We start from the raw sequence: 72,089 nt of genomic DNA on the forward strand, positions 1-72,089 counted from the left end.
TACTTGTGAAAATATTTTTTGCGAAAGCAATACTACTTCCAAGAACGGCCTTTCGCGTAGCGGCGGCCACTTGGCACGTTTGACCTTTAGAATGACCCCTGACGTCATACCATGCCTAGTGACGTCACAGCGTGACGTCAAACCAGGAGCGAGAGACGGGCTACCAGCTCGGCTCGTCGGGCAACGGCGGCCGCTTGGCACGGCGCGCCGCGCTGTTCCCCCTAGAGGGGACGCATATGCAGTATAAAACACCCGCTTTCGCAACCTACCACGGTTAGCCAAAGCTAAGCCCCCGTCAATTTCTTAAAAATGGGAGGAATGCTGTGGGCAGATGGAGCGCATAGAACAAAACGAATTGGCCGTGCAGGACGCCTCCAGCGCTGTCGCCCGACGCAGACGTGGACGTCTCCCGTGGCCTCCTGCAGCTGGGCATCGACCTTCTGCGCGAGCTGCGGCGCTCTGCGAAGGCGTCCGACTCCAACGTGGTGCTCTCTCCGTACGCCGTGGCCAGCACCCTGGAGGAGCTCCTTGTGGGCGCACGGGGGGACACGGCCGCCCAGATCGCCGCCGCCCTGCGCCTGCCCCCTGGCCAAAGGGTACGGGGCCCGGATGGGGCAGAGTTTCGCGTCTGTTTTCCACGCGAGCTGTCGCTTCTATTCCCCAAACGCGGTCGTGTGGCACCGAAGCATATGGCGGCTTCTCTTAAATGCACATATCGCGCAGAACCCAATAGTTCGCGCTGCGCACTCGGCTGCTGCCGAGCGTGTGTGTGAGCGCGCGCGCGCGCGTGTGTGCGTGTGTGCAAGTGTGCGTGTGCGTGTGCGCGTGCACGTGTGCGTGTGCATGTGTGTGTGTGTGCGTGTGTGTCGGTGCGTGTGCGTGTGTGCGTATGCGTATCCGTGTGTGTGTGCGTGCGTGTGTGCGTGTGTGCGGGCGTGTGCGTGAGCGTAAGATATTCATCACCATCATCATCAGCCTGACTACACTCACTGCAGGGCAAAGACCTCTTCCATGTCTCTCCAAATAACCATGTTTTTTGCCAGTTGCGGCCACTGTATCCCCACAAACTTCTTCATCTCATCCGCCCACCTAACTTTCTGCCGTCCCCTGCTATATTTGCCTTCTCTTGGAATCCACTCCCTTACCCAGCGGTTATCTTGCCTTCACATTACATGCCCTGCCCAAGCGCATTTCTTCCTCTTGATTTCAACTAGGATATCATTAACCCGCGTTTGTTCCCTCACCCACTCCGCCCTCTTCCGATCTCTTAGCGTTACACCCATCATTTTTCTTTCCATAGCTCGCTGCGTTGTCCTTAACTTAAGCTGAACCCTCTTAGTTAGCCTCCACGTTTCTGCCCCATACGTGAGTACTGGTAAGATGCAGCTGTTGTATACTTTCCTCTTCAGGGATATTGGCAAACTGTCATTCATGATCTGAGAGAACCTGCAATATGCGCTCCACCCCATTCTTAGTCTTCTAGTTGTTTCCCTCTCATTATCCGGATCTGCGGTCACTACCTGGCCTAAGTAGACGTATTCTCTTACTACTTCCAGCACCTCGCTACCAACTACGAACTGTTGTTTCCTTGCTAGGTTGTTGAACAATGATTTGGTTTTCTGCATGTTAATTTTTAGCCCCACTGTTCTGCTCTGCCTAACTCATTGATCATGCTTTGTAGTTCTTGTCCTGAGTGGCTTAGCAAGGCAATGTCATCAGCGAATCGCAAATTACTCAGGTATTCTTCATTACCTCTTATCCAAAATTCTTCCCATTTCAGGCCCCGGAATACCTCCTGTAAGTAGGCGGTGAATTGCATTGACGAGATTGTGTCTCCCTGCCTGACACATTTCCGTATTGGAATTTTATTGCTGACTTTATGGAGAACTATAGTACCTGTGCAATCGTTATAAATAACTTCCAATATATTCGCATAACACTCTTCCACACCTTGATCCTGCAATGCCTCCATGACAGCTGAAGTTTCCACCGAGTCAAATGCTTTCTCGTAATCAATGAAGGCTATATATAGGGGTTGGTTACATTCTGCGCATTTCTCTATCACCTGATTGATCGTATGAATGTGGTCTGTTGTCGAGTATCCTTTACGAAAGCCTGCCTGATCATTTGGTTGACTGAACTCTAAGGTTGTCCTGACTCTATTAGCGATTACCTTAGTAAATACCTTGTAGGCGACGGACAGTAAGCTGATCGGTGCGTAATTTTTCAAGTCCTTGACGTGTCCTTTTTTATGAATTATGATAATGTTAGCGTTCTTCCAAGCTTCTGGTACTCTCGAGGTCACAAGGCATTGCGTATACAGGATGACTAGTTAACACTCTTTCCCCGCAGGGAGGCGTCTGCAGCATGCAGACGTTGGTGAGTGGCGACACCACGGGGTTAACCCGAGCATCCGCAGGGACATCCCCGCAGGGGGATGATGGTGAACAATGCATCACCACGGACCCGAGCATCCGCGCTTAGCCGTGCGTGGCATCGCCGTGTCCGGGGAAAAGGGGATCCTGGTGGTTGAGCCGATGCCGAGCGTTTGGACCCTTAAGGCCCCTCGGCGGAGGCAACACACCACTTTGGCCCCAGCTTCCTGCAGACGGCACCTCCGGCCTGACCCAACCGGAGGAAATCGGCAGTCGCCTTTTCCTGTCCTCCCCTCTATCTTTCACTTTCCTATTCCCTTTCTTACAACTTTCCTGTATCCTCCTCTCTTCTTCGTTTTTTCCTCTTTTTCCTGGCGGCGAGGGTTAACCGTGTGTGACCAACTACCCTGAGTTGAGTCATATTAGGTTATAGTTAAGGTGTACAGCTGGCGTAGGCAGGACTTGCTTTCAAGTTCCTGTCGCGTCCCCTTGTTGGACTCCATGGTGGGTGGCTGGCACCGTGACCGAAAAACATCAATTTTTTATGGCTCCCCCCCTTTCAAAACCTGATCGCTCTCTGAAAAGAGGGCGGACCGATGCAAGCGACTTTTTCCAAAAAAGAAAGATAACTTTCCCGAAATTCCATGTTGTACATAGCAATGCAGAAGAAAAACAAGCAAGACTGATATCCCCGTTCCTGGTAGCAAAGTGCTTGACAGATACCTTGGGCCTTGGGTACAAGGTATCAAAAATGGCCAGTGGTGACTTACTACTCGAATTGCATGACACCGTCCAGTACTCTAAACTCTCAAACCTCGTGTCCATAGGGGAGATTCCGATCTCCGTTACTTCACATCGATCTCTAAACACTGTCCGAGGCGTCATATCTGAAATCGACTTTGTCCACCTATCTGAAAAAGAAATGCTTGAGGGCCTTACTGATCAAGATGTCATAAATGTTCAGCGAATAAAGATCAGGAAGGACAACAAAGAAATTGACACGAAACACCTCATCCTCACTTTCAACACCAGCATACTGCCTGAAAGCATAGAAGTCGGATATCTGAAAATAAATGTAAGACCGTATATTCCCAACCAACGCAGATGTTTCAACTGCCAGAGATTTGGCCACGGCTCACAGAGTTGTCGCGGCCGCAAAACTTGCGCAAAATGCTCTTCGAAGGAACACCAATCCGAAGAATGTGTTGCTAACCCACGGTGTGCAAACTGTGAGGGAGACCATGCTGCCTACTCCAGAGCTTGTCCTTCATGGAAAAAAGAAAAAGAAATTATTACTCTCAAGACTACACAAAACATTTCTTTGAAAGAAGCACGAAGGCAATACGCTCAGACAAACAAATTCACCTTCACTGCAAAAACAAACTTCGCCGATGTGGTGCGTGGGCGCGGCACACCACACCAGGCTACGGCACCTGTCCAGGCCACACGCAGTGAGCCTGTGGCGGGGCCACCCGTGCCCCCGTGTGGAGTAGCTGGCGCTACTCCGCAAACCCCAAAGGAGGCAACGCAGACCCCCGGGTCGGCGGGCCTCAAGACCTCTTCCCACAGGTCGAGGTCAAACTCGAACGCGAACGTGCCTTCTGCACGGTCGTCCAGCGCCTCCGCAGAGGCGATGGACACGACCCCGGGCAGCCCCGCGCCGTCCACGTCGGACGGTCGGCGGAGCTCTCTGGATCGATCAAAAAAAGACAGGCCCCGAGTCACAGGGCCATCAAAAACTTGATCTAGTTTTTCACCCGATACAAACACAAAAATAAGATGGCTTTCATAATACAATGGAATTGTAGAGGACTTTTAAACAATTACAGTGACATAAAAGACATACTAGGAGCACACACTCCTGTCGCCTTATGTCTACAAGAAACAAATTTAGGTCCCCAAAAAAATAACTTTCTTAAGAATTACACTGTTTTCCGCCGCGATCGGGAACAGGCGAGCCGACTATCAGGAGGCGTAGCCATCATAGTGAAAAGCGGCGTCCCTGCTAAAGAGATCAGACTCAAAACAAAACTTGAGGCAGTTGCAGTCAGCATTGTCAGCTACAAAACAATTACAATCTGCTCTGTATATATTCCTCCACATCTCACACTAACAGTCCACGATCTACAAGGCCTCATTGATGAACTTCCAGAACCATATCTAGTAGTCGGGGATTTTAACGCTCACTCCCCTTTTTGGGGAAGCGAGCACTGTGACTCTAGGGGTCAAATAATTGAAGATTTTATCCTCACAAGTAATGTATGTCTTTTAAATACAGAAAAAGCCACATACTGCTCCCCTACCTCAGGGAAAATGACCTTTTTAGATTTGTCGTTTAGTTCACCTTCTGTTTTTAACGATTTTAACTGGGACGTCATTGACAATCCATATGGCAGCGATCACCTCCCTGTACTAATCACTTTAACATCCCCACCGGAAATAATCCCCACAAGGCCACGGCGTTGGAAGCTTCACCTCGCCGACTGGTCAATTTTTAGAGCAAAGGCAACTTTAGAAGATATAGTTTTAGGAAATCTTACCGTTGAATAGATAAACGAAAAGTTCACTAATTGTATCATAACTGCCGCACTCACAGCTATTCCTCAGTCATCAGGGGTGGCGCGACAAAACCATAAAGTATGGTGGACAAAAGACTGTAAAGAAGCGAAAAAACAACAAAACAGAGCTTGGGGTAAATTCCGTAGGTATCCGACGCATGAAAATTTCCTAAATTTTAAAAAAACAAAAGCTAAAGCTCGGTATGTTCGTCGCAGTGCCGAAAAAGCTTCATGGCAGAATTATGTTTCAACTATCAACAGTCAGATCCCATCAAAAAAAATGTGGGAGCAGGTTCGAAAAATAAACGGTAACCTTTCACCATTTACAATTCCTTTTTTAACAACACCCGGAACACAAACAAGCATAGACGAACAGGCAGACATCTTAGGAGAACATTTCACTGCAGTTTCAAGTTCATCACACCACACGCAGTCCTTTTTAAAATACAAAAATACAGCTGAAAAACAGAGGCTCCCAACAACTGGAGGTGCAAATGAAAAATACAATAGTCTAATTACCCGCCAAGAAATCAACAGAGTACTGTCTGCCGGGAAAAAAACTGCTCCAGGACCCGACCATATACATTATGAAATGCTTGCACATCTTTCTGAGCCTGCCATAGAAGCACTTTTGAGATTCTTCAACACAGTTTGGATGTCAGGGAAAATACCTGAAGCCTGGAAGAAAGCTATTATTGTACCGTTCCTTAAACCTGGTAAACCCCCAACCTCTCCTAGCAATTATAGACCCATAGCCTTAACCAGTTGCCTCGCCAAATCCTTCGAAAGTGTCCTAAATATCAGACTAACCTTTGTTCTTCAATCCTGTGAACTGCTTGATATCCATCAGTGTGGATTTAAGAAAGGATGCTCCACTACAGATCACCTAGTCCGTCTCGAAAATACAGTCAGAGAAGCTTTTATACACAAACAGCACTGTCTTAGCGTCTTTTTTGATTTAGAAAAAGCATATGATACAACCTGGCGGTTCGGGCTTCTCCAGGACTTAGCTGAGCTCGGCATCCGTGGCAGAATGCTCAACTGCATTAAAGACTTTTTGTCTAACCGCTCATTTAATGTCCGCCTAGGCTCGACCCTTTCGAGGGACTTCATTCAGGAAAATGGAGTTCCTCAAGGGTGCATTTTAAGCACAACTCTCTTCGTTGTAAAAATAAATTCTATTAGAAAAATAATCCCAAGGTCCATTATGTATTCAATGTATGTTGATGATCTTCAGATAGCATGTACATCTTCCAATATATCCACATGCGAACGACAAGTACAGCTTACAATCAACAAAATGGCAACATGGGCAGACAAGAATGGTTTCCAGTTCTCAACACAAAAAACAGTGGCCTTACTTTTTTCACTCAAACGAGGCTTGTACACAAATCCAACATTACACCTCAACCAAACCGAGCTGCCTTTCAAAAAGGAACACAAATTTCTAGGCATCACCTTCGATAAAAAACTTACTTTCCTGCCTTACATAAACGCACTGAAAAAGAAGGCGTCGCTAGCAATGAACATACTGAAAGTCCTTTCACGCAAACACTGAGGTTCTGATCGGGTATGTCTTCTACACATTTATCGCTCTGTAGTACGTTCCATTCTAGATTATGGTTGCATAGTGTATGGATCAGCAAGGCCATCGTACTTGAAGCGACTGGATCCTGTGCACAATTTGGGATTGCGCCTTTCAACTGGTGCATACAGGACGTCACCAATAAAAAGCCTGTACGTAGAGACAAATGAACAACCACTCGCAGACAGACGAACTATGCTCACATGCTCATACATTTTAAAGATCCGTTCCCAGCCTAAACACATCTGTTACCCACTCGTTACAAAGTGCCCATCCCGAACACTATTTACCAACAAACCTCTAGCAATCAGACCACTTCTCCGCTTTGAAGAGAAATGCCAAGAACTAGACATAATGAACATATTACCTAATATTGCCCGCAAACCTGATCCACTCCCGCCTTGGTACTGCCTACCATCTGTGTGCGACTTCACATTAACACAATTTCGGAAAAAACATACACCACATGAACAGATATTACAAGAATATTTAGCACTCAACGAAAAGCACGGAGAATACGAAGCATTTTATACCGATGGATCAAAATCGGTGCACTACGTGGGAAGTGCTGTAGTTCAGAATAATTGGGAAAAAATAGTACGGCTACCTCAGTGTGCATCCATTTTCACCGCCGAGTGTTACGCAGTCTTGCTAGCTGTAGAAAAAATAATAAATGAGAACATTCAGAACAGTATCATTTACACTGATTCTCTGAGCATACTAACCTCACTTCACCATAGCAATGCAGTGACACCACTAATCGGGGATATCATACATAACATAACAAGCGCCACAATACAGGGACAAGACATAAAATTTTGCTGGGTTCCCAGCCACATTGGAATCGCTGGCAATGAGAAAGCAGATGAATGTGCTGGAAAAGCTCGAAACAAAGAAATAAAGAAAGTGTACATTCCCTACAAAGATGGTATGAAGTTGGTGCAGTGGAAATTAAGAAATAAATGGCAGTCGCAATGGAATATCGAAAGAAAAAATAAGCTACATTTAGTAAAACCCATCCTAGGCGAATGGAAATCATGCTCACACCAAAAACGATTCATCGAAGTTATTTTATGCCGTCTCCGTATAGGGCACACACATCTCACACACAACTTCCTGCTAACAAAGAAAGACAAACCTATTTGCGAGCAATGCGGACATGAACTTACCATAAACCACATACTACTATCATGCACAAAACTTGAATCATTAAGAAAAAATATTTTGCAACATTTTACAAAGAACATATCCCATTTCATCCAGCGTTGATTTTAGCTGAAGATGCACCCGTTAGTATGCTTGATGTTTTTAGCTTTTTAAGGGAAGCCGGTGTTCTTCAAAACCTGTAATGTTCCGACCCTGTGCTTCTTTACTTAGAACGATACACCTCAGCCACTTTCTCAGTCCTGAGAAGGAGGCTGAGGTTTTTATGAGTAGTTGGGGGGCCTCGAGATCCTTGGCAAGCCAAGGATGTCCACGGAGGTGCACCAACTTTTAAAAGCTTCTGCAAACAGCCATTTCTAAAAAGGTTGTATTTAATCAGCCAGGTAATAAAAATAACTTTTAGGCCCTTTACACCACCGTTTTTATCAACTTTGTTTTCACACTCTGCTCAAGCCAACCTTTCCATACCTTGTTCTTGGCGCATGATAGCCTTAGCTGCTTATGCGCCAATAAACCCAACACAACAACAACAAGTTAACACTCTTTCGCTTCACTAGTTTCCCTCGTTAGGGTTGCGAGGTCCTAAAGGAGCCACAAGAACCACATAAGTAGGCTAAGAATAGACGACGTGCTGCCGAACTGCGAGAATTAGCGCCAAGGCTCCAGAAAAGCGTCAACAGAAGTTGCAGCCAATTATAATTCTTGTGCGACGCAGAGTACCAGTGGATTCGAAAAACTGTGAGTGTAAGAGCATCGCTAATCAAAAGAAAAGAACTACGTGAACATCGTGGAACGGAAGCAAGGAAATGCGCGAGGAATTCTGAAAGGAGAGAAGGTGTTGGAAAACTAACGAGAACAGCTTTTGTTATCTAAAGAAGGGCAATAATTTGTGGCCCATAATAACTTTAACTCCCATGTATATTTGGCATGTATACCATTGTTTTTTGCGCGAAATATCTTCGGTGCTCCTTACACAAGGATATGATTTGACACGCAAAGGACGCAGAGCTGTGGTCAAATTTTTCAGCTCACGTGGGTCGCTTTTCAGCCGTATGCTAGGGCACTTGTGGCTCCCCCGATATCGCTGTAGGATACGAAGAGCGGGAGCCTTCGTCATGGCATTTCAAAACTTTTAGAGCGCAGCTCTTAGGCGCCCGTTTCTGCGTTTCGTGGCGCCGTCGCCGTTGTCCCTTGTAACCAGTAGCGGACACCCTTTAAGCTGCGAAAGCAATGGAGCAGGAACTTGGAAAGGAGAAAGTAAAAGCGCAGCCTCCTCCCTTCCTTAGCAACCGGCACGCCAGTGGGGGGCGCAGCTGTGCATAGCAACCGTGACGTAACCCAGTAGCGGTAGAACGAGCGCGCACGCGTCGGCGGCGACGGCAGCTTCGCCAGACGTCTCGTTGCAGTCGAGTGAGTGAGATTCACGGCTCCGAAGCGGCCCAGTGATTCCGCGCCAAGCGGTTCGGGGTGCGGCAGTGGGTTGACCACAAGGCTTTCGCTGAGCATACTTTAGGTTTCCAAAGTGTCTTTGGTATTTTTTTGAGGAAAGGAAAGGCGCAATATCTGTCTCCTACAGCTGCGAAACCAATAGAGCGGGGGCTTGGAAAGCAGGGTAAACCTTGTAAATTGGCTTTTCTGGGAAGGAAATGCGCAGTATCTGTCTCACACATCTCGGTGGACACCTGAACCAGAGGGAAGGCGCATAACTGCTCTTTTCGAACAGGGGACACCGCAATCGTGCTTTAAGCGACGCGGCTGTAGTGACAAATGTGCGCTGCATGATTGGCATTGAAAACGTTGCGGCAGAATGGCTTCCACCTGCAGGGTGGCAGGGTGGGTGGGGAATTTAATATAGACATAAAGACAAGCGGGAATATCTTACCACTTTTGCGGGAGAACATCCCGTCGCTCTCACTCGTAACGCCTGCCACGGCTGTGACAACCTTGCGAAATACTTGCTTAGACCTCTTTTTTAAAACCAGTTATTGGTGCTGCAAGTAGAGCATGTATCCATCTATTTCTCCGACCATAAGAACTGTTAGCGGAGTGCTTCTTGAGGAAAGAATATGTGTGAAAAAGAACAAGTTTTCTCTAATTGTACACACATGTCGTGCTCGAATTATTTGCCTCAATCTATCGAAAAGACGAAACCGCTGATGTGCTGGGCTCAAATTTCGCATTAGGAAGTAAGTCATCGTCGCAAATTCTTTTTTGTCTAACTTGTCTTCATTCTCTCCGTGTTTCGGAGCCGCTAGTAATGCAAGAGGGCGCTACTGACTTCGCAGAGCCGTATGAGAACTCCCAGGGACTCTGAAGGTGAAGTGTAAAATGAGCAACTGCGCATTTATATGCACCAGCTCTCTACCGCTATCCGAACAACTTCCATCCGTGATCTATCGATCTGAGCACGAGAACCGAAGTGAAAACTCGACTGCTAGTGCACTTAAATCGCATTTGGCCTAACTGTGCAAATATTCCGCCATTTTTTTTACATTTTTCGGCAAAGAGGAAGCGACAAGTTATTGGCAACCGCCGCACTTCTTCCATAGCAAGGAAAGTATAAGTTTTTTCTTACCAGAAGTACCAGCAGTCAGCTCTGCCCAATAGATATGACGACCTTGCCCAGAAAGTTGCCGCGAGATTGAACTCACGTGCGGAAGTATGTCCCATCTAGCAGCTAATGGAAACTACCAATAGAATCGAGAAAGAAAAAAAAAACAGAAGGGGAGCGGGAGTTTCGTACCAACTTCGTCTCGAAACAGAGCGCAGTGATATCCTGTTTCCAGAAACGTACATTTCATGGCACGTGTGCATCCAGTAATAGCGTAATGTGCGGCACAGCATGCGTTTGTGCTCACCCTCTGGAGAATGAAAGTGTCACTGAACGGTAACGATAGGAGCGCTAGGAGGTAACCTGCATGGCCCCCCGAACCAATGCAGGTGAGCGCGTACTTCAGCAACCGCGACCGCGGGATCCCGAACCGCCGGCGGAGCGACTCACGGCGGCGCTTCGACATGGGCTACCTGACCAACGTGCACCACGAGCAGAGTCTCCTTACCATGGACACGCAGGCGCAGCAGGGGGAGGTGCTGCGCCTGGAGCGCTTCAGCTGGGACTTCGCCCACGCCGCCGAGGAGAGCCGCCAGGACATCGACCACTACGCGCGCCTCTACGCGGGCGCCTTCGAGCCAAACGAGATCCTGCCCAAGGGTGAGTATACTGAGGACGAGCAGAACACGACGAGTACACAAAACTAGGGGACGTGCCACAAAAACGCACAAGTCGGGCTCTCCCCTGAGGGCCATTGTAACCGAGTACAGTGCATGGCAAAAAACTATCGGCATGTTCTTGAAAGAGTCACGGACCTCTTGACACCTCACGACCCCTTTGCAGTCCAGTCTTCATTGAGCGTAGTAGAGTTTATATCAAGTATCCCAATGGGTGCCACTTCTTTCATATCTATCGACCTCGAGGGCTTGTTCTGTTCTGTACCAAACAAGAAGTTACTTGAGACTGCGTGACCTAAATGAAAGTAGAGGTGAGATCCCTTTTCAGAACAGTACGTGCCTATCTGTTGACTCGTTTCTAGAACTGTTAACATGTTGCCTGCCATCTACTATTGTAGAGCATGAGGATCAGAAGTACATTCAGAAGCAGGGCATTCCTATTGGCTCGAGTGTAGCTCCTGTGTTGTGACAGATATTTTATCTAGTTTTCACAATACATGGTCTGTTCTGAAAGTAGTAGGACTAATTTTTTAAAATAAAATTTATTCGTGATAGTTGTAAAAACGATTAGAATTTTTCAAAGTAGCACCCTTCCGCACCTACACGCTGCTGCTAATGAGTTTTCCAGTTTGCGTACGCCTCCAGGAACGCCTGGACTGGAATGCTGTTTAGCTCCCTCGTCACGGCCTGTTGAACCGCCTCTACCAATCCGTGAAGTTTCCCTTGAGCGTCGATTTTATTTTCGGGAATAGAAAAAAGTCTGCGGGGCCAAGTCGGGGCTGTAGGGGGGCTGAGGCAACGTTGCCGCCTTGTCCTGGGCAAAACATCTGGGTCCTCATTCACATTATGAAGAAGATCCTGACAGATCGCTTTCCGGTTGGCCTTTTGCTTCTCTGACAACACCCCCGGCACCAACTTCGCGCACACATTCCTCATGGCTAAGTTTGCTGTCACAATCTCAAAAACTTGAGTTTGAGGAATGATCAAGTCATCAGCAGTCATTCTGATACTCATCCTACAATCACTGTTCAGTAAATGTTTCACTTGCTACACATTTTCGTTGCTCTTGCTGGTCCAAGGGCGTCCGGAGTGGTCGTCGTCTTCCACTCTTTTCTTACCTTCGAGGAGCAGCTTGCACCACTCAAAAAATACCTGGTCTACCCATGGCAGCGTCCCCGTAGGCCTCCTTAAACATGTCGTGAGTCTCTTTGCCCGTTTTATCAAGAATTACACAAAAATTCATCGCGTATCGCTAATCCGGTAAACGCTCCATGATTTTCCGTGACGAGACGTTTCGACAGAGGTTCACAGTACAAGCGACCTGCTCTCTTCAACGGCCTAGAGCCGACTGGCAATTTTCCCCAGCATTCCCAATATCCCCCTTCAACGATCCTGCACGCGCAGACCGCCTCTCGTCCGCCCGTTTGCCCAGGAAAAACCCAGTGCTTCTACTTTCAGAACAGACCCTGTATGTTACTTAACAAGCATAATCCTGACGTTGATTGTGAAGGTTTTCAGATATGTCGATGATTTTTTAATACTTTTAAAACTAACTCCTCTTTTCTGCCTCGATTTGGCTGCCAATGACATTTTACCTATCTTTCATCACATTTCCACTGACCTGAGCTTCACTCATGAGGCGCCACTTCATGACAACACCCGGTTTTAGACTTGCTTTTCACCTTTTCTGACGACGGCCATATTTGCTGGAATTACGCTCCATGTACTAAGAAAGGTCTTTCGCAATACACATCGTCACACTCAAAACCAGTGAAAGGGGCATAGCCAATCTCTGTATAGGAAGTGCCCTGCGATAAAGCTACTCTCACGTTATGCAGAACAGTTTCTTGGAGCAAGCTGGTCGTCTCCGGTCGGCAGGTTACACCGAACCGGTCCTAGTCTCAGTTGCTCCATCACTGTCACGTACGTTTAGGTTACAGCACTCACCTCACAACGATTCCCTATAGGCACAGTTTCGCATGGTATCAAAAAGGTGGCATTGAAATATGGTATGGACGTTGTGTTTTCAGCACCCACAAAACTTCCGTCATTATGTGCGTGTATCTCTGCGAAGAGCACAAAAAAAAAGATTGTAAAGTCAAACACCAAACAATATTCACCAAATCTATAACAAACGTTGTTTACTCTATCCCCCAGTCATGTCATTCTAGATCAAGTAAAAATTTTCATTTGTGTCTCCAGCGTCGTCCGTGTGATTCCCTTCTTTTGGGTGCGCGCCCTGTTCTGCTGCTTTCTCTTCACATTACCATGTGTTACGTGCTTAGCACGCACGGGGTTTATTCACAGAGGGGATCGGTCGGAGCAGGATGGAAGCAGGAAGCCTACCAGCGTCCTTCAGCTCTTTCTCTTCCTTTTCTCTCTGCTGGTCAGTCCATCTTCTGCTTCTTCCGTCGAGGTTCTGTGGAAGCACGTGACATTTCCCTCCTCGCAGACGAAGCCCGTCGGGCGAGTTAAATAGACCGTCTGGAATGGAATCGCTTGAGGCGGGCTACATGCACTACCTGAGACTGGCGTGACCGTCGACCACTAGCAGTTAGTCGGGATATAACGTAATAACGTCACTTATGCACTCCAACACAACAAACGGTCCAGTGTAGTGGGATAGCAGTTTCTGACACAGACCACGCTTGCGTAGAGGGGTCCACAACCACACAATGTCACCAGGAACATAAGAAACTTCCTGGTGTTGGACGTCGTAGCGGTTCTTGGAACGCTCTTGCGAAGATAAAATTCGAACGCGGGCAAGCTGGCGAGCTTCTTCAGCTCTGCAGAGTGTGGTCGCAAGAGAAGGTTCATCGTGGATGAAAAATGGTAGAATGGTGTCAAGGCCGCAGCGAGGTGAGCGAGCATAGAGCAGGTAAAAGGGGCTGTAGCCAGTTGTCTCATGTTGCGCTGTGTTGTATGCATGAGTAATGAACGGGAGGACGCCATCCCAGTCCTTATGATCTGCAGCGACGTACATAGCAAGCATGGTGGTGAGCGTCCGATTAGTGCGTTCTACCACACCGTTCGTTTGGGGATGATATGGCGTGGAGTGGCGAAAACTGCAGCTGCTGAGGCGGAGAAGTTCTTCAACAACGTCCGCTGTAAATTGGCGTCCACGGTCACTAATGAGAACTGCAGGAGGGCCGTGCCGAAGAATGACGAATCGAAGTAAGAAGTTAGATACTTCACACGCAGTAGCAGCTGGTATCGCGGCTGTCTCACAATAACGGGTTAAGTGGTCTACGCACACAAGAATCCATCGATTTCCTTTAGAGGACCGTGGGAAAGGTCCAAGGAGGTCAATGCCAACTTGCTCAAACGGGGCTGTTGGAGGTGTGATTGGCCGCAGTATGCCCGGGGGACTCGAAGTCGGCAGCTTAAAGCGCTGGCATTGCACACAGCTGGCTACATAGTGCTGGATGGTTGAACGCATGTTAGGCCAGTAAAACCGTTGTTGTGTGCGGTGGAGTGTGCGTGTCACTCCCAAGTGCCCAGACGTGGCGTCGTCGTGCATCATTTCAAGAACTGTGATGCGCAGGTTTTCGGGTACGACAAGAAGCATGCGTGCTCCTCCAGAAGCGAAATTCTTCTTATAAAGTAAACCGTCGCGAATGCAAAAAGTATTCTTTACAGAATCTTGAGCGGCACCAAACAAAGAGGTTAATGTTTGGTCTCTGCGTTGCTCAGTTCGGAAAACTTGAGGATCGGGGAAGGCTTGTGAAAGTGGCGCCAAGTATTCATCAAAGTTGTCTGCGGCGTCATCAGTCGTTTGAAGCGGCAAACGGGAAAGACAATCGGCATCTGAGTGTTTACGGCCGCTTTTATGCACCACAGTGAAATTAAATTCTTGTAGGCGCAAAGCCCATCGAGCAAGCCGGCCACAGGGGTCACGAAGACTCACTAGCCAGCAAAGCGAGTGGTGGTCGGTCACGACGGTGAAAGCATTCCCGTACAGATAGGAGCGGAAGCGCTGTACAGCGAAAACAACGGCGAGACATTCTTGCTCAGTAACCGTGTAATTTCTTTCGCTCTTACTCAATGAAAGGCTGGCATATGCTACCACGTGCTGATCGTGACCATGGCGTTGTATAAGTACAGCGCCGATACAGATACCACTTGCATCAGTGTGCACTTCAATTGGTGCAGATGGGCAGAAGTGGCGTAGGATGGGGCCCGAGGTCAAAAGAAATTTCAGATGTCGGAAAGCTGCGTCACATTTGCTGGTCCAATTGAACGGTGCATCTTTATGCAGCAAACACGTGAGTGGGTAAGCGATGTCCGCAAACCTAGCTATAAAGCATCGAAAGTACGAGCAGAGCCCTAAAAAACTCTGCAGCTCTTTCACTGATTGAGGCACCGTAAAACTTTTGACAGCTTCAATTTTCTTTCGATCTGGTCGAACACCTTCTTTATCAACTAAATGGCCAAGAACAATTGTTTCACGGTTCCCAAAATGACATTTCTTGGAATTGAGGATAAGGCCAGCTCGTTCCATGCAATCAAGCACAATATCCAGGCGGCTGTTGTGCTCACTAAACGTTTTGCCAAAAATTACAACGTCGTCCAAATAACATAAACAAATTTGCCACTTGAGGCCACGCAGGATTGTATCCATGAACCGCTCGAATGTTGCAGGTGCATTACATAATCCGAAAGGCATAACGTTAAACTCGTAAAGTCCGTCTGGTGTTATGAATGCCGTTTATTCCCTATCTGCAGCGTGCATGGGGATTTGCCAGTAGCCGGATCTCAAATCAATAGAAGAAAAGTATGAAGCGGAGTGCAGACAATCAATTGCGTCATCTATACGTGGAAGCGGGTAGACGTCCTTCTTCGTGGCCGTATTTAAGCGACGGTAGTCAACACAGAACATCCATGTGCCATCTTTTTTCTTAACAAGGATAACTGGAGCTGCCCAAGGACTGGAAGACTCTCGAATTATGCCTCGCTTTAGCATCTCTTGAACTTGGTCATCTATTAACTTACGTTCAGTGGCTGAGACTCGATAGGGCTTCTGGCGTATAGGAGGTGCGGAGCCGGTGTTGATCGTGTGATGAATACGACTGGTAGGCGGTGGTGTTGAATCGTCTTTGGCAAAGTCGAACACGAACACGTGCTTCAGAAGGAGTTCCACTAGAGTGCGACGCTCGGTTGTGGGAAGAGCCTGATTAATCATAGCCTTAACTTGGGTCTCCATATCTCTTTTCACGTGCTGCTCACTGACAGAGTTGGTTAACGTCGCGACGGAACCTGACACACCTTCCTCGAAACGGGCGAGTTTGAGGCCCCGGGGCAACACAGCTGGCTCTTCAGAGTGGTTCACTGTCCACAGCTCTGTACGGCCTCTCACCACGGGAACGACGCAACGAGGCACGACGATACTCTTCTTAGAGCAGGCGAGTGTCGTAGGCTCTACCACAGCTTCAAAAGATTCGCACTGATTGTGAATAGAGGAAACCCGCACGAATGCTGCGGAGAAAGCTGGTACAATAGTGTCTTCTTCCACCGCAAATGCTCCAAAATCCGGTGTCGAGTTATCCACAAGAGCTGAAAGCAGTGAAGAATTCAAAGCAATTTCTCCCGTACGACAGTCTAAAGTTGCACCACACTCTTGCAGAAAATCAATACCAAGAATCACATCATGCGTTGACCGTGGTAGCACTGCGAATTCTGTTCTAAACGTTAGACCACCAATAACAACATCCGAAGCACACACGCCAAGTGGAACCAAAGGTTCACCACCGACACCACGAAATAACGCTGCACGGTCAGCACTAAACATCACTTTCCTACCTAAACGGTTCTTAAACCTCAAACTCATAACGGATACGGTAGCACCAGTGTCCACAAGAGCCATTGTTTTCACACCATCAATAAACACTTCCAGTTTGTTCTTCAACATAAACACGGGCAGAGGTATATTGGACGTCATCGACTCGCCGGCGGCCTCACCTCCATCGGCCGCGCCTCCTAGTTTCCCGGAGGCGGAGGGGATGCACGACGTCGGGGAGAAGGTGACCGCCGTTGGCGCTGAGGTGGCGGCATCACACTGCGGTCACATGCACCAAATGGCCCAACAAGCTACGCTTCTACAATTAGAGGCCACAGAGGTCTCTCTACTCTCCTTGACCGCTGCGCCTCGCATGACTAGATAGAGAACGCCGACTGCGTGAGCAATTTGTATGGTTTGTGTTCGGTCTAGTTCTTTTAACACTGCAGTAAATTGCAGGCGCTGGGTAGTTTTACAAGAAATGAAGGCAGGAAACACATTTCAACACGGTCATATGCACAGATCGGGACTCCTCTCACCTTCTACTTCCCTCCTTCAGCAAGTAGATGTGCTCATAAATTCTGTATAGCACAAGCTAGGACGAGGACTCGTGCGTTGACTTACCGCCTGCACAGATGACTCACTTCTCCGATATTGACTATGAAGGCTGCACTGGCGCTGCTACCTGCATGTGTGAATTGCAGCGAAACATGCATAATCTTGGCTCACCGTTTTTTTCCCTTGCACAGCGCCGCTTCATCCTTACTGAATCGGCCTACGCGGGCTTAAGTGAGCCAACCAACACTCGCTCCCTAACCAGCACGTCGGAAATAATTCGTTTCAACCGCTTTTCGACCATCACGACAAGAAACGGCGCCAAGTGATTGTAGGTTTTGCAATGCAATCCCGAAGCCACGAGGCATTCGTAAGGGCGCCATCAGTATGCCTAACTGAATAAGAAACCGGCTTCATGTTGAAAGGAGCAGCATCCCTACAACATGCTTCACAAAGAAAGAGAAAATGGAAAATTATCGCAACCGACTGGATTTTCCAAATTTAGATTTTCAGTGCCGATGATCTCGTTCGCGATCCCCTAGCGCTGACCATTAGAAGACACGCTTAAGGAAATCGCTTCTACCACCATGTGAACTTGTATCCTTCTCTTTCCCTGTGATACGCAATTCATAGAACTTCGAGAACCGTTTTATAAGCTGCGTCACGTCTGCCTTCAGTGCAAGTTCCAAAGGAGGCTTTCGCAAAGCAGCCTGTGGGCACGCTGCTTCTCCTAATCTCATATTTCTTGCAAGTACCCTGTTATTCTTTCAGTAGGTGAGTGGAACGGTAAGTATGCAATAAAAGAACACAAGAACGGGCAGCACACAGCGCATAACTTAGTTCAGGAGCTCCGCTGCTTGCATTTACAACGCCCCAATTTGCGAAGACGGACGAGATCGCACGCGCTTAACCGTTTAGGTCTGTTTTTGTGAACAATCTTCTCGTAATGGAAAGTACTTCTATAAAATATTACAGATGCCTGACTTGGCCGTAGATTCGTAGTCTAGTTGCACTTACGAATCCATTTAGTAGCTGGAATGTTTTTTTTTTCTCAAAAAGGTCTACATATATAGGCGGAATAGCGTTTCACATGCTCTTGAAATATGTGGTATAGTATTTTGAAGCTGCTACCTGGAATGTTCAACCACATATTACTACCTGTAAAAGCCTTCCAGATACTTTTTAGGTGGAATTGATTTTCAAGTTGAATGCCGTTGCTTTGAGATTTCTTGGCTATGGTGTTTTCTAGCTACTGTCGCTCTTGCGTTACCTGAAACCTTATTCTATGTGACTTGTGAACAATACGCGGATGAGGTAACTATGGCAGAAGCACCGATGATTGGGCCAGTTGGTGTTGATGCGTGATAGCAGAATTTCGCAGCACGAACCAGACGGTGACTAAGATAGTAAACAAGCCCGACAGGACGAGCGCTGCGCTCCCAACTGATACTTTATTGAATAAACCAAAGCTTAAGTACAGTTCTGCAACGTTTCCAGGAAATCAATCTCAGTTTTCCAAAAATGCAATTTCATTGCACTAATGATGGTGGGCGTACATATTGACTGCCTGCTAATTTGATACACCACGCGTTTATCATTTCTCATTCTACCTGATCTTTTCTGCGCTCAAGAAATTTCGTTTTTCGAAACGGGGGTTTGCAACTGCAATCGCGACTACGAAAGGCAAGGCGCCCACTCTTCCTGTTCTTGACGAACATTGTAATGCTCTCAACTCATTCTTTAAAACAATGGCCTGTTTGCCCTATGCATGCTGGACTGCAAGTGGGTGGAATACTGTACACTACATCAGTTGCGCACTGTGTTAAACATAGTTGGCATTTGTTGGTGCATGTCGGCTTTATCTCTTTTTACCATAATCTAAGCATTTTTAAGAGCCTGCTGAGAGCGAAGAGGAGAACATTTGCGTTGTATCTTCTTGATATCTCCTTTATCTTGCGGAACAGATTGTGAATATACGGCATCGCTTGAGTCAATTTCCTCTGGTAATGCTGTTCGTGTTTTTTAGTGCTCATTCTCTTCTGCAGCACGTTCTCTCCAACCGTTTATATAGTATCTTTAGCCAAGCCTGGCACGCGTAGACCTTCTACTTGCAGTTGAACGCTATTTTCCTGGTGGTCGAAATTTCCGGAGCCCTTCACTACGGCCTCCCTCATAGCCTGAGTTGCTTTGGGACGTTAAACCTCAATAAACCAAACCTTTCATTTGGTAGGGCATTTTTGAAAACTTGGATTTATTTCCACGAGACGATGTAGGACTGCACTTAAGCTTCGCTCTTTTTTTTAGTGAAGTGTCAGTTGGAAGTGCAGCTGTCGTCCTGTCATGATTATTTGCTGTCTTTGTCACCGTCTTGTTAGTGCTGGGACAGTTTTCTATTATGAGGTAGCTATGCAGTGTTATTGAGTAAACACAATATGAACAGGAAAGTATAGGTGGAAACATTACGATATTTCTTTCCGAAATCTTGTATTTTGTCGCATTCGCACTCCCTCACGCTATGTGAGGCCCTAGAACCCAATTAAAAGATGAATAGAATGGAAGTGTACCGAGACCCGGATTGCAAAGAACTGGTGGTCAGAGTTAATGCAGAATACCTTAGCAATATGCGATTCTCTGAAGACATTGCCTTCCTTTGTGACTGAGGGTATTAAATGAAAAGCAGAATCAGTGAGTTAAGCAGAGCATAAAGGTAGGACTAAAAATTAATATGCAGAAAACAAATGGTAACGTTCAACAGTTCAACGAAGTGCAGCTTACATTTGGTTGTTAGGTGCTGGAAATGGTAAGAGATTACGTCCGCTTAGGGCAAATATTGACCGCGGATCCAGGTCAAGAGAGTGAAATAACTAGAAGAGTAAAGCTGGGGTGGATTGCATTTGGTAGTTTCTCGGAGATCATCAATGGCAGTTTACCAATACCCCTCAAGAGAAAAGTACACAACAGCTGCATCTACCGGTACTCACCTATCGGGTAGAAACGTGGAGACTAACGAAAGGCCTTGTAGAAGAAGAACGAATTGCGGGAGTTGGTATTGGTCCGTTATGAAACAGCGCGAATAAGGATGGGACGAAAATAAAGACCATACAACGATCGCTGATTCTCAGCTAAATTTATTTGAGTTGAAATGTAGTTTATATACGCATGAGTGTCTGAAAAATTTGTACAGTGTACAGTGATAAATAACATACAATCCACTGTATCCTCAGCTTGTGTCCAGGAATGCGAGCTCAGTATCTGTACGAACTATTGCGGCCTTGCTGATGCACGTAGCTCGGTTTTTTGCGAAATCGCGACTCCCGAGGACGAAACAGGTGACTGGAACCACGCAAGCCTACGTTCAAGTCTTCGGTGCTCAAGGTTTGCCGCATCAGATTAAGAAGTGTTCTTCAACCGGGGGCGAAATTCGCCCACGAACGGCACATAACATCAGAGGAGAAGGTTGCCCTTTTCAGGGCGGTCCCCAGGAAGGTGCCCGACGCACACCTGAAGCGATGCATCAACGAGTATGTGGCCGTTCTTCAACGTCACAAGGGAGTGACCAAGAAGCGTAATCCAGTGAGTGCTGTTTCGGATAGGATGTTTGTTTGTTTTAAGGGGTTTAACGTCCCAAAGCGACTCGGATAGGATGTGCTCACAAAAGTTAAGAGTGGTACTCTCCGACAAGTAAGGCCATTTCACACTATTTCCTGAAGATCTATTCAGAAGTAAGGCGAGAAAGGCGGTATTCAAGGATTTTGAAAAAGTTTCGGTCAAGGAGACCGCGACCAACAAGCAAGCCCTTGGTATCCTGGTATCCTGCTATCCTAGAAAATCTAAATCTAGAAAATCTGTTTGCAAAAGTCAACAGCGCCACGAGTCTTCACCTTGAAATTTTCTGCGCTTACAAAACGCTTAAGGAGGGCGTCCCATTTTGAGCTATCGTCTCAGAAAAAGGCGCATGGCAACACAACGTCCCCAGTTTCTTACGGCATCACCTTTCAAGTCCTCGCATCGACCTTTGTGCGAACATACCGAATTCGAACGCCCTAATCAAATTTCTAAGACATACCAACCCAATCACATGCAAGACGTTCAGCATAATGTGGAAAACCTCTATTGTTCACTGCCCAGAACAGCATTTTACAGTGTGAACGGCAGCACGGGGGTTAAGGACGAGTACGCCTTCACAGGCATGTGTGGGACCTACTTAGACGTTTTCTGGAACTGCTCCTTTTTTATCTACGTTCAACCTATGCTGGCTGGGAAGGCAAACTGTATACCCAGAAAGCGGGAATTTGTATTGGCCTCTGTGTGGCCCTAATACTAAGTGTCAAGGAAAAAAACCAGCCAAAAAAGACGAAAACACAAGAAGAGAACGACACAGGACAACGGCTGGACTAACAACTGATTTTTTCATTGAGTACAGACCGCCAGGTAATCACCACGCATGCGCCAAGGCAAACACTCAAACATAATCACTCAAATCAAATTCTTTTGTCGTCAACGCTATCGATAGTGAACTGACACAAGCATCACCATATTTGGCAATTTGAAAGGCCTCAAAGATTTCACGAGCCTCCCGTGTTTTTCCGTTGCCCATGATGGTGACATCTGCGAAACGTGGGGAACATTTTCTGGGACATCTACTATAATGCAGAGCAAGATTACCATCTTCACCAGCGCCGACTTTTGTTCTGTGCTTGCGCAACCTCTCGTTAACACAGTCCCCAGTCTGACCTATGTCAAATTTTCCACAGGTCAGCGGGATCTTGTATGTCACTTCGGTCTGGCACTTGTGTCGTTCTCTTCTTTTGTTTTCGTCTTTTTTTGGCTGGTTTTCTCTCTTGAGATGCCGTACCAACAGGCCCACCATTATGGCTGGTTGCTCTGCTCTAATACTAAGAAACTTTTCTGAGCTATATAGATAGATCCCTGGAACTTGCATTAGGTGGGTTCCACCATAAAATATTCAGGTATGTTGATGATTACCTGGTTTTTCTAGAGCGTTAGAATTTCAATTCTAAGCTGAATAACATACTGAAAATGTCTAAGGATCTTGGTTCAGAGCTGAAATTTACATTCGAGACCGCCAAAGAAGGTTTCCTGCAATATTTAGACATACAGTATAAAGTGGAAGAGAACCATGTCTACTGGCACTACAACGCAAGGTCAATTAATCCGATCCCTAGTTCCAACCCAGGGCACTCCAAGATAGTTAAAAATAGGACAGCCAAGTTGTATTCACAGAATGGTCTAAAAAAATAGTGTTTCGATCTGGTGAACATCAGCTTCGAAGCCCAAGTGAACAGATAAACGGAAGTAGGCTACCCGCAACAACTACTGGCACGCATCTTGGGTCAAGGAAGAAAAACCAGCCAAAAAAGACGAACACACAAGGAGAGAACAACACAGGACGAAGGCTGGACTAACAATTGAATTCTTTATTGAATATAGACCGCCGGGCAATCTCTACGCATGCGCAAAGGCAAGATAGGCACTCAAACATGGTCATTCATATAATCAAATTCTTTTGTCTTCAACGCAATCGATGGTGAACAGACCTAAGCATCACCATTTTAGAAATTTGAAAGGCCTCAAAGATTTCACGAGCCTTCCATATTTTTCCATAGCTCATAATGATGACATCAGCGAAACGTGGGGAACCTTTTCCGGGACATCTACTGCAATGCAAGGCAACATTAGCATCTTGGAATGCGTACGTCAATGACGCATGGCTGACAATTGCGGGACGGACACTCTTGTATGTGCCTAGATAGATGTCTGCTTTCTTTTATCTATTCCACATTTCGCTCATGTTCCCTCGTTCGTTCATTCACGCACGGCTGGTCTGATCTATATAGGAGTGGTCTCAAGATAAGGGGATTTCCTAAACCACCCCTTCGGCACATTTCTGAAAAGGTCTCCTGTGTTCTGTCCCGCAGCCTCGTTCCTTGCTGATCTTTTTTTCAGTACGGGTGCGTGAATGAGCGAAGGGTGAGCATGAGCGAAATGTGGTACAGATGAAGGAAGGCTCGCATCTACCTAGGTACACAAAGAAGTGCCCGTCCCGCAGTTGTGAGCCACGCTTCACTGAAGTACGCATTCTGGAGAAAAGCGAAGAAACTAAAGCTAGGGATATTGTGGACCAGCGCAAAACGGACAAAAGACCAAGGAAAGAGAAGATGACAAGGGCGCTTTCTAGCAACTGACATTTCATTGAAAAACCACGGGAAATATATAAGGTACGAAACAAACACTACAACCAAAAATCAGAGCCACATCGAAGATTACACAGCGGATGTACGACAGTGATCGAGGAAGGCTATCTCCTTTCTCTGCAACGCCACGGATCGTTTCGCAACACATGTGTCAGTGTTCTGGGCGATGCAATAAGCTTCAAAGATCTCCCTGCCTACCTGATTGCTTCTGTAGTACTGGATCTCAGTATTATGCAAGTCAGGCAGGCAAGGGACTTGGTCTTGATCTTTGCAACCGCGGCAGTGCTGCACTAGGTTGGATGTAGGGGATTTCTTGATATCGAGCGAATTCTCATGCTCTTTCAGCCTGATGTTAATGCACCTTCCCGCCTGGCCATAATAAATCTTTCCGCAAGATAAAGGAACCTTATACACGACGCCTTTTTTTGCAGTTCATGAACTTTTCACCGTGTGACACCGTGCACTGACGAAAATCCCTGCTGGAAGATGCTGGCTACAGCTTCTTGTGCGCGAGTGGTCCTTAGAGCTCCTGAAAGACAGGCAGAAAGGAGTGATTGCAGCAGTTCTGCACCTACTTGGTGACACTGAGAAAACAAGGCCAATAACAACGAAACAAGGAGCAAAACTAAGCTCTTATATGGCATAAAAAATAAAAGGAGTGAAATCAAAGCTTATTAGTTCGTGTCCTATTGTAGCTGAAACAGTATTTTCTCCTTGTTGTCTCAGGTTTTTGCGATGCGTGTCAAGCGTTTCTCCGCAGGTTGTGAAGCTTGAGTGTAAAACTAAAAAGTGCCGTTCGGATTTTCTGCCGTGAAGGTCCATGAATTGGTCTGCTGGGCTAGCGGTAGAAGGTACATTTTGTTTAACATAAGAGAAACAAGCACAGCAATTTCTCAGCTGCTCTTCAACTCAGCACCATAAGGGCAATTGACAAAAGGTGGCTGTGCATGTTTTGGAATAGGGATCGCCGCGTGTTCTACACATTCAGAGTTGAATCCTTGTTAAAAATCAGCGCAGACGACACAAGGGACGTAGGAAAGAACAACATACGCGACAACTCCAGGCGATTCTACCAAATGTTTATTCATTGCTTACAAACCGCAATGTAGAGGGAAGAGGTGAGCATGCGCAGAGTTGAATCCCCACGTGCTGCTTATCGGCGTAATCTTAATGGTAACTTCACGAGCACCTTCCGCTATGAAGAGTAATGATTTACTGAGATGTTACCATTCACAGCACAACTCACGCCACTGCTGGATGCAATCCCACATTAGACCTGATACTTAGAGACCTTCAACAAGCGCGCGCTCAATGGCGCACTTAATTTGCCTCTGCAGGTTGCATCCAGACTTCCTCCCTTGTATGCATGCTGAGCGTAGTGGACTTCCGCGGCTCCTGGAAGCACGCGTTCGACGATCGCACCGCCACGCACGAGGTCTTCTTCCAGTCCGACGGCACGAAGTGCGCGGTCGTCATGGTGCACCAGACGGGCGAGTTCCGGCTCGCAGATTGCGCCGACCTGAACGCCAGAGCCCTGGAGCTTCCCTACGAGCCACCTGGGGAAGGAGGCACCGCCTCGGCGCCAAAGAGATCCACATCCGGACGGGGAACACCCTTGCGCCCTTCCACTACTAAGGCGTGAGTGATAATTGGCTCCCTTGAAAAACAGAATTTTGTTTACGCTTTTAGCGCGCAAACAAGACGGGGAATCTAGGCAAGAGCACACAAACACGCCCCCACTTCAACTGACATTTAATCTGAATTCCTGAGCCATCTAAATACTAACAATCGGGAGTAACAATACAAATAAAAGAAATAAAATAAGTACCGCACACCGAACTCGACCTTCGTCACTACGCAACAACACACAGTTATGAGCAAGTTAGTAGGACCTAATAAGGTGCCACCTTCGTGCACTTTCTCACCTGCACTCCAAGACACCATTAGAGCATCTGGGGGTAGCGGTGTCGGTCTCAGAGGAGATGCTCTCGACTACGCGTGGCAAGCTCAGCCGGAACAAGCGCTTTCGCCGGTCGCAAGCCAGAGAATGGGTCCCAGCCAAAAGTTCACAAACAGAACAAACTTTGTGTAGACGATACAGGAGATTTCCAATCGCTCGTACGAGCACATACAAAGTGATTTACAATACAATGCAACACATGCAAAGTAACACCCGAGAGAGACTACAATACAACAAAATGCCTCGCACCTGAAGTGCACTAACACACGAGAGAGGAAAACCAAACTAAACACTATTTCTTCACTGCACACTGCTACAGTTCAACGAGCGGACGATCACGACGGAGCCGTCTCGAAGACTGGCGCACGCTGCCTCGCTGGTCCGTGGCTGGGCGAGTGGTGTCGAACTCAGGAGACGTGCGGGCGCGCTTCTCCGAAGCTTGAACAGCGGCACGGGTTGACTGACAGCGCTACACACGCTTCATAATAGGCGCGCGCCACGTCTATTCGTCCCTCTCGCCAGGACATGCGCGCACATACAAGCGGTATTAACTGTGTCAGCCATACATTTGCACTCTCATCCTGGCGCAGGTCACGCGTAGCCACAGTGAACCCAAGGTGAAGTTTGCCATGTCGACTGCAGCGCCGTGACACACAGAATAGCGAGAGGAGCAAGCAGTTTTGGGGGCTCTCTTGGTGCTATGCCACGCCACCTCCCTGAGCTTATATTGGCATGAGCTTCTGCGCTCTGTCGAAGCCGCACTTGGTGCGTATCAGTTATCTGGGTTATGTCTGCAGAAGCGAAGCAAACAGTGCAATCAACCACACGCGGGCTTCTAGTCGTTCAGAATGTGCTCTCGCGTTTGTAGCGGCCCAAGCGACTGACGGAAGCAGTTTTTAGTCGCCTAGTGGAATAACTTCAGTGCCACCTGGGCAGCGCAGGTTCTCTATTCGTCAGGCGTGAAGATGGCAGGTTTCCACAAAATTCGAGTCTCTTCTTTCCGACCTGTCACCGCCGACGCTCGAGCGGAGTGGAGACGGCATTCCGAGCAAGCTCAAGTCTATGCGCCCTCCGTCGGCAATGAGTAACATTTTCTCCAAACTTCTTGAATGATTCAAGGCTCGCGCCGACGCGGTTCCTCTCCGCACCGACGAGCGAAGAGTAGCAGCATACACAAGGTTACGCGCTCTCTCGCATTCGTTTCTCCACTGTCCCAGAATGGTCTACGGTGTGCGCTCGTGATATTGCTTCCGCGCCATGCCGGCTTTCCGAAGATGCGTTGAATTTTTTTACTTAAGGCTAAAACAGCGCAGCTGCAAAAGGACGGGAGAAGATGAGACAGGACACTGCGCAGGAGAGACTCATCGATAAGGTCTTAAGTCCGTGGTCGCAATCCCTTGCCGTGCATGATAAAGAACTGAAGATTTTCAGTGGTGAGACACCGTGACTAATTAATATGACTAAAACAGCGTACCTGCTTAAGGGCGAGGGAAGATGCGACAGGACACAGCACTGTGCTATCTTCCCTTGTCCGTACATCATAACAGTGGCTTTTAGACGCTGGGTTCGAATACCCAACACACATTGCTGGGCGTAGAAACGTATAAGATCAAGAAATTTGCTGGTACCGTTATCGGCCGACATAGGTCAGGGATAAAGGTTTGAGTAAATCACTTAAACATACTAAAATGTTCCCTATAAGTGGTTGTTGGTGTTATGAGGTTTAAAGTATCCAATCGACTGACCCTATGAGGGACGTCGGAGTTGAAGGCTCCGGATGATTTCGACCACTTGAGGTTTGTTAATGTTCGCTGATATCGCGCAATACAAGAGCTTCTAGCATTTCAACTTCATCTAATGTGACTGTCGCACCCACGGTCGAACCCGCGTCCTTTCTATAAGTCACATGTGTCAGTATGTCTCAAAGGTCTTTCTAAAACAATTAAAAAGTCGCGTGCTAAACGAAAGACTCTTATAATAACTGAGCGATGTAAGCATACATATTCCCACCTAGCCGTGATAGCAGTCCAGCAGCCAAGAAGACAGTGAATGACTTGCAAGCGAGGCTCTTAAGTGGGCTGACTAGCTGCGAGAAATAACATAAAAGCTCGACGATGCCTGTATCAATAGGCGTGCTCGTCAGTCGGCGACAAAGAGAGTTCCCGCCGCTCTCAGCTGCGCTTGATTTAAAAGCAAATAAGTTTAGAGATATGGCGCCAAGATCGTCTACAAAAATCCCGAACAATGCAGAAGCAGTTACCTGAGACTATGATTATTCAAGATAAGCATGGTAGTATCTCGTGTCACAACGGGATTGATAATACCGCTTGTCTTCGGCGTTGAGAACGGGAAAACAAACAGTACAAGTCTTCACGGCATTACCTCCTCTCAAAGAAGCGTCGCCCGATGCTTCAGCGAAAGGATTGCATGGTAAGTTAAAATCAACGCGAACAATCCAAAAATAAACCCTAAGTACATTAGTGCACGTCTTTCGCTTCAGGCGGACCATCTGTGCATCTCTTGGCGTGCTCGACCCTGCTGCGATACTGTCACTCCGTCGGGCACCACTTCCTAGTCAAGTTATAAGGGTTTTGTACGGGAGAAGTAGTGGCGCGGAGGAAAAGCTTTTCAGTCAGTCGGCGGCGGGGAATGGGCATCCATACCGTGCACTGCTCACCAGGTACAAATCATTGTGACGTCTTCGTGCACTGTAGCGTCGGGCGTCCGTGTTCTGTTGGTTCGTAATCCGTATCCGGGCAAGCCCTCAGGCTTCCTCTGCGCGCTGAAGTTAAGCGGCGACGTCGAGGTTTTTTTTGTCACTGACGTTGGCTAACATGGCGCCAAGCGTTGTGGTGACCTCCCTCCCGTAGACGTGCTTGAAGGGTGTCATCTGTGCAGCCTTCTCCACTGCTGTGTGGTAGGCGAAAAGGAATTATGGAAGGAGCACACCCAAGGTATTGCGCTCATTGTCTGCATACATGGGGAGCATGACAGCGATCATTTTGGTTAACCTTCCCGCTCGGCATTTAGTTCGTGTATCCTTTAGTAAAACTTGGGGCTGGGCGATACATTCTTTGCGATAGGTTAGCGCAAAGAAGACTAACACAATGTGAGAGGACGAAGACAGCACTCTTCTGTGTTGTGTCGTCGTCCTCTCGCCTTTTGTTCATCTTTTTTGGCGCTAGCCTATCTCAAAGAATAGTTTGTGTATGGTACCAATCGCCTTCCAGTGGCTGGTTTCGCTGTAGTGTAGGATTGCTTGCGCGGGCTCAGCAGTAAATACTGTTCCCTTGTTCACGAAGAGAACGTCTAGGATTCAGTGGCGAGGACAATGTTTTCAACGAAGAACTTTTGAACGTCTGCAGTGCTACCACTCGGCAGGGATTTCACTTCGGCTAGGGGGTCAAGTATTTAGTTGCTACTGTTATCCACTTGTAACCAGATGACGACTAGGGGAAGAGGCCAATTAAGCCCATACCGATCTGCCTGAAAGGGCGCTGTGGTATTTGAATTGAATGTAGGAATCCTCAAGTTCCGGTTCGCAGCCTTTTCCAGCTTTGGCAGTCAGGACAACTCCTGACGTATTGAGCGATGTCATCGTACAGACGGACCAATCATATGTGTTCTGAATACTCCGCCGAATAAGAGTGAAGACAGATGTAGACTCTTCGTCGCGGAGGGGAACAAGATATGCCTTCCTTGTACTCAAGTAGGCGCTACAGTTCGTGAGCTGAGCGTTGGCGCTGCGCAAAGTCGCCGATACTTATCTGTCCCTAAAAGACGTCCTCATTGCCGCTTTTTGTTGACCGAGGCTTTCGATAGCCAGTCAGCATCGGTGTGCTTGTGTCCTGACATGTAGATGACAGTGATGTGGAACTCCTAGAGGCGCAGGCTCCATCGGGCAAGGCGGTTCAAGTAGTTCTTTAAATTGACAGTAAATCAAAATGCGTGGTGGCCGCTGACAACCTTGGATGGCTGACCAGACAGGTAAGGACGAAAATGTAGCCGTGATAGCACCGACGCTCTCTTTCTCGGTCGCACAGTAGTTCGACTTCCACAGGTAACGGCTAGCGTAGGCGATTACTTTCTTCAGCACATGGTTTTCTGTGCGAGGAGGGAGCCTATAGCCCACGGTGCATGCGTCAGCATGAAGCCCAGTCTCAGCATATTCGTCAAAACCCTTGCGGACCTGAGAGAAGTGTGCACGACGTTGAAGGTTCCTGAAGGCTTCCATTTGCGGCGATTTCCATTCGGAAGGCACGCATACCTTTGTCAGCTAGGTTAGAGGACTGGCGATGCGCAAATAAATTGGCTGTGGTTTAGGTCTGCTTAAACCTGGAGGATTGCGAAAGCAACATCTGCGCGTAGCCTTATATTGTTCCGTGAGCTACATTGCCCACAGTCTCGCCGTTTCGCGTGCTCTTGCATGACCACACTGCCCATACGCGGGAAGCAAGCGACGTCACTACGTACCGCTGGCGTGCCTCGCCGCGCGCGCTTGCTTTCCTTTCCTTAAAATGATCAGAGCGTAAAACGTTGACAACGCCAACGCCAATGAGCACAATGAACACCGATGTCCTATGGCTTCAGCGCCGCGTTTCTGGCACAACCTTGTCGATGCCTGCAGCTCACATCTCTCTCATCACCCCACGTACCTATAAGCATGATTCAAGCACCCACTGACCCAGGGAGCCATTATGCGCCCTTCCTTTCCTTAAAATGAAACGAAGGTCAACGCCAATGCCAATGAACACAATGAACGCCGACGGCCTATGGCTTCAGCGCCGCGTTTCTGGCACAACGTTGTCAATGCCACCTCATGCAGCGCACACCTGTCACTACCACCACTTAGATTAAAGCATGGTTGAGGCGTCCACTGTTCCAAGAGGGCAGTTATGCGCCTTCCCACTGGTTCCGGTGTCCACCAGATGTGGACACTTCGCCCTCACCTCACGCTACGTACAGGCGCGGCCATAAGTAAACGGAGCACGCTATTGCGTTCGAAGTGCAATCACGCTTCCTCCATTGGTAATGAAGAAGCGTTGTTTGTCTACAAGAAAGCCCACCAACCTCCTCTACCAGCATGCGCGTACCACTGCTGAAAATTTCATTTCTGTGACGCGTGAAAAATATTCGAAGACAATTAGTTGCGTGCTCCGTTTACTTATGTCCACGCGTGTACATCCTGGCACAGCAGAGTTAAGCCACTGCAAATTTTATATACACCACAAACCACGCCGATGGCGATGCGCAATCGCTACTGCGCCTCAGAGCGGGAGAAAGAGAGAGAGGGAGACTGTCGGCGAGGCGATGTAGAGAGCGCGGCGGCGGCCCGGTGCGCCAGCTGTGCGCCATTTGATGTCACCTGCTCCTCGCGCATGCGCAGCTTGGCCTTTCCAGAGTTCCGCGAAATGGCTCGGCGAATAGCGGTTGCTTTCGAAACAAAAATCATTCACAAAGCATGTGTTAGAGCTCAGAGCGCCAGAAATCTTCGGATGGCTTTGTTGTAATGTGGCTGCCGATATGCGAAAATCCGATATTTCTGACTGTGGCTTTCGACCAGCGAAGGAAAATATTTAACCTCCTATGTTCTGTGCCAGCACCGTAAACGGTCAACATCTCCTTCTGCGGGCCTCCTACAACCCCTTCTTTGCCAATTCACTCCGTCCGATGTTGTCGGCATCGATATATACGGATCTCTGCCGTTGACACCTGCGAGCAATCGCTGGGTAGCCAACGCCGTGGATCCTCCAGATAAGCAGAAGCTGCTGCTCTTCCTTCCGCCTCCGGTGCAGAGATCGCCCATTTTTTCCTGATGAGCGAAAAAGGTTAAGCGAGTTGGTACATATTCATTATTCACAACAGCGGAGGAAACGCGGACAAAAGGGGAGAATAGACAAACCAAGCGCTGACTTCAATTGAAATTTATTACGAGACGGGAAGTATATATACATCTTTGAACAAAAAAAAACAAATATAAACAAAACCGGCATACACGGCGTTAACTAATGCGCACGAGAACAATGACAAAAACAAAAAACAGAAAAAAAACATTAAAAAACACTATGGCCAGAGGAAGATAACACTGGACGCGTCCTTAATCGCGCTAACCATCAAGATGGGCACCCTTGAGGAAGTCAAGTTCATTCTGTGACACCACTACAGAAGCTCTTGAATAAACAGCGCGAACTGCGACAAGCACAAGAGACAAGGAAACGGACGAACACAGCGCTGAGGAGCAAGTACCTGTTACAGTCGGATAAGGAAGGGGGGTTCGTTGTAATGCCCAACGAGTGTTTCCTGTCAAAAGCAGGCGAAGCTGTGTGTGCCGCGTTCAGGGAATGCAGTACGGCATCTTCCCATAAGGCAAGGAGCCGTGCAAAAAACTTTGCAACGATTGCAACCTCCCCAAGCTTGCTCAGGACATTGCGAATAGCGATAAACTAAGTCTTAATATGTTCTTTTCTGCCAAAACGCACAAGCCTGATTGCCCGCTTCTTGTGATTGTCTCAGAGAGGGGTACTTGGCAAACAAAAAAATCAGCGCTGTGTCGTCCGTTTCCTTGTCTCTTGTGCTTGTCGTCGTTCGCGCTATTTATTCAAGATGCTTAACCAACTAGCCCGCTAAACGTGTAAACGCACTATGGAAGGCCGACTGCTGCAAGTGTTTTCAGAATTATTCATTTGATAGGCTTCCATTATTTCTCTAGCCAATTGGTCTTTATGTCTAAAAAGAATGGTTGTGACAGAAAATACCGGGGTGCGACCGCCTGACCGACGGGGCTGTGCGAGGTCGATAGATGACTTTGACGAGTTGTTACCGCAGCAACTGGAGTGTTCCTGAAGCATTTTTAATTAACGCATCATCCGGTCTGGCCAAGATACACAGCACCGCAAAAAACGAAAAAACGAGAACTCCAACACTGAATGAAATGATCTTTGGTCGATGCTTGACCTGACACCCAGTTGTTGTACCATGCAGATCTCCTTTTTTGTTGTGCACAGATGCCACTCAACTTTTTTGATGCTGAAAAAACAACCTTCACGCCGTATTTGCCCCCTGTCTTCTTGTATTTTTCTATTCTCATCTTTTGTCCGAGTAACGTTAAGAGATCGGAGGCGGCCAGAGTGGGTGAGAGAACAAACGCGGGTTAATGACATCCTAGTCAAAATCAAGAGGAAGAAGTGGGCTTGGGCAGGGCATGTAACGCGAAGGCAAGATAAGCGCTGGTCCTTAAGGGTAACGGAGTGGATTCAAGAGAAGGCAAGCGTAGCAGAGGGCGGCAGAAAATTAGGTGGGCGGATGAGATTAAGAAATTTGCGGGAATATGGTGGCCGCGGCTGGCGAAGGACAGGGTTAATGGAAGAGACATGGGAGAGGCCTGTGCCCTGCAATGGACGTAGTCAGGCTGATGATGATGATGCTGATGATTGTGAATAATGAGCATTTTTTTCTGCACGCCATTCTTCTACGCCACGGAGCCCGTCGTGTTCTTCTGAGCGACTGTGGCCTCGTTTCGGGCAAGTTCGTCATGCCTCGAATACCACCAACAAAACAGCACCTGCTTATCACCCCCATGGACTCACAGAGCGCTTCCTGCAGAATCTTTCGCACATGCTCTCCACCTACATTCATCCCGACCATAGAAACTGGGACTCTCTGCTCCCATTTGTTACCTTTGCCTACAATACTGTTTTGCAATGAAGAACCCATTACTCTCCATTTTTCCTTGTCTATGGCCGATCCCCTAGCTTCGTCATGGAAGCATCTTCCTTTTTTGACTCCGTCCCCTCTTCAGCACCCTCCCATGAACAACTTACTTCTCGCATCGCCCACTGCCGCGAACTTGCGCGACTGAGCACAGAAGCTCAATGTCAGGCCTCCCGGAAACGCAGTTATGTCCTTACCCTCCGGGCTGTTTCTTATTCCCTTTGTGAGGAGGTTTTATTCTGACACCCGTGTGCACACCAGGTTTGTGTGAAAAATTTATTGGCCGCTACGCTGGCCCAAATGAAATGCTTGAACAAAGTCCTCCGTTAACTTTTGTGTTGCACGCGCTGCGCCTGTTACTGATCGTCTCTGTCGTGGCGTCGATACCGTCCACGTGCAGCGCCTCAAGCACCTTGCCCGTCATCACTGTAGCCCCGTCAGGCAGAGTACACCCACCTACCCACCTACCCACCTACCCACTTACCCGCCTATCTACCTACCTACCTACTTACCTACCCACCCACCCGCCCACCCACCCACCCACCCACTTATACCCCTACCTACCCAACAAGTATCTATAAACGTTGCCCGTAACCGCTTCATCTGCTCGCCGCTGGCTGAGTGGTTGGCCGGCGTATCCAAACGTTGTTGCGAGAGTTTCCCAGTAAAAATATTCATTGCGAGCGCGGTTACAGAAATGTCTGCTACTTAACGAGATAGCAGAGTCGGGAAGTGTGACTGCGCGATTTTTCTGATGCCAGCAGTACACATGGTATGCGAACAGGACGTTACTACACTGCAGTGAAATTCTCGGAGGACCATATCAGCACTATTCTTATCAGGAACAGGGCCTAATATTCTAAAAACATGATTTGTCCCGACTAGATGAGTCTGTGTAGATGCGATGCGCTATATGTTAAAACAAAGAAAACATCGCCACCCCCGGGTGACATGCACAAAACTAACGGGCAAATTTGTAGCAGGAATAGATTTGTGCGATTGGCTCTCTAACTGCAGGCCTTATTGCGACAGGCGTGCATGCTGACCTGCTGCTTTCTTATCCACAGAGGTGGCGAGGATATAGGCTGAGGAGTGGTTTAATGATATCATCAAATTTCATGTCATCCTGATTTTTTGCACGCGATTGTGCAATACACTCGCTGTCGCTGTCGATTACATAAGCCGTAATGAATTGAAGAAAATTATTTGTACCTTAGCGGCCTTACATTCATTACAGGCGTTCCATTCACTGCACACGCAACAAACAAACCTGCAACAAACCTTGGGCAGAAGGCGTGGTTAATTGTTCCGATTAAACAGCGCGCGGTATTAGTGGCCGCCTTTCCTCTCACCTTCGATACGATTAAAACATACGCTTTCATAATTCATGTTTAAAGAAATTCATGACGTTTCGAAAAGGAAAAAGAACTGCACCTTTATTAGTTAAATCAACGCGACACTCTTTTAATCACAATCTTAGCTTGTTTTGTGCAAAGCAGCATGGAAAATTGTCAACCACTGTTTCTTACTCAATCGTCTACTTATTCATTCACTCACTGTACAATATTTTTCTATCGTCAACGCGATTTATTTTAAATTATCTTCAAGGCACGCGTCAAACCCTTGCCCCTCTTCTTCAGGCCTGCCGTTTTCAATCACAACACAGGGATTTCTTCGCTGTTTCTCCTTTATTTCTTTACACAGGTAGAGATCAAGACTCGCAGCAGTGGAGGACTGCGGATAAATTATGGATGTCTGAGGTTCTTACGCGTTTTTTGACTTCATAGCGCATATAAGGAAAGTAAGGACGTTTCGCACAACATACAGCCTACAAACACTACAGAATAAACTACCCCGGTTACTAAATGATTTAAATCGTAAACATATCCAACTTGAAAAGGTGACGTTTAAAACACTCCGCCGGTATTTCGACATGTACTAGGACACATCGCTTGCCATTCCTGTTTACTCTGTCACGTTGTTGTTTTACCCTGACTGTACCGCTTTTCTGTATTCACTTTGATTTGAATTTTATTTGAAGCAAAAATGTGCTTAATTTATCTGTTACTTTCGCTAAACTCATTGCCATGGCACATGAATGTTCCATTGCTTTTGTAAGTGCTTTCTAGCTTCATTCTAACACGTTTTCTGTATAATTTTATGGTAGTTATTATGACTGATTGTAATTGCAGATGTTTTCATGTTTGTTCTATCTTTTTTTTTGAATGAGACATGCCGTTTCATTGCGCCTATGATGCTGTGAAGTGTATAGGGGGGCCTCCGGCTTTGTCAAGCTGTCGCTTGTGACAGCTTTTACTGACGGTCTCTCGCGCCTTGTATTCATTAGGCGTAAACAAACCATTATTATTATAGCACCCCTTTATTGTTTGTTTGAGGAAGGGGAGCTCGCCTTTTTCAAGCTGCGACCATCGCGACCGAGATTCCGTGCGGGGCTTCGTGCCGAAGAGCACTTCGCATTGATGAACATCTACTGCGGCAGCAAGCGTTCGGATGATCGTAACGGCAACAGTTGGGCGAAACATTCGTGCATCCTATCACGGCTACAGCGCGCAGTGTGCGGAGCACACGAACAAACGTCCTGTTCCTGGGCACTGCGCGTGCGTACATAACACTATAGTCTCGAAGACTGTAATATATTGTCGGGGAGGCACTCACGAAAGTCTGAAAGGTCATGCACACTCGGACGTTAGTAATAAGCGTCGTGAAGAAAAAATGAGAAAATAGAGGGCATGACGAAATAAATGGTGCGGCTGGTTTAAAGCGCGAAGCTTTCATCACTTAAGGTTGATGCGTGAGCTATAGAGCCTCAGGGAACGCAAGTTTTTGTTCTGTCAAATGGATAGAAGCTGTGTTCGTCCTCGTAGGACTCGAGTCGTCGCGTTTTCTGCAGTTCGAAATGTTCTCCTTTTTGTTAGGACAGCGCTTGTATGCCCTGAGCCTTACTCAGGGATAGGGGTACCGGGCACGCTGTTAAGAACGAAACAATTGCCCTCGTATAGTGGGCGGCCGTAGAGAAACACAGAGATAAAAAATTACCAGGATTTTGGGACGAACCTGTCAGCTCCCTAGGCTGGCACCACGTGGCGCGCATGGCTTTCATTGGCATTATCCATGACGTAAGAAAGAGAATGACCTGTGGAAGAGAACGGAATGGGCGCTAGCCTTAGCAGCACTGGCTGGGTGCTGTCCTCTGTTCTTGGTAGTAACAACTGCAAGGCTATATTGCAGACTGCTTTGTCCAGCAACGGATATGCTTCGACTATTTTTGAAGCGAAAAGCTTCACTAGGCTCGTCAACACCGCGCTTCGCGTGGGCCACCCTTCCTCCTCTTCGCCACCCCCTCCGTTCTCCTCCTTGCCACCGGTTTACCCTTCGCCGCTGCCGCGCGGTCTCCGCCGCCGTCCCATGAGAAGAACGTTCTTTCGCAAAGCGTTGCGATAACGCGTGAGCGGCGGCGGCGGCCATAAAAGAGGCCGCGCGCCGCGGCGCGCACTCCATCGCCACTTCTCCTCCTCGCCACCGGTTTACCCTTTGCCGCTGCTGCGCGGTCTCCGCAGCCGTCCCAAGAGAAGGTTCTTTCTCAAGGCGTTGCGAGAAGGTACGCGTGAGCGGCGGCGGCGGCCGTAGAAGAGGCGCAGACAGTCGCCATGGAAGGAAGAAAAGACCCAGAAGTGGTAGCGAGGGAGTTGGCTCAAAATCTACACCGCTATCGTGGTGGTCCCAGTGCATTGTGCGCGAACTGCGACAGCCAAGACGTCAAACAAACCATAACTGCAACTTTTCGCTTGTATATCCAGGCTTAACCAGAGCTAAGCCACTGCCAATTTTTTTAATCACCGAATGTCGGCGAAATCTGTAAATGGAGTTTTCTTAGCGTCACTGCACAACGAATGAGCTCTTGTGCGTCTCGACGCACTTCTTTTAGGCACCGTGAGATGCACTTTATTGACGCCTTGTTCTTGCCCTCGCGTTAACAGCTGGAGTTCGGTGGACACCCAGTTCTCGCTCATTCTCCTGCTCCCCGACGAACTGGACGGACTGGCCACGGTGGAGGACCGGCTCAGTGCGTGCACAGCGCTGCAGTGCTTCGGTCAGCTCAGACCGCAGAGCGAGGTCCAGGTCAGCCTACCACTATTCAAGGTCAAACAGGTATGGCTGTCTCTATATCATCAGCTCAGTCTGGGGCAACAGCTTAAGGCGCAACTGAAGATGTTTTAGAATGAGAGCTAGGATGTTAAAAACAATCTAAAGCGCGAAACTTACATTTAAACGATGCATAATGATTTTTTTCGTCCATTTGGAATGGTGCCCTGCCGTGGTGTCTCGATGGTTATGGTGCTCGTCTGCTGGCCCGAAAGACGTGGGTTCGATCCCGGCCACCGTGGCCGAATTTCGATGGACGCGAAATTCTAGAGGCCCGTTTACTGTGCGATGTCAGTTCACGTTAAAGAACCCCAGGTGGTCGATATTTCCGGAGCCCTTCACTACGGCGTCTCTCATAGCCTGAGTCATTTTGAGACGTTAAACCCCATAGACCAAACCAAACCAATTGGAATGGTAATGTAACCGCCCAGTACAGGTGGGACGGCGTTGAGCCCTTTCCACAAAGCTCACCACTGGATATGGGGAAGGAAGGGGGCGCATGGTAAAGCGATCTGCGAGGCTGCAAAGTTCAAAAACAGAAACACTGCTTGAAGTACGAACCGCACAGCCACCAAAATCCAAGCTTTCAGCGCGTTGTTTGCAGCCTTCCACCAAGGTGTTGAGGTGTTGGCAAGTTCATGGGAATTTTGAACTCTTCTTCGTACTTTCCCGACGCTGTCAGGAGAGTCCTAAACATCGTCCTGGCTTTTTGAAAGTTTTGAATGCTAGCCTGAAAAAATTGGAGGAGACACTTAAGCTCAGCTGTAAGGTTATGACGCTATGTCGTAATCGGTTAATTTCCGTATATGCAGAAGGTCACTCTCTACATTACATTCAAATACCTCTGGGAGTCCTAATCCCCCTCCTGCCGCAGCGATTGTCATGTGTCTTTGCCTTGCGTTGGCAGGTGCTCCCTGCGGTGGGCCTTGTGCGGCCCAGGTGCTTTTCCCGAGTGACCAATCATTAAACTGCCACCTGCCACGGTCAGCAGTTTCATCACAAAATGCGATGGGCAGGTTCTAATGGCGCCGCAAGGTCACGTGACATAGGTGGCCAGAGCGGTAGCTCTCTGAGCACCACCTGCCGGAGCACCACCTCGTGATTTTTCTCTGACAACGCCGACAGTGCCCACCCCGGATTTGAAGCCGCAGGCTCCTTTCCCAAGCATTGTAGCCCTAGTAAGCCGAGCACCAGGCCGGGCCATAGCTTGTTGCCATAGCCGGATTTTCTAGGTAACCGGGCAGTGGCGTTAAAATAAACTCGGCAGAGACACTGAAGACTGCTTGCGTGCGAGAAGGGGTAAGTCCGCCCGCTCACTTTGTGAACGCAGTCGCCGCGTGCTGCCTCGTGATGTATACCCGATGCTACGCAGCTGGCAATTCTACCTCTGCATGTAACTAGGCAGCCGCCGCCACGATGCCGCCGCTCCATTTCTGATCTGCGCGCGATCTTGAAGGCAGTCGCCGCCCTACCACTGCCTGCACCCTCCCCCCCCCCCCCCCACCAGCTGCCGCCTCAGGTTGCATTCGAATGCGCCGGCCGTCAGCGTGGGGTCATTCTCAACTTGACAGTCACAGGTACCTGGGAGTCATACCGCCCCTTGAGCAATGGTGCAGCGCTTGAGGCATGCGCAACTACCCTGCGATAAAAGGAGCGGCCGCCAGCGGGGTTTGTGCAACCCAAATTGCGCTTCCTGAGCTAGCTCTCGCGATAGTCAATTTGCTCACAATCCACACAGTCTGGTGGGCACGTGGCGGACGCCATCTTTTGTAGGTACCATCTAATGTTATCTCACACACACACGCACACACGCACACACGCACGCACGCACGCACGCGCACACACACACACACACGCACACGCACACGCACACGCGCGCACACACACACACACACACACACACACACACACACACACACACACACACACACACACACACACACACACACACACACACACACACACACACACTTCTCGTGCTTTGCTTGGAAGCTTCAAATATTAGAATCCTTCAAGGATTTCGACAACATCAGTTGTTGAGTGAGTTCGTGTTCACGGTGACCAATAACAGCACGACAGAAGGAACAGAGAGGAAGAAGCACTACACAGAGCGCTGGCTCATAACTAAAACGTTTATTGGCCCCCCGCCAGTATGAACACGACCTGGTGGCCAGAAAGGATATAAACACGCTTGAATAGCATGAGATTGGAAATCGCCAGTACATCAGGCGTGGAGCAAAAGTTAACGTTCACAATCAAGGTAACGACTTTCCTTATCTGACACCTGTACAAAGGGAGTACTGATACTTTCTTCTCAGTTCCTAGCTATCGCGTGGGCTTCTATAATTCCCCTAGCTAGCAAGTCCCGGTTTTTGCTATCACAGAGCATTCCTTATACAGTGAAAAACAGCCTTTAATGTCGTCATCGTCTTCAGCGTCTTCGTCATCTTCGTCGTCTTTGCAGGCGCTGCAAAGGCGACGAAGGTGACGAAGACGAAAACGACATGAAAGTCTGCACTGCAAATACAACGAAGATGATGACGACGACGATGATGATTTCTACAACGACTACACAGCTACCATAGTCCTCGATATAGTCGGCAATAAAATTATAGACACGATCTCGTCAATGCTATTCACCACCAGTTTACAGGACGTATTCTGAGGCATGGATGGGAACAGGTGTAGATTTGAGTTAATGGAAAATGCACGTGTAATCTGCAATTCACTGTTGACATTTCTTTGCTAGGTCACTGAGAACATGAGCTACAAAGCATGATAAACGACAGCCAGAGCAGAGCAGTGGGTCTTAAAATTAACATCAAGAAACCCAAAGGTTTGTTCAACAGCCTCACAAGGGAACATCAGTTCACAATTGGTAGCAAGGTGCTGCAAAATGTTACGAAAATATGTCTACTTAGGGCAGTAGGGAAGTAGAAGAATAAGAATGGGGCGGAGGGCATAAGGCAGGTTATCTCAGATCATGAATTGCAGTTTAATAATATAACTAAAGTGTAATATTGTCACGTCGGTTTAAGACGCGCTAACGCTCAAGGCAGTTTGGAAGGCTCCCAAGAACGTACGGTGCCGAGTCCGACGGTGGCGAACTTCGTCCTTTTCACTTAATGTCCTCACGTCGTCGTCTTCAGTAGCGCTAGCGTCATTAGCCCCCCCGTTCGAAAAGCATCGTCCCGATGCTAAAAGGAAACCAGCGTCAGAGGGAGTGTCACGGTGTCCTTGCGTGATACGGTTTCAGGCGAACGACGTGGACCACCTCGGGGCGCGCGTCGCGTCGTGAGCGTGGCGTTGGATCAGGAATGACTTCATAGTTGAGATCGCCGATGCGCCGCAGGACTTGGTAGGGGCCGAAGTAACGACGTAAGAGCTTGTCGCTGAGTCCGCGACGTCGGATTGGGGACCAAACCCAGACAAGGTCGCCTGGGAAATATTCGACCGCCCGTCTCCGCAGGTTGTACCGTCGGGCATCTTGGTCCTGTGAGCGCGAATTCGCACCCGGGCTAGTTGACGAGCATCCTCGGCACGCTGTAAAAAGTGGGCAACGTCGGCATTTGGGTGGTCGTCGACGTGGGGAAGCATAGCGTCGAGTGTTGTGGTCACCTGTCGTCCATAGACGAGACTGAACGGTGTCATGTTGGTTGTTTCCTGGACGGCGGTATTATAGGCGAACGTGACATAAGGCAGGACTTCATCCCACGTTTTGTGCTCCACGTCAACGTACATCGAAAGCATATCCGCGAGAGTCTTGTTCAGACGTTCTGTCAGGCCGTTCGTCTGGGGGTGGTATGAGGTCGACCTGCGGTGGCTCGTGTGGCTGAAAGCAAGGATATGCTGCATGAGCTCAGCAGTAAAGGCAGCTCCTGGGTCAGTAATGAGAACCCGGGGTGCGCCGTGGCGCAGGACGATCTGAAGCACAAAAAATTTGGCCACATCGATAGCGGTTCCACTCGAAAGAGCGGCTGTCTCCGCGTAACGCGTGAGATAGTCTGTGGCGACTATTATCCACCGCTTTCCGGAGTTTGATATGGGGAATGGGCCAAGCAAGTCCATCCCGATTTGTTGGAATGGTCGGGACGGCGGGTCAATGGGCTTGAGGAAGCCGGCGGGCTTGGCAGGAGGAACCTTGCGGCGCTGACAGTCACGGCAAGAGCGAACGTAATGCGTAACGTCATGTCCAAGGCGAGGCCAGTAGTATTTTTCGCGAATCTTGGCTTGCGTTCTAGTGACGCCAAGGGGGCCGGACGCAGGTTCGTCGTGGCAGGCATTCAAAATTTCGAGGCGTAGGTTCTCGGGCACGACGAGCAAGTACTCGCGACTGTTAGAAGAAAAGTTCTTTTTGTAGAGTACGCCGTCACGCAGGCAGAGGGAAGACGAAGCTCGCCGGAAGGCGGCAGGTACTCTGCCACTGGCACCTTCAAGATAATCAATGACGTCTCGAAGGTCCGGGTCAGCGCGTTGTTGGTCAGCAAAGTCGGTAGAGTTTAGGGCGGTCACAAAGGCGTCGTCGTCCGCAACGTCGTCAGGAGCTGGTTGTGCAGGGGCACGGGAAAGGCAGTCGGCGTCCAAGTGCTTGTGGCCGGATTTGTAGGTTACAGAAATGTCGTATTCCTGCAGTCGGAGACTCCATCGTGCAAGGCGCCCTGAAGGATCCTTTATGTTGGCCAGCCAACAAAGTGCGTGATGGTCGGTCACTACTTTGAAAGGTCGACCGTAAAGGTATGGTCGAAACTTGGAAATTGCCCACACGATGGCGAGGCATTCTTTTTCGGTGGCAGAGTAGTTTGCTTCGGCCTTAGACAGTGCACGACTTGCGTAGGCAATTACACGATGTTGATTTTTCTGGACCTGAACTAGGACTGCACCCAAACCAACATTGCTAGCGTCGGTGTGTACCTCAGTGTCAGCATATTCATCAAAGTGCGCCAGAATGGGTGGTGACTGTAAGCGGCGTTGAAGCTCTAGGAACGCCTGTTGTTGCGGCGCTTCCCACTGGAACTGGACATCGGCCTTGGTCAGGTAAGTAAGGGGCGCAGCGATTTTAGAGAAGTTTTTCACAAAGCGGCGATAATACGCACATAGTCCAAGGAAACGCCGAACTTCTTTCTGATCGCGTGGCGGCGGGAAGTTCGCGATGGCGACGGTTTTTTCCGGGTCCGGGAGGACTCCTTCTTGGTTCACGAGGTGACCCAAAAACTTCAACTCCTCGTAACCGAAGTGACACTTCTCGGCTTTTAGAGTGAGTCCAGAGGATTTTATGGCCTACAGCACCGCCTCGAAGCGACGAAGGTGCTCGTCAAAAGTTGGGGCGAATACGATCACATCATCCAGGTATACGAGGCAAGTGTGCCATTTCAGGTCCACGAGTACTGTGTCCATAAGCCGCTGAAAGGTCGCTGGGGCGGAGCAAAGACCAAATGGCATGACCTGGAACTCATACAACCCGTCTGGAGTGATGAATGCCGTCTTCTCGCGGTCCCTCTCGTCTACCTCTATTTGCCAGTACCCAGACTTCAAATCCATGGAGGAGAAATACTTGGCGTTGCATAAACGATCCAAAGCGTCGTCGATTCTGGGCAAAGCGTAAACGTCCTTTTTAGTGATGTTATTCAGTCGCCGGTAATCAACGCAGAACCGCAATGTTCCGTCCTTTTTCTTTACGAGCACGACAGGTGCGGCCCAGGGGCTCCGAGACGGTCGAATGACGTCGTTATCAAGCATTTCCTTTACTTGCGTGCTGATGGCGGCGCGTTCTCTAGGGGAAACACGGTAGGGTGACTGTCGCAGTGGTGGCGCCGTGTCGTCCGTAATAATCCGATGTTTAGCAAGGTGTGTCCTGCCGACGCGCGGAGACGACGCAAATGTGTGTCTGTAGCGATTGAGCAGGTCACGCAGCATGCCTTGTTGTTGTTGCGGCAATGTCTGGTTAATGTCGTACTTGATGTCGACTATGTCCTCTGGATCCGGTCGTGAAACACGAGTCAGGCTATGTGCGCACTTGGTATCAGTGACGGCATCGATGTAAGCGACAGTCGTCCCCTTGTTCAGGTGCTGGTGCTCATTGCTGAAATTAGTCAGGAGTACATCAACTTTGCCGTCTTCCAGAAACACGACCGCCCGAGGCACTGCAATACCGCGGTCGAGAAGCAAAAGTTGTTTACCCTCGACTATACCTTCAGTGTCTCGAATGGTATGCGAACCGACAGTCACCAGGATACTGGAGCGGGGAGGCACGGTCACTTGCTCGTCAAGAATATGGAGCGCCGACGGGAGGGCATCTGTGGTGTCAATGGCATTCGCTGTCGAAAACTGGACGGACTGGGACTGCAGGTCGATGATGGCTCCGTTGTCCGTTAGGAAGTCCATACCCAGGAGAACATCACGAGAGCAATCAGCAAGGACAACAAACTTTGCAGGGCACGTTTGCCCTTGTACCGTGACCCTGGCCGTGCACATTCCTATCGGCGTAATCAAATGTCCCCCAGCGGTACGTAACTGCGGGCCGTCCCAAGCTGTCATAACCTTTTTGAGCACAGCGGCGAATTGTCTACTGAGCACAGAATAATCGGCACCAGTGTCAACTAAAGCAGTTACGGCTGTGCCGTCTACTGAAACGTCTAAATCGGCCGGTGCTGGCGCCTTGCGGTACAGTCGAGGAGTCCGATCGCGGCTTTGGTGCGTCGAAGGGATGCGGCGTCGAAGAGAAGCGTCGGGGTTACGAAGAAGTGCGGCGGGTTGTCGGCTTGTCTTAACATGCTGTCGTTCGTGGGTCGTCGAGGACGGTGTGTTGCACGACATTGGCGATGTGTCTGGCGGCGTTGGAGGGTCTTGTTCTTGTCGTCGAGCAGCCGCACCTCCAGAGGCTGCCGCGTCTAGTTTCCCCTACGGGGACTTCTAGACTGGCCCTGGTCGCTGGGTCCCGGAGAACTGTAGCGGCGCGGAGATGGTGATCGCGACATGCGACGCTGGCCGGAGTCCGCATGGGAGATGTAATCTGCGATCTCCCTTGGTCGCTCTCCAGGCAGCGGACGGGGAGCACCGAAGGGGAACCCTCGAAGACCCATCTCCTTGTATGGACAGCGGCGCCAGATGTGCCCAGGTGCCCCGCAATGGTAGCACAACGGTCGATGGTCCGGGGTTCTCCAGACGTCAGTTCTGCGACGCCTAGGTCGCTGGACAATGTTCGACTGGGAAAGTGGAAGCTGAGGAGCGGCTGGCGTAGGTGCTTCATATCGTTGGGTCGAGGCCGGAAGGAAACGACTTGCGGCGGCAGCATAACTCAATGTTTGTGGCGGCGGTGGAGTGGCTGCCGGAAGCTGCGACGTACCTAATGCTTGTTCGACCTCCTCGCGAATGACATCTGTAAATGACGCAATCTGCGGCTGAGCAGGGGTGTGCTGCAAAGCCTTCGCCACCTCTTCCCTTACAATGGCTCGAATGACCTCACGCAGCGATTCTCCTGAGGTCATGGATGTTCCCTCAGTACGGGTGCAGAGCATCGATACGTTAGTGCGCTCGTACTGTCGTGCCCGCATGTCGAGTGATTTCTCAATGGACATTGCTTCCTTGACGAAGTCGTTTACTGTTGCGGGTGGACTCCGAACCAGGCCTGCGAAAAGCTGCTCCTTTACACCCTTCATCAGCAATCGCACCTTCTTCTCCTCCGGCATGCTCGGGTCTGCGCGACGGAAGAGGCGTGTCATCTCTTCCACGTACACCATTACACTTTCGTTCGGAAGTTGGATGCGATTCTGCAGAAGAAGGTCGGCCTTCTCCTTGCGAAACGTACTGGTGAACGCCTGGAGAAATTCTGCTTTGAATGTCTCCCATGTTTGGAGGCAAGATTCATGGTTTACGTACCATGTCCTTGCAGAGTCTTCCAGAGCAAAATAGACATGACGCATCTTTGAGTTCCCGTCCCAAGAATTGAATGTGGCCACCCGGTCGAACTGGTCGAGCCAGTCCTCGGCGTCCTCATGGGGTAGGCCATGGAAACGCGGCGGATCCCGTTGGTGGTGGAAAAGGACTGGCGCAGTTGATGCTGGAGGATTCATTGCAGCAGCGCCGGCACTCCTTGTTGACTTGTGGTCGGGGAGCAGCCCGAACTCGGGAGATAGACCTTGTAGTCGGCGGCTGCCCTGGTGAACGGGCGTGTCTACCGGGGGTGGTCGACCTCTGCTGGAATCGCGGCTTGATGGGGGCGTCCGGTACATGAAAGATGTACCCAGCAGCTCCACCAGATGTCACGTCGGTTTAAGACGCGCTAACGCTCAAGGCAGTTTGGAAGGCTCCCAAGAACGTACGGTGCCGAGTCCGACGGTGGCGAACTTCGTCCTTTTCACTTAATGTCCTCACGTCGTCGTCTTCAGTAGCGCTAGCGTCAATATATACAAAAGTTGTACCCTACCGGTACACGCCTAAGGGGCAGAAACGTGGAGGCTAACAAAGAGGGTTCAGCTTCAGTTAAGGACAACGCGGTGAGGTATAGAAAAACAATGGCAGGTGCAACGTTCACAGGCCGGAAGCGGGCATAGTGGCCGAAGGAACAAACGCCAGTTTATGAAATCAATAGGAATAAATTGCTTTGGGCAGTGCATGCAATGCGAAGGCAAGATAGCCGCTGGTCCTTAAGGGCAACGGAGTGGATTCCAAGAGAAGGCAAGTGGCGGCAGAAAGCAAGATGGGCGGATGTGATTAAGAAGTTTGCTGGGATATAGTGGCCGTAGCTAGCAAAATAGAGGGTTATTACGAGATACATCGGACAGGCCTTTGCCCTGCAGTGGGCGTTATCAGGCTCAACATTATGATGAGTAAATAGTTTGTATGCAACGAACAGAACGCTGATTAGTCACTAATTCTCCCTCCCCTCTTTTCCTATTGATTAAGATGGCGCTCGCGTCCTTCCAAACTTTTGGTACGCTCGAGGTCATGGGACATTGAGAATATAGGGCGGTTAGTTTTTTTAACTCCATCTCCAAACCGACTCTTATCAGTTGTGCTGTTACCTTGCCGGCTCTTTTTTCCAGTTTGTATAGCTCCTAAGGGTTCCTTTAGTTCCGCTGGTAAAACTTGGACGTCAGCCGCCGCGTTGGCTCGGTGGTTACAGCGCTCGGCTGCTTGCCCGAAAGACGCGTGTTCGATCCCCACCTCGGCGGATAACTAGAGGCCCGTGTACTCAGTGCACGTTAGAGAACACCAGGTGGTGGAAATTTCCGGAGCCCTCCACTACGGCGTCCCCCATAGCCTGAGTCGCTTTGGGACTTTAAGCTCCGATGGACCAACTGAAACCAAAACTTGAACAATATTTATTGGGCTGACGTATGCCCACAAAAAATTGAGCAAGTCGGCGGCGGCGACAGCAGCAAACTTGCTCTGCTGTCATCGCATTACACAACCATCGCATGTGCGTGGAGGACGTGCAGAATGCGTCATCCTTGCTCAAAGCTCTTGAGTAGCGCAATGGGTTCCATAGAAGGCTACGCCTCGCCGCAGCTGCTAGGCTTTTTAAGCAACCTTTGCCGGAAGTTGAGCCGGATAGACCCACACATCAGGCGGGAACTCTCACGCTACACGAAAACTATTGGCTACTATCTGATTTCGGTGTTCGCAGAACGGTGCGCACCGATGGATCGCTCTGAAGAAGGCTGGCGCAGACTGCGTTTGCGCGCTCCCTGCACGCGGAAGCAGCGTGGAAGTCGTAGATCCGACTGGGCAGGCGATGCACGCCATTTCACCTAGAGGGCTCGCAACTCAAAACCTCTGAAGTCGTTGTCATTGATTGCCCATAGGCAGTGTGTACTGCAGATTTGCTTACATCGCTGCTTCCACCCCATGCTTCTGGTACCAGTTTAGACGCTTTTGTCGAGTCGCGACGCACGCATGCAGTGCGTTCGCTGCGGTGGCGCAGGGGTTGTGGCGCTTGGCTGCTGACCCGAAAGACGCGGGTTGGATCCCGGTCGCGGCGGTGGAATTTCTTTGGAGGCGATATTCTAGAGGCCAGTGTTCTGTGCGGTGTCAGTGGACGTTGAAGAACCCCAGGTGGTCGAAATTTCTGGAGTTCTTCACTACGGCGTCTCTGATAGCCTGAGTCGCTTTGGGAAACCCCATAAACCAAACCAAACACGCATGCAGTGCTTCACCTTGAAGCCTGTCAGGGCGTGTTAAGCAGGCGGTGAACTGCAGTTTCACTGCCGCCTTTTTATTGCTTCTTTATATTGGGGAGGAAGAAGTCGACACTGTTATAAGGAGGGGGAGAGTGATCATGTAGTTTTTCGATTGCGAAGGCGAGATGGCGGCAGCTCCTTGTTCGTTACGAACGAATGGTACGGCCACCGTTGTTCGTTCCATCTGACACGCAGTGTCGTAGCCCTTATACATACTTTGATGCATCTCCTCCTTCGGTCGGACTAAGCGAATGTTCGTTACGAGGCCGCCCGTTAAAAGTGATCTCGAATCTATATTAGGTGCTTCGGTTTTAACGCCACAGCCTTTAGGCTCCCCTGTCGCAGAAAAAGTGGCGTCGGTGTGGGCCGTAGGCGAAAAATTCGCGAAAAATCTCTAGAGAAGCTTACGTAGGTGGCAGATGAACCCCCTTGATTGGCCATGCACAAAGGGATGCGAGTAAACTTCCCACCTTGCAAGGTGCTAGTTAATGAACGATTGGTTGCGAGAGGTTGCTCAGGAAGAGCAACCCGGATCTCGCAAATCCCACGGGCGGCAGCACATGCCATCATAGGGCAGTGGCGCATGGCTTAACCTCTGCAGCCTTCCTGGCAAAGGTAGTATGAAGGCTCCCAGGCAGCAATGACTGTAAAGAAGGGCGTGCCCTTTCCATATATAAGGGTACGAACCCATTAACGATATCGCGTCATACCCTTAAGGCGGAGCCTAGGAGTCCCTTCAAGTTTTTGGTGTGCTTCTAGAAGCGGAAATTGTTCACATGTCCAATCTTTTTTTTTGTAATCCCTATTTTGTAGCGAAAGCTGCACTAGGCTAACAGAAGCGCATTTCGCGGTGCCTGGAACCGGCTACTACAGCGCATGCGCGATTACCATGGCAACCAGTACTATGGCAACCATGGTACTGCTCTCTCGTGCCCACGCACGAGAGAGGCCGGTGCGGGGTCAGAGGCTGGCGGCGGCAAAAGAGGGTTGGATGCGCCGTAGAGCGGCAGCGGGACATAGTAGGCGCCAAAGCCTTGGGTTCTTGGGTTATGATGCTCAGCTGCTGACCTGAAAGACGCGGATTAGACCCCGGCCACGGCAGTTGAATTTTGATGGAGAGGAAATTTTAGTGGTCCGTGTACTGTGCAATGTCAGTGCACGTTAAAAAACCCCAAGTGGTCGAAATTTCGGGAGACTTTTACTACAGCGTCCCTTAACGCCCTAAACCAAACTATCTGTTGGTTTGTTGCCACATGATTTTGTGCCGCGCGCCGTTGCGAATTGTCTCCTAGGTCTGGTCAAGTATTTATCGGAGGACACTTTCCTTGTTTCAGGAAGAATAAACTATGTATGCATCTGTGTTTCCAGTGTGGATGTCTATGTATCTGTTTAATGTCTGCGGTTGCTTCGCTAGCGCTCAGCCCCGGGACACTGCCCCCTTTATCTTCACCTTTGACATTACGCGGGCTCAGGAGAGGTCCCGATCGCTGAGTAACGATACAAGGAATGGCATTCCAACTTGAAGTTGGGGGTGAGCGCTTGTTTGTCTTTGTGTCTCTTGTGCTCTGTTGTCCTGCTGCTACGCCCTGCTGAAAACGATGAGCATGCACAGACAAAGATACAAGGTGAGTGGCGTGGCGCTGCTGAGGATGTAGAGACGTCTGAGGTGGGCCCATCGATGCCCAACAGCCGAAAGGCAAGGCTATGGCAGCGCCGAGTGATTCGCGCGGTGGTCGTCGTTGGGTCGTCATCTGAGTCCGGTGGTCAAGGCATGCGGGGGTCGAAGAGAGCGGATATAATCACTTGGATCTTGACTGAGCCGTCTAGCGCGCGTCAAACACACTTGCATGGGGAACTCAGTGGATGGAATGTGGCGGAGCTCCTGGCACCTCTTGATGGTGGCCTCGGTCGTTCCCCCAAAATGTTACGGCGCGGCAAGCTGAAAAACTGAGAACATGGCTTACGGCGAAGGAATAATTTAATGGCAGCGGGCTTATCGCGAACGCTCCATCCAGTGTGGTAGCCCCTTTATCGTCTTCTCCTGTGACAAGATCAATTTGAAATGGTGAAAAGCACTAAAGAAGGCTACCCCCCCCCCCCCCCCCCCCCAGGAAGCATTGGAAAGTGGGGGAACGCTCTTCTCGTCGAGAAAACAGACACCACAGATGCATATCTTAGTAATCGCCCTAACCACTGTGCCCTGAAAACTCATGAAAAAGGCCATTTATTCTGAAATAACGCCGTTCCTACGCTGCAATAACTTTTTCCGAGTTTGAAAACAACCCTCGTGCTGAACTCAACTAAACATTTGTCTTCATGACACTCATACCGCCTTCGATATTAACCTACCAACTGCTGCTTGTTTCCTAGACTTCACCGAGGAATTCGACAAGGTACATCACCAACGTTTGCATCTTAATCTCTCTGAATTGAGCCACTGGACAAGTATTGTTGCATAGACATATCCACTCGCCTTAATCGCTCTCAGTTTATCTTCGTTTACAATCAGTCCTGCAGCCCGCATTCAGTCAATTCAGGCGTTCAACTGTGTTCCGTCCTATGCCTCCCGTCTTTCTCAATCGCATTAACGACTTGTCCCAGCCTCCATCTTGTCACAATCGCGTTCTCGCTGATGTCTGCGTTATTTATCGCTCAACGATAGACTCTTCTGACCAATGAGCACCTCAGAATAACTTAATTGGCTTCTAAGCTAGCGTTCGTAGTGGGAGATGATGCTGACTGCCTGTCTAAACTACCTCTGTAACCGTGTTGCTGTCTATTAAGTAGTTTATAACGCCACAGGTGATCTCGTTGCATCATAAATGCAAAATCGTTATCACTTCTCATCAACTATCCCTGCTTTTGCAGCTGGCTAACATAATATGATCGCCTAATAAAGACTAGGGTCTTAAACTGCCATCGTTGAAAATTTCCACAACAGGACAGACCAGAGTCATGCAAACAAATCACAACTAATGTGGAATACGACCGGCCACCCGGAACTTTCATCAGGTATGTTTACCAGGGTGGAAAAAACAGCGCAAACAGAAAACACAGAAAAGAGGGGAGACACTATAAGCGCTGTTTACCAGATTCCATCGAGCTGGGCAATACCGTATAGGGTCCGCAGATTAATTCATTGCTCGCATCCATCTGATGTTTTTACATCGTCTTGAAAGTTGTAGTGAGGTGGGTCTTTTCCTTTCTACGCTCCATCGCATTTTCATTCTTGCTTCCTTGACAAGTTAGTTCATCCCCCACTGAGGCTAGAACAACATTTCTCCGCATTCCAACCACGCATATCCCATCTCATTGGTCACCCACTTCAGGTTTCGAATCAACTTGCGTAATTTTATCCACTTTTACCAATGCAGTTTTTTCAGGCAGCAGGTGTCTGCACCGACCTACCCCCCCCCCCCTCCCTTGCCGATATTGAGGCTATAATAACCTTCCTAATCAATTTCGTCACTCCTGCAGCTTCCTACACAACCCAGCAGCGGTATTTGAAGGAAATACGATGAGGTGAATCGAAAAGCGACGAATCAAGCCGAGCGGGTTGTCCTGCAAAGAGGAGGAAAATCCTCAAGCCACGAAAGCACAAGAGCGATTTGACGGACTACCTGGTTCTGCACGGCGAATGTACAGCGCAAGACACACACACAAAGAACCGAAACAGTAAGGAGCCACAGCGTTGGTTCAGTGGTTATGGTGCTCGGCCACTGACCCGGAAGACGCGGGTTCGATACCGGCGGGGGCGCTCGCATTGCGATGCAAGAAAATTGCTTGAAGTTTGTGTACTGTGTGGTGTCTGCGCCCGTTAAAGAACCCCAAGTGGTCAAAATAATCCGGAGCCTTTCACTACGGCGTCCCTCATAGCCTGAGTCGTTTTGGGACGTTAAACCTTAATAAACCAAACCACAACCAGAGCCCAGACGAAGAAAAGTCCTCTTGTCGAAACGTTGGCAAGCATACCGAGGTTTTAAGGCGGAAGCCTTTAATGCCTCATCGTTGTAAGCAGGAGTTGTCGACAGAAAATGTCACGCTTTTCAATTGGTCGAAATGCTCGTGACCTCACAGTGCGCGAATTTCAAATGGGGCCAATTGTACTTTGGCTAGTAACCATGCAACCAATCAAAGGGATCGTATAGTGATGCTCCAACTAAGTTGGACTGAGTTTAGTTAATTGCTTAATTAATCAATTAGCCTAATTAAGATAGAGGAGAATGAAGAGGTCAGAAGAGAGAGAGACGCGCGCCGCAGCGACAACAGCGTCCGCGGAAGGAGACGCTGCTGAAAAAAACAGATAAGTACGAAGCCGCGTTCGCTCCACCACCACGCACATCCCGACTCAGTTCGACGTTGCTCGTTTCATATACGTTGTGTCGAACATCCTAGACAGTTCCAACAATTGACAGGTGAATGACAGAACACGATGGATAGAAATACAATAATATAAATATGAAATAGCCTAATTAACCTTTCTAGTTAGACCGCATAAATCAATAAAACCGAGAACGAAATTGGTCGAGTTGGGGAATCGAACCAGGGTCTCCGGAGTGCGATACGAGCACGCTAGCCACTCCGTAATGCCAGTTGAATGGTTTGGAATGAACAAAGGCGCGTCTAGCTAATACGGCGTCTTCGTTCACTCCAATCTTCCCCCTTTCCCTTACGGCGAGGTGCAGGTGTCCACCCAGATATGCGAGAGAGATACATTTCCTTTCCTCAAAAAATAAATTTACCGTCCAGCAAGGCGTACAGCCGAATTGGCGATGGCGTTCTGTGGACTCCCTGGCAGCGTTGCAAGACGCTGTCGCGTTCCATTCTTACAGGCGAAGCTTAAAATGTTAACCACACATCAGTAACACACGCAGACAGCCAATGGACGCGTCATTCGCTGGCAGCACTTGAATCATCATTCACAACCACATTCGTGACAGAATGCTGCACTAAGGCTTTCGCCTTGCACCACTTTAGTCGCCAAAGTGACTCCTAATTTTTTCCCTCCCGTGTTCACTTTGTGAGCATCAAGAACCATCTGACCAACCTCTCTCTGCCGTGGACTGAAACCAGAAACAGTGAGACACACGGGCGCTGTGTCTCTCAGTGTTTCTGTCCCTTGTGTCGGTCCTTTGCACTGTACATTCACCACGAAAGCAGCCCGGGAGGCCACACGCTCTGCTTACCTCGACAAAAAAGAGCGGGTAAAGACGGAGCACACTCACCAGCCGAATGCCATGACCACTAAAGGCAAACAATTACCAACTCCTAGAACGGCTCGTAGCCGCCCCGGGATGCGCAACGCCTTTCGTGGAGTCCACGCTTTCACGCTTGCGCCTACTCTCGACGACTGGATAGAGAAATTTTTTAATGCGAAGTTTAGCGTATCGGCCGCCGGCACCTCGTGCACTAGAGATTTGTTAGATGGTGGGCGTAGTTCACTTTTCATTGGTGTCCGCTGTTTCTCACTAGGAATCCACTGTCAGACGGGCCGAGAAATGCGCATATTCATTTCCACCTGGTGCATGACATGCCCGTGATGAAGAAAAAAGTTCGCCCTTAACCTTGCAGTACTATTCGCGAGACCCATTTACGCGCTCTCTCATTTAAAACCATGATTTCAGTCGATGAATAATCCTTGAGTTGAGACTTCGAATAGTTATTGATGTTGTGAAAGTGGCGCGCCGATGTGAAATCATACTCATGCTCATGCAAACGCTAACGCACGCCATCGTCTCTCGGGCTATATCGACACGCATTTGCCGATGTTTCAAAATAGAAATGTCTGTTAATGCGCGATTGTAGACAGCGCGAAAAAGACGGGGACCTTGGAAGAACAGAAAGAGAAGTGCTGCGCTCGTCTTTGTGTTCTTCCCGTGTCCTCGTCTTTTTCGCGCTGCCTACAATCATAGATTACCAACCCGCCCAAGCGTCTATTTTAGCCTGCTAATGGGCATTGTCAAAAGCAAAAGTTATGGGGTGGACTTACGTAACTTCAGGAGTGGAGTACTAGTGTTTTAGATTTCACTTTTGTCGCAGCATCTGGCCGCCGCGGTGGTTCAGTGGTTATGGCGCTCAACTGCTGACCAGAGAAACGCGGGTTCTGTCCGGACCGCGGCGGTCGAATTTCGATGGAGGCGAAATTCTAGATACCCATGTACTGTGCGATTCCAGCGCACGTTAAGAACCCTAAGTGTTCGAAATTTCCGGAGCCGCCGCGGTGGCTCAGTGGTTATGGTGCTCGGCTGCTGACCCGAAAGACGCGGGTTCGATCCCGGCCGCGGCGGCTAGAATTTCTTTGGAGGAGAAATTCTCGAGACCCGTGTACTGTGCGATGTCAGTGCACGTTAAGAACCCCAGGTGGTCGAAATTTCCGGAGCCCTCCACTACGGCGTCTCTCATAGCCTTAGTCGCTTTGGGACGTTAAACCCCATAAACCATAAACCATAAATTTCCGGAGGCCTTCACTACTGTGTCCTTCGTAGCCTGAGTCGCTTTGGAACGTTTAACCCCCATAAACCTGTATGTCCGGGAATAAACTTTCGTCTGCAACCTAAGCCTCAACCTGTGGCAGCATGTTTTGCAACTTCTTTGTGTGTTTGTGTCAGTTTTGCAATTCTTGGTGCATCAGAAGACACATTCGGAGTGCTATCTGCAGCACCGCGTATTCGCTATTCTGTGGCGGTGCCGACAATTGCATATATCACGTTCCCCTCTGGTTTTTGATATCGAGGCGCTATCTAGGTTGCTGTGCAGAAACCTGGTCGCTATAGCAACCCGGCGGGCAGGCTGTCATGACGTTCCAAGGTCATGTCACCTCTCTCGACCAGTCATTATATTTGTTACGTACTCCCACGGGGGCAGGTTGCTCGCAATCCAGTGGTCCGGCTGCTGCCCGCCACGTTCGTCACGTTATGAAGACGGCCCAAGATTAGTCGACCTCCCTCGACCATTCAGGGTTGCCCATCAGGGCAGGTTCTCTCGGATACCGGTGCGGTAACAACTAACATAGGCAGAGAGAGCTGTAATATTGCTTGTTTACAAAGTTAAATGTGCGTTGAGTTTTCTTCGATGAACCATTCTGAGAGCGCGCCTCTTCGAAACCACACAGCTACAACATACGGCACATAAATTATAATAAGGAAAAAAATACGTACGAACTACGGCGCCCAGAAACTTAGCTACAGAATTTCAAGTTTTTTAAACGATCACCATTCTGCTGTAAACATTATTCAAGAAAGCAAATCATTGAAAGCTTTCAAAAATTGCATCACCATGTATCTGTTGTCACTCCAGGCATAACCAGTCTTTTCGTTTTTTTTTATTCTGTTGTCTCTCATAGTAATTCTCCAACTGTAGATAAATGTTCAAGATGAAATTACGGCAGTTCACTGTTAACCAATCCTTTCTTTATTTCCATTTTCGTTTTTGTGTCTATTTTATGCGCTGAATGTCTTGTGCTCTCGAATGGGAGCAAGAAGGACGTGGACTCTTTGTCAGACATCCATTTGCCTTTTAGTCTGCGCCCTAGGCATCTGTACCATTGAGTTGTCTAAATAAACACTTTGACTTTGACTTTGACTTCTCAAGGTCACAGAACTGGCGCCGGTGCTGAGTGCCCTCGGCGTGCGCGACCTGTTCACGGAGCGTGCCCAGCTGTGGGGCTCGGCGACCGGCGAGAAGCGGGTGTCGCTGATGCGCCACGCCGTCGCCTTCGAGACTGCGCAGACGGGAGGCCAGCCCAGACCACCCAGGCCGACGGCTGCGGGGCACTTCGGCCACCTTCTGCACAATCTGGGCTCGGTGTTCAAGGTGCCGCAGCCACGGGCCCGGTTCTTCACCGTGGACCGTCCCTTTGCTTTCTTCGTCACTTGCGCGCGCCCCGACGCTGTCCTGCTGCTGGGCTCGGTGCGCAAGGTCGCCTGGTGACCACCGATTGAAGATGTGGCCCTGCAGATGACAAGGATGGCGGGGAGTTGCTGACTTTGTCTTCGAATAATTATTGTGTGCTCTAGTTTTACGTTCCAGTACTGGTGTTAAGAGGCCTAGCGGTTGTAAATAAAATTTTTATGGATAGGATTTCCTCCTTCTCTGGACTTAAGGCAAAAGTTGAATTAACATTTCCTTCTCTTTGTATGTTGCAGCAGTACAGCTGATTCCCTGCTGCTAGCGCCCTAATTTACTTGCACGTATTTTCTCCAGTGACGGCATTCCAGTAGCAAAAGTGTAGTTTCTACCATGAAGTAGCAAATATTTGGGAGCTACTCTGAAAGTATAATTTCGTTTGTAGCACAATGTATGCACAACAGTACGCATTTGGGCTAGTTGATGTGCAGTTTGTCTTAGGAAAGAGCGCAAACAACGGGACAAGCTGGACAACAGGACGAGCGCTGGCTGGAGCGCTGGTTTCTCAAGACGGTAACGTATAGGCTTTGAAGGCTTGAGAACAAAACAACGGCTGCTAACAACAGAATTGAGGGGTGCGGGGTGGGGGGGGGGGGGGTGGGGGGGAGTGAGAAAAGTCGCAAAACACAAGAACAAACAACGCCCATCAAAAAATGTTTGTAAACTACCACAACTAAAAGGCTAAGGTGCGGCTTCGCTCGTGTCACGGAACTGCTGATTAAGCTTAGTGATTTTCCTTTGGGAACAGTGTGGCGGATGGTGTGCTGACACATGCTTGATTTTTGGTGTGAATGAGGAAGGCTTCCTAGATTTAGTGTGCGCTCCGGTCACGATATTTCTTTAAGGCGGATGTTTGATTCAGCAATGGAAAAGAACCTTCACAATTGGAGCAGTGAATAGCAAGGTTGCAGCCTGTTGTTGCTGGCGCAGCCTGTCATTGATGCACCTTTCGGTTTGTGATTCGGACGATTTTCCACATCACAACGGAATTTCATATACAACATGCGTTTAATCAAATCAAATCAAATCAAAGTTTATTTCCCATCTAGCACTACAGATGGAGCAATCGTAGCTGCCCTTGGGCAGCTGAGGAGTCTACAATCCTAATTATTGACAGGGAGGCAACACAAGAGTTTATATAATTTAAAAAAAACAAGCACATCAAGGAAGCACCGGAGAATACACGAAACAGCAATACGTATACATAATGAAACTTAAACAATGTTATTCAAAAACAAATTATGTAGTTCACGACGTGAAAAAGAAAACAAGTCGAGGTTGATGTGGATATACCTATTTAGAAGAGATGGAAGTGTGTACTGAAGGCATTCCCTACCAAGATTTAGTCGAGGTGTTGGCACTGTCCATTCTTCGCCACGTCTTGTTGGATAGACTGATTCTTTTTTCCTTAGTTCTGCTAAATTTTTAAGATTTGTTACATTCTTCTTGATTTCTGTTTTAAAAGTAACACTGAGGCGATATTTATAAAGATTATGTGCTTTAATAACTCTGGAATGACAAAAGAAAGCTGCACTTGGATGCCGAAACGGTAAATTATATGCATTTCGGAGATATCTTTTTTGCATTAAATGAATACGTTCAAAGTTAGTGAATGTTGTAGTGCCCCACACCAACTGGCAATAGCTTAAATGCGAGTTGAATATTGAATTGTATACCAGCATCTTAGTTTTTGTGGGAAGTATGTATTTTAGACGGCCTATAACACCAGTGATTTGAGCTATTTTTTTCAAGATATAATTGACATGATAATCCCATGACATACTGGCAGAAAATATGACCCCAAGGCATTTATACTGCTCAACAATTTCTACAGCCCGCCAGTTTAATATAATATTATCGTGCGGTGGGATAACTTTATTTTTCGGCCTAACTATGACAGCTTCGGTCTTACTCTCGTTTATTTTCATCAGGTTAACTGCAGACCAGACCTCAAGAGCTTTCATTGTGGCATTGTATTGTTTGATATGTTCATGAACATTTTCACCCGAAAAAAATACGCTCGTATCGTCGGCATAGATGAAAAACTTTGTATTATCGCTAATGTTGACAATATCGTTTAGGTAAATATTGAAGAGTAGAGGCCCTAGCGTACTGCCTTGGCGGACACCGCAGGAGAGTGGCTTCGGTTCAGACCGTATACCATTTATGTACACCACTTGCTGTCTAAACGACAAATAAGAACTTAACAATGAGAGCGCTTTTCCTCGGATACCATAGTAGTGTAATTTATTTAGTAAGATTTTATGATTTACCAGGTCAAAAGCCTTTGAGAAGTCCACAAATACACCAATGACAATAGCTTTGTTTTCAAGTTGCTTTATTATATATTCCTTTTGTTGGAGTAATGCAAGTTCAGTTGATTTGCTTTCGCAGAAGCCAAACTGAAATGGTGTTAGCAAGTTAAATTTATGGATTAAATTTGACATTCTTAGGTGGAGCATTTTCTCAAATGCTTTCGAAAACACTGGCAAAATAGAGATTTGTCTGTAGTTGGCGAGGGCGTTGCGATCTCCTTTTTTGTAAAGAACAACAACTTTTGCTAATTGCATTTTTTCCGGAAAAACTGCAGTTTCTAAACAGATGTTAAAGATGTGAGCAAGTATGGGAGCAATTATGTCAACTACATGCTTGACTGGCCGTATTTGGATATCATCAATGTCACAGCTACTGCTATTGTTAAGATTTGTTATCACCGACACTACTTCGTCTACCGTGACTGGGTGCAGAAAAATTGTTTCATCATTCTGAATTCGAACATATTTGCAAGCGTCAGATCCGGCAGCACGTGTTACAGCACGGGTAGCCAAGCTCGTTAAAAAAGTATTGAATACATTAGCCAGTTCGACGCCAGAAACTTCCTTTCCATCAATATTTAATTTTGCTAATGCAGTGCGTGAACTGTCCCGCTGCAGAAGTGTATTTAATCTCGACCATAGTACACCATTTCGAGCATTCTTAACATCTAGAAGTGACACGTGATAGGCTGTTCGTGCAGACCTCAGTTTTTTAGTCAATTTATTCCTATATTTCTTTAATACCGCAAGGTCCTCAACCTTCCGGCTGCTCAAAAATTTTCTATACAGCTTGTCTTTCATTTGTATTTCTCTGCGAAGCTCTGGCGTTACCCATCCCTATTGAAAAAACTCTGCGTGAGTTTGCACGAGAACAGTGATTTTTGTACGATCACGTTCATTTTGCACACAAATGCGCAGAAATTGTGCGTTACCTGTACGCATTCTGTGCGTCCTGTGTGTATATATGCGCGTACTGTGAGCTGATAGACGTTCACGCACACTCTTTGCGTGTAAAAAATCGTGGACTCTCGTGGAGAACTCTCTGTACGTGGACATCTGCGTGCTGAGAGGGGGCTTGCCGAAGCTGTGCGTGCTTATGTGCATACTGAGCAAGCTCAGTGAGGCTGCGTGTGGCCATGTGTGCGTTTGCTTGCTTAGTAGCAACTTGTCGAGACTGTAAAGGCCCATTTAGGGTTAAAGCAAACAAAGTTCGATCATTCAGTTAATGATTACTTCTCAATAATGAGCAATAAGCTCACGTTTTGCTGTTTTATAATTTTCGTCTTGGCGTAAGTACCCATTAATCATTTTCAACTTCAGCAAAGAAATAACCAAAAAATTATCTTTTAGTGCAAAATGGTTTCCTTCGATACTGCAGGGACCTGTACATGACAACATGCACACTGAGCAAGAACTTGTCAGCATTGCAAGTTCATAGTAAAATAATGTAAAAAACAAGCTGCTAATGACTCTTACAGCATCCTTCAGTTCTTCCTTTAACCAATTCTGAAAGTTACAGATATCTTATAGATGCATGATGAAAGCCATCCAGAGCACTTATGTTGTTGCCCGTCATGCAGACAGCCATATTTCGAAATCAGAAGCAACACAACCATTTGTTGCTTGCACTCGAAAGGAGTCAATCAATGGAATAACTCTGAAAGGGCAACAGTGTTTGTTAGGTGCAACAAACAAGCTTGGGGATATAATCAGGTTCAATCAAACATGACGTGCAGAAAGCGAATTGTGAGCTGTAGCAGAAATGTTACGAGGCAATTTCCAAAACCATTTACAAAGCAATTTCCAAAGTCATTAGCATAAATTTACATACACGTAAAAAGGCCATGTAAGCCTACACGAAAAGACAGTTTTGAATTCACAGTTGGTGTCAAAAGTTCAGAAATTAGTGCCCTCTCTCAATTTCAGTGACAAATCACAGATCGATTAATTAATTCCCAGTATGGCTCCAGAACAAATCCAATGAATCTCAAATGTGCGAAGTATATATACCACATTAGCACCAGCATTGCATGATGCATGACGAAGTATCACACTCTTCATTCTTCTTCAATCTGTTTTGAAATTTGCACTACCACAAAGACCATCTGGATGGACTATGATTCCATCATATTGCAGAGAGTCACATTCGGAGACCAAGAGCAACACAACAGTGTGCTGCACATGAGTGGATATAATGCACTGGGACAACTGTGCACAGTAAGGAACGCTTGTAAGGCGTCGGGTATTTGCTTGGGGAATGTAATCGAGTTCAGTCATGTTTCATGTGTAGAAAGGAAGATAAAAGTTGTAGCAGAACTATGAAATCCAACATCCAATACTGAACTTCCCCAGGTGATCTACACACAAATAAAAAGCACGAAAGGATAAGCTCAGCGGTACTGTTAAGTTTGATGCCCTTTGAGGTTTGACTTGCGCGTCTGTATGCAACCATCAGATACCATCTTGAAGTTACCAGAATGCCCAAAACAACTTTGTTGAACTGTTCTACTCTAAACTGAAATACTTTTCCTTAAAACATTTTTTTTGCAACATGCTGTGTAGCTAATTATAAAATAAAGAAAAGAAGCTGATAAAATTTTCTCATCTGAAACGTACTGATAAGTACACAAATCTGAGTACTTTCAAGAGAGGTGACGCACCCGGTATTCAGTGTCCAGAAGCATACATAATGCAGCAGAATCCTACAGGAAGAAAATTTCTTTTAGTTGACAGATGGCTATGTCTGGTCACAAAGTCAATACCAAGTAAGGCGCATATCCTAACCTGCAATTACATGAAGCTGCATGTGCTTCGTAGGCTGTAACTCCGCCAATAACTGCTACATATTTCCCACCTCTAGCACGAGTGCGGAATCAATATACAGCATGGAAACAGCAGTTTTGTTGCTTTAGCTTCTTTACTATGCTGTTTAGGCAAGAGATGAGTTGAAATATTTGCATGGGCAGTTCTCGATTGAAGTAACGTAAAAAACATCCGCACTCCTTTCTGCTGAAGCGACTGGTGGACCACTTTTGCATGTCGCATCTCGTATGACTTGCTAAGGGTCCAGACTGACACACGCACTTCGTCAAACCTTCACACAAAACACTCTTCGCTTTTCCTATAAGCTCCGGCCACAGGCAGTAAGTGTCCCGTCACCGTTCACATCGCAAAAGAAGGCAGCGCTCGCAGGCGGTCAGTTTGAGCTGACAGCGACAGGTGTTGCAGGCACACCGCCGACTAAGTTTCCAAGGAAGCCACACTGTAGAAGGGTGCCGTCTTGTAATCGAAACACACCACAAAAACAATGGCCACTGTCGCTGCTTATGAGCCAGGCATTTTTGCAACGAAGTTAGCAGTGCAATAGGCCGAAAGGTTCGACTCATCAAACGACGGCACCGCACTCCTGACCTCATTATCGTTGTCGACCAGACATCCATAGCACATATGCCCCGACGGATCGCTTAATTGGGAGCTGCTACTACTCTTGGATGAGAGCGCGCCCACCGGCAGCACACACCGGTAATCCTCCTTCTTTTGCGATTCCAGCACAGTAACAGCGGCGCGCAAGACAGCCCAGCAGCAGCACGAGAAAACAAGCGAAGCTCACGGCGGTGATCTCAGAAACCATGCAGCATGTCGGATAGGCTTTGGATTTGACGAGCTAGACCATGCCCACTAACGCACGCACGCACGCACGAATGTACCGACACGCATATTAATGCATCCATGCGTCACAAATTTCTCAAGTTTTTAATGCTGATATGTGCACAAGAACTTAATTATTTTTGTAACGAAAGTTTCATTTGGTTTTAGTTCTTTGCTATCGCACTGCCCAAAAGCATAGAGCCCGAAAGAGACGACCTGGAGGAATGCCTGGAGGCGATGCCTTTCTAAACGGGCCGAAGGAAGCCGGAACTGGCCGAAGCGCTAGCCAACGAACGCAGCGTCTGGGGAGGGACAGCATGGCGGTCAGCGTTACTACGTTTCTATGCTACGTTTGTCGTGGTCCTTTGTGGTGCCGAGGGCGTGAAGCATCGCTGGCATGAGCATTTGTCACTCTTCCGATATGTGATGTGCCGACAGCAGTGAAATTCGCTGGTGCGATGTACGAAAACGTGGTAAGGTGCTGAGTAAACCTGTGTTTATAGCGTGCGTCAGCGGGCTCGACGGATAGCGCGTCGTCCTTTGCGCGCCTTCACTGGAAACGCTATGCTGACGGTGGGGCTCATTTCCTCCATGGCGGAGCAGCTGGTGGGAGACCACTACCCGGGTGACATCTCGCATCTTGGGGGTAAGTTAATTTTCTTCGAACCTGTTCATTATTTCAAAGCCTTTGCGCACAACTGGCCACGTCAACACAGCTAGTACAGAGACGCGAAGACGCAGTGCCTATCGCGGCAGCACGCAGCGCTGAAAGGTTGTTTGCTGGCGGCACACGGGCATGAATGCGCGTGTAGTGTCAGTGGTCACACGGTCATGGTCAGTATGCCATGCAAATATGCACAGTTGATCCGATTGCGGGGTGCGCGATATCGGCGCCGTACTGCCGCCGTACTGCCATTCATCTCTCGCCGAGAATGGAATATGTGCCCACCAATAGATCTTCGGCCCGGGCTTTACATTCTCGCCGCATGTTACGCTGTAATTGAAGTAACAGCGCTCGAGCAGTTTAACTACGTAGACTGCGATTCAGCTGTATGCGTTTGGATTGAGCTTCCTCCTCTTTCACTTGTATTTCACTTGTACTTTTATAAATTGTGTATTTAAGGTACGAAGCTCCATATGATCCAGCTGCGTTCGTACTTATAGCCGAGCCAGTGTAGTCGAGCCTTGAATAGCAGAACGGTGAGATAAAAACAAATTGCTCTGAAGTTTTTCGCCTCTATTTTGGCATTCGCTTTTTCATACTTTGGCTCGGAGCTGAAATGGTACAAACAACTGCAAAATGTTCACAGGTGCCCTATCTCCATTTGCCCTAAATCCCGAAGTTGCAGTGAAATTTAAGGGCAATTGAGCCTTTAATATGTACGAAGAATAAACTTGATTGTTTCATGATTATAACCAATGGCGCAAATAAATCTGACTTTGACTTAAATATGCTGAGGTACCTCTCCAATACCTTATTTGATGTTAAAGGAAAAAGTGTGGTTTTTCTGCAATTGGCGCTATTAATTCATCATACCTGTGAGAATGTGAAATCAGTGCTAATCATGCCAGATTTCAAATTGAGGGACGCATGCAGAATTTGAAGCAAACCAGCCTTCTACTGAAAATATCGTTCTGCTGTGGTCTGTTCTTTTGAATGGTGGCATGTATTGTAGAAACGATGCTGGATATCGATATGCAAGTGATGTCTCGTCTGAGGCTAGGTTGTGAATGACTGCCGTGGTTATGAATTTCTTGTGGCCTGGCCCACTTCGAAATGTGGTTAAACAGTTGTGTTCCATTCTGCGACCGGCTCCTTTTTGTGCCTTGCACTTTGCCTTACATGCTTGATTCTAGTCCATTTTTTGCACTGTGCTGCTGTTAAATGTGTCTTTTCACCTTGCAGCAATCTCCACATAGCTTTACCAGCAATGCCTCTTCCAAGCTCTCCAGTATGGCTGTGCCAGCCTTTCACTTGGTGCTAGGATGCCCAGCAAGCAAGAAGGCTTTTCAGGTAAGCACTGAAGACATCTTCCGACACAAGTAGCTTTTATTTTCCTAGTCCACTGCTACTTGTGTGACCCCTCGTTATGTTGATTTTCGCAAGTTAGGTTGCCTATTAAGGGCTCTCTTTTGTTTTTCACCTGCTGCTGTGGCCTACTGCATTGGTGTTCGGCTACTGAGCCCAAAGACGCGGGATTGAATTGTGGTGGCTTCGTTTCGACAAGGTGAAATGCATATTTGCTCGTGTGTTATGCAATGTCAGTGCATGTTAAAGAATCTTTGGTGGTCGAAATTTATGCACAGCCCTCCTCTATGAATGGAGCTATTGTTCAACTTTGAGGCATTAAAGGGACACTGATGGCAAGCTGAAGTTGACCTGTGATGATGAAGTTCCGCATCCTAACCACAAAGACGACACTTTTTCTGAAAGTGGAGCTTTATAAGCCAGAGAAAGCAAAACATACAATTTTCATCAGCACTGGCTGATTTCGGAAGTAAATTGCGATGCGCTGACTCCGGTTTTTTTTTGGCACAGATTCCAGAGGCTAGGCTCAACTGCCATTCACCTCAGAACGGTTATCATGGAGTCCTTTGTGTAGACTTCATGAGTTCAAATCGAGTGGCGGGAAAATTTTTAAATGTAATTTTTGCGCCAATCATTGTGTTGATGGCCTTTGCACTGCTGTTAAAACCGGGATAGCAGTATGGTATCCCATAAAACTAGGTTCAGGACTTGCAGGAAGTGGTTTATCACATTCCGCTAGCTTGTGCAAGAAACTACTTCAGGGATATGTGCAGGTGTCTTTAATGTGTTCCTGAGTGAGCACTAACTTGTTAGGGGGAAGGCAGCTTCTAATCTGGCACTACAGTGCCAATGTCGTGAGTGTAAATCATAAGATGACCCATCAGTGTGTACGCCTGATTTCTGTGACACTTCAGTGGTGTATAGAAGTGGTAAACAAATCTGTAAGGTATTTGATGCATATCTCCAAGGCAACGGCTGTATGAGTAGCGAAGCCATTAGTCAATCTTCAACGGAAAGAATTTTCTCTTTTAGATGACGTGCTTGTATATCAGTGACAGTTATTTGTTGTCCTGCCTTTCGCTGGTGTGGGTCATGTGTGGCGCATCTTCATGCGAGCCTTCTTTTCCTTCACAAAAAATTCAATTGATAGTCCAACCTGTTTTCTTCTCTTTTCCTGTGTTGCATCTTTTGGCTGGTTTTAAATCTGTAACTGAGCTCAGACCGTGATAATTACAGCCGGTAAACAGAGCTACTGAATGTGAGCTTGGCATACATGCGTACTGTATGTGTGAAAGTGCAGTTTACAATATTCAGAAATGCTTGATAGCCTTACAAGAATCTAAAATTTTGTTGGAATTCCTATTTGTTCTCTGTTCAAGTGTCGAGAGTTTTTCCGCTTCATCGTGTAATTAGAGCCACTTTGGTACTTAAGCTGAAATCTTTTCTTTAGCCTGCATGTTTCTCACTTTTGGGACAGAAACTTGGAGGCTAATGAAGAGAGTTCAGCTTAAAAGAGTATAGACACCTAATCTTGGTGGCATGTTTTCTTCTCTATAATGGTGCGGAAGACACTACTATGCATGAATCACCATCTGGTATTCGCGTGAGACCGCTAAATAATTTATAATCAACTTTTTCTGCCATCCTGTTTCGGTGAACAATTTGACTATGGCTATGACATCAAAGAGAGGTTATAGGTCATGTGAGGCGTGGGAAAACTGCACTTATAATCGCTGCTTCGTCATTTTAATTCGCTACAGCGCTGACGCCAGCATTCCTTAAGAGCCAGAAGTACCAATTGTATTGCAGTTTTTCATGCCTCACGTGACCAATAACCTCGCTTTGACGTCACAGCCATCATTCAGCTGTTGAAACCGAAACAAATACAGCAGGAGAAAGAAATTTGATTATAAATTATTTAGCGGTCATAGGAGGATGCCATGTGGTAATCCGTGTATAATACTTTATGCCTTATTACAAAGAAAAAAACACGTGCCAAACGATAAGGACAGCAAAGTGAGCTATGGAAAGAAAAATGATAAGTCTAACATTAAGAGACCAAAAGGGGGCGGAGTGGGTGAGGGAACAAACGCGGGTTAATAACATGCTACTTGAAATTAAGAGGAAGAAACGGGCCTGGGCGGGGCTTGTAATGGGAAGACAACATAACCGCTGGTCCTTAAGGGTAATGGAGTGGATTCCAAGAGAAGTCAAGCGTAGCAGAAAGTTAGATGGGCGGATGAGATTAAGAAGTTTGCGGGGATATGGTGGCCACACCTAGCAAAGGACAGGATTAATGTGGAGACATGGGTGAGTCCTTTGCCCTGCAGTGGGCCTAGTCAGGCTGATGATGATGGTATGTGTCGCACCTGCTGCTTCGTGCTATCAGCTGGCCCATGCTTGGCCGACCAGACTAGCCAAATTTATGATGTGGGTTTTCTATTGCTCCTGCATTTGTGTACACAGAGGACTTGAATGGTAGCAGGCGATGCTGTGCATGTGTTCACGCCACAGCACACATGACCCACACTGAAAGCTTCTCTGCCTTTAGTAAGACAGCTGCATCAGTCTGGGGCATAACGTATCCCAGTGCTAGAGTATGAGTAAATTGCTCTGGAATTTTAATCTGGTATCAGGTAGCATAGCGCAAAAGAAGGCTAGCGCGGCTGCCTATATTCTCTTGGGCAGCTGTGTTGGATTTTCAGTGCCTGTTAGTGTAATCCGTGAAAGTTCACTGTAACCCATTCGTTTCGATGTAAATTAGGAAGTCCTTAGAGCCCTGTACTTTTTAATTATAATAACAAGGTAATGCAGTAATTCAATTATACCTGTTCTCTTTCAACACAGTAAAGTGCTGCTGGGTCGAGATCACAGTTTTACTTTGTAGGTGTGCTCAGGCTGTGATCATCATCATCAGCAGCAGCAGCAGCAGCCTGACTACACCCACTGTAGGGCAAAGGCCTCTCCCATGTCTCTCCAATTAACCCTGTCCTTTGCCACTTGCGGCCACTGTATCCCCACAAACTTCTTAATCTCATCCACCCACCATTTTTTCCTGTGTGTGTGTCTTTTTCGCCATTCTGAAATTCAATCATACAAATGGATTGATGCATGTAGTGTCAGGTGCGTAATGTGATACCACCAGCTCACCCCAAGCTGTGCTCAGATTTGCCTCATTGCTGCAGGAGCAAGAAGGCAGGCTTGAGGCTGAGTGGTGCAAAAACATGATTTTTCAAGAATGTCTCTGTGGAAATTGCAATTAATCACGTGAATTTGCTTTCATTTTAGGAGCTGCACACAAGCTGGGCCCCTTTCCATGCTGATCATGCTGGCCAGGTACGCTTATGGTTACATTCCTAGGTTGTTTTCATAATGGCAGTTGCGGATTTCTGTGTGGTTTTAAAACATAAATTGTATAAGTATTTGGCCTGCCACAAAAGTATAGTGGTGCATTCAAGGCCAATGTTACAAAGGGATGTTTTGATTGCTGCAAGAACTTGAAGGCCCCTGTGTGGTCACTGTGGAAGGCCCCCTCCCTACTTAGGAATTGCTATTTGGGTTACTCAGTCATTTGGCAGAGGAATAGTGTATAGAGATAAGGGATGGAAGAATGCTTCCAACTAAAGAAAAAATCCAGCAAGCAGTCGTAGAAGCAGAAGTACAAAAATGGCAAGGCTTTCTCTAATTTACATCGAATCTTTTTCACTTAGACTTCTTATTGCTTAGAACGGCTGATGCTTGGCTTACACACATATTTTCTTTAGGTATGCAGTAGGTCTCACATTCTTGTATGATATGGTCACGGTGCCAAAAAATGATGGTGGTGTTAGAAAACTCGGAATATAGAGGAATTTTATTGCTGACCTTATGGAGAACTATGGTAGCTGTGCAGTCGTTATAAATATCTTCCAATATTTTCACATAACACTCTTCTACACCCTGATTCCACAATGCCTGCATGACAGCTGTGGTTCCACCGAGTCAATAGCTGTCTGGTAGTCAATGAAGGCTATATATTGGGGTTGGTTATATTCTGCCCATTTCTCTATCACCTGATTGATTGCATGAATGTGGTCTCTTGTTGAGTATCCTTTACGAAAGCCTGCCTGATCATTTGGTTGATTGAATTCGAAGGTTGTCCTGACTCTATTAGTGATTACCTTAGTAAATACCTTGTAGACAATGGATAGTAAGCTGATCGGTCTGTAAATCTTCAAGTCCTGGACATCTTCTTTCTTATGAATTAAAATAATGTTCGCATTCTTCCAAGCTCCTGATACGCTCGTGGTCACGAGGCAAGCGTGTACAGGGTGGCTAGTTTCTCTAGCACAATCTCTCCTCCGTCCTTCAACAAATCTGCTGTTACCTGATCCTCACCAGCTGCTTTACCCCTTTGCATTGCTCCTGAGGCTTTCTTTACTTCCTCCCTCGTTACTGGCGGGATGTCCCATTGCTATGCTCTACTGCCTGTCTCCGTAACGTTCTGATTACATTCACTACTGTAGAGATTTGTGCAGAACTCTCCGGCTACTTTAACTATCTTATCCATATTGCTTATGACATTGTCCTCTTTGTCTTTTAGCGCATAAATCTGGTTTTTACCTGTGATTAGTTTTCTCTTCACTGATTTTAGGCTACCTCCATGCTTTAGAGCATGCTAGGTTTTCTCCATGTTAAACTTTCTTATGTTGGCTACCTTGCACTTATAAATAACTTCGATAGCTCTCCTAGTTCTATTCTATCTCTGAAGTTAGGCGTCCTCATGCTTTGGCGTTTCTTCATCAGACCTTTCGTCTCCTGAGATACCTTGCAGGTATCCTCTCGATTGATCTGACCACCTACTTCTGCAGCACGCTCCAATGAATTTAAATATGTATTTAAAGATAACAGTTAAGGTGGGAGATTGAGCTTCGAGATTTGCACTTCAACTCGGGAGTTATGCCACTGCTACACAGAATACTTGATCGCCGTAGAGATATTTCATCATCTCGCACCAAGCTGCTGTGGCGCCACTGTCACAGTTGATAATTTTGCTGGGAAGCTGTTGTAGCGCTCACACAGTTTTGAAAATGTGGTATTCATTGTTTTTGTGCTATTGGCAACAGTGATAATATGCTTGCTACAGTGTTTTGTGCCTAGCCTTCTTTTTTTTTAGTGAAATAAGTTGTACATTTCATGTTGAGTATTCTTTCAGCGATTAAATTGCTTTGATTTTATTCCTTAGTGTATAGTTGCGAGTGCTCCATGTCTGAGTGCAAATTTCTACCACTGAAAAGCTTTCAAAATCTTAATAGATGTCCACACTGTTCTAGGGACTCAGTGGCTATTGGAAATGCCCATTTAGCTGTATTCAAGTGCCGTTGAGTTAATAGCCATTTGAAAGCCTTCAAAATGCCTGTGTGACACGGTTGTTAGATTTTGTGCAGGTTTGATGCTGAGCAGTCTGCGTGCTTGAGTCGGGTTTTCCAGTGTCTGTATTTCAAACCTGAAACTTTTCGAAATCATCATTAGTTCATTAATGGAAGAAGTACTTGTGCCCTTTTCTGGAATTTCCAGAAAACAGATTAACTGAATTTTTTTGCATATACTCCTACCTTTTTGCAGGTGCTGCATAGTGAGAACCTGTATCAAGACGCCAACCTGCTGGACTTGGAGAAACTGAAGAAATTGTTTAGCCACTGTGTGGCACCCATCATGAGGGATGTGGCATTAATAAAGCCAGTTAAGGTGACCTTATCTATGTCCTTTTGCAAGCATGCTACACACATGAGAGCCATCCCACGAAGCACCGTTTCTGCAAAGCTTGTTATATCACAACATGCATGCTGAATGAGGCAGTGGCAGACAGATGAGGAGGCCTTAATGCAGTACATTAGCGTACCGTGTTGAGCGGTGATGTAGGAGCCTTGCAGCCATGCAAGGTATTATCGGTATCATGATGGTAACTCCATTAGACACTGTCTAGTGCTCTGTGAGCCAGACTCGGCTCTTGAACATTCTGGGACTCACCCTTGGCTCTCGGACATTCTGGAAGCCTCACCCGGCTTGCGCATATTACGCGAGGATGTCTCCTGCTGTACGAGCCTTACGCGGCTTGCGCACTTATGTGAGAGATGTCTCGCGTTTGCGAGCTGCTCGGCTTGCGCAAATTATGTGAAATATGTCTCGCGTTCTGCGACCTCGTTCAATCGTCGCATTTTGCGTGGCAATAAACACGCAAAGATAGGCACGGAGAATTCACGCTCAATATTTTCAATAGGGATGGCTTGCGGATTCTGCGACTTTTCACACGTGTTACAAGAGGAAAGCAGTCGTGATATATCTGTTTAAAGCAATCGACAAACGTATTACAGGCAACGTTTGCATCATGAAGTTCAGCTATCTTACTCCAATATACTTTCATGAGCGCATCCCTAAAGGATTTCAATGATGATTCTGTAATAGATTGGTATGTGATTGATGTGGACTTACTTCCTATTGTACTAGCGTTCTCAATGCAAGCAAACACAGGAAGATGGTCACTAACACAACAAGATAAAACAGCAGAAAAAGCATTCAGCTGCATAGAGTTAGTAATAATTAAATCGAGAACAGAATGGCCTTCGCTTGTGACTCTGGTTGATGCATTGATCAGGTTAACAAAGCCATTAGACATAATAGTCATATTAAAATCTCTAGCAGATGGGTTGGGATTACCCATGTCAATATTAAAGTCACCACAAGCTATTAAGGTTTTCTTATTGTGATACTGAACAACAATAGCCAGGAACATGTCATAAAACTGTAAAAATGATGCAATATTACCGTTAGGAGGGCGATAACACACAGAGAACACAGCACTTTGTGTAGAAACTGAAACAATTTCATAATCTGGGGTAATTAAAGTGTATGCTTCAAGTAATTCGCCTTCAACGTCATCCTGAAGCAATAGTGCAACACCACCGCCGTGAACATGTCTGTTTGCATAATATGTCGTATAATTCTTCAACCTGAAGACATCACAGTCACTTGCGCTCCACGTCTCGGTTAACATTGTTGCAGAGAATTCAAAGGAAAAACTAGCAAAAAGTTCTTCCAGGCAGAATACTTTGTTTTTCACAGACCTAGTATTCAGGTGAATACATTTGTAAGAGGTCACCGGAAAATCTGACACCACTTGATCCACATCACTGGGAAAATAATAGCGAGTATCATCCATCACTTTTTTTTTCAGCAAATTAGAACGAACAATGCGTCAGTTACAGGTTATCAAGGTCAGCTTTGGTCTTAATAACGATGGCAACTGCACCGCTGGTCTTTCGAACCAGAACTTTTCCGTTCACATACCAGACAAAAGCATAGCCTTTTTCTTTTGCCTTATTCTTCGCGTCCCTAAGAAGTTCTCTGTGGTAGCGAGTTAGGTTTTCTTGAATGAAAACGTTTGATTCACTGCCTTTCAGCGCGTTCCTTTTCTGAAGCCAAGTGTCCTTTGCCTGCTGCTTGGTAAACCGGATAATAATTCCGGGGATTTTATCTCTCCTGGCTGGCAGGCGGTGAGCTGATGCGACGTCAGCGTCAGTGCGCAAATCTTTCCCTGTGATTTGTGCCACACGCTACAACTGTGGCATTTGTGTTTAACCGTTTACAAAGCGTCACGAGTGTATTGAGTGCCGAGAAAAACAGACGGACTCCTACCCTTCCTACTGTTTTCTTCAGTCGGTGCACGAAACCACACAAATATGGAATGGCAGAAGTTCGTGATAGCACGACGTCTGAGCGCGCTTTGGTTGAGTGTTTATGACAGCCATTTAGTAGCTTTACACAAAGCTTCCGCCAGAGGTCTTTGGGAAATCGTGCGGATGCAACTTGGCTTACTTGCGCGAGAAAGCTGATAGAAAGCTGATGCGGGCATGACCGGCAGAGTGCATTCTTCGTGGCAGAGATGGCTGTGACTGGCTTTACTACCTAAGAGTGCGGGAAGGAAAATGGGAGCCCGCTTTTCTGTTCAGTAAGGCGAAGTTCTGGCCAGTTGGTAATAGGGAGGAAGACAAGGGGAGAGGTCGAACGTCCTGTCCACTTCTCTTCCTACGTTCTTTTCCTGTTGCGGGCATTTTTACCTTTGAGCAAGCTTTTCCGTGAGCGGGGGGTGTGGCGCAAGCAAACATGGTTTTGTGAAAAGGTTAGCAGCAAATCCAAGAACCGGTGCTGGCTACCAACAGGGAGTAATTTGATAAATGTGACGCCTTGAAGACAGGGCGAAAAAAACTGCAATTATGTTCTGCATTTCTTTCGAGGCGCTGCCTAAGGTGCGACGGACGATGCCGTACGTATGTAGACAACCCGGGAGAATTTTCCTGCCCGGAGTGCCCTAAACGAAGTTTCCTACCCCTAACAAGCAACATCGTTCTCGTAAGAGCCCGTGATAACAGAAGCATATAGAGAAAAATAAGCACTTGCTCATAGACCGAGGACTCGCACCGCAAGAGGCGCCGCTCGCATCTGGAATAGACAGGATGAGGTGCTGGTGATAAGCTTTATTGAACAATACCGATACCACAAAAGAGAGACGACTCTCACTTCCTTGGCTTGAATTACGTGGTGAACGTCTTCGCCCCGAGCAGCAACAACCCGAGGGCACACACCACAGCCCACCTACGACATAAGCCCATTGTTGCCGCTACGCAGACAGAAACTCCTGCGGTGTGGAGATCGATTTTTTCGCAGCCAAAGCTGCGGTAGACCCCA

At 47.7% G+C, this 72,089-nt stretch overlaps 1 protein-coding gene across 1 annotated transcript; it reads left to right on the forward strand.

Annotated features, from left to right (window-relative positions):
- The first annotated feature begins 469 nt into the window (after window positions 1-469).
- LOC149326815 (iris-like) lies at window positions 470-55,397 on the forward strand. Its single transcript, XM_089563548.1, has 5 exons — window positions 470-596; window positions 10,623-10,893; window positions 24,794-25,094; window positions 37,131-37,296; window positions 55,059-55,397. The coding sequence occupies exons 2-5, from the start codon at window positions 10,698-10,700 to the stop codon at window positions 55,395-55,397; spliced, it is 1,002 nt and encodes a 333-aa protein (XP_089419674.1). The 5' UTR covers window positions 470-596; window positions 10,623-10,697.
- Window positions 55,398-72,089: the final 16,692 nt, after the last annotated feature.

Source organism: Amblyomma mixtum, chromosome 10, assembly GCF_055824585.1.
Source record: "Amblyomma mixtum isolate Tamu chromosome 10, ASM5582458v1, whole genome shotgun sequence".
In the NCBI taxonomy this organism is placed as follows: domain Eukaryota; kingdom Metazoa; phylum Arthropoda; class Arachnida; order Ixodida; family Ixodidae; genus Amblyomma; species Amblyomma mixtum.

Coding starts and splice junctions, on each gene's coding strand:
- LOC149326815 (XM_089563548.1), top strand. CDS start 10,698: ATGGGCTACCTGACCAACGTGCACCACGAGCAGAGTCTCCTTACCATG. Junction 10,894..24,793: donor AAACGAGATCCTGCCCAAGG/GTGAGTATACTG, acceptor TTGCCTCTGCAG/GTTGCATCCAGACTTCCTCC. Junction 25,095..37,130: donor CGCCCTTCCACTACTAAGGC/GTGAGTGATAAT, acceptor TAACAGCTGGAG/TTCGGTGGACACCCAGTTCT.